Below are 63,523 nucleotides of genomic sequence, written 5' to 3'. Positions count from 1 at the left end.
AGGCTTGGAGTCTAAGGAGAGATTGCAAGGAGGAGGGAGAGAAGAAGGTGGAGTAGGTGAGTCATGAAACATGGTATGAGAGTGGGCCAATTGGAGTTCAGAGCAGCTCAGAGGGAACACAAAAGGTTATAACTTGGGAGTTATTGATAGGGAAGTAGACATAATAACATAGAGGGTAGATTCTGCCCAGCTCTAGTGCTTTAAGGGCTCATTATAAATATAAAAGTTTGGGTCTTTTATCTGAGCACTGAATGACCAAAGGCAGAGTAGAAGCCCCGATTGAGATTAATTATTATTATTACACTAGGTACTTGCAGCCCAGCTGTACAACCTGAGCTCAGTCCCTGATACCCACATGAAGGAAGGAGAGAGTGGACTCTGGAAAGCTGTTATAGGATCACCACCACACAGGCACCCTGGCATGCCAAGCTTGCTCGCACTAAAAAAGTGAGTTCATCATTATCAGCAACCTGCTAAATCACAATCAAAACCACAGCACGTGTATTCAAATGATTAAAGTGTAAAAGTCCTACTGATCCTTGATGAGAATTTGGGGCAACTCATTTCTGCATGTCCAACTGATGATAAAAGAATAGAAGTATTTTTGAAAGCCACTTAGAAATCTCTTACAGAGCTACTATGTACTGAAGTGGCTTTGTAAGGTGTCAGTTTGACAAAAGTGAACTTCACATCTCCAAATTCCTCTCCTGGTGGGTCACTAGTTAGAGCAGAGCACAAGAAAAGATGCTTTTGAGAGATAAGAGGTGAAAATGAAGCACCCACCATTCCTTAGGGCCTACACATCATTTATCTGTTGTTTTCATCCATGTGACTTGAGGTGGCTTCTGGACCTGCAGTTGCTCTGCCCTCCCCTATCTCCTCCCACTCTCCCATCAGAGAGAAGCCATAAGAAGCAACAGCAGCCTCGGTCATTCTCCTTTCTCCAGTGTGGGTGGTAGCTTGCTCTTTTTCTCTCTTATTTCACATCTGCCTTCCTTCCCCAAATGTCTCCTCTATGGTTGTCAAGCTCCTGCATCAGACATGATGATTAGAGACTTACAGAGAATGTTTATTCAATTTCCATAACTGTGTGTTGTACAATTCTTCTCTTGCATTTGTTTCTAAAACAATTTAAATTTTTCCTGGAAAATTTCATACATGCATACAATGTACCTTCCCTTACCCCTCCCCCTGAACTCCTTTCTAGAAAGTATTCCTTTACTTTCATTTGTTTTGTGTGTTTAATTAGGGTTACTTGCATGAGCAGTGCAGAGGTGTTTATTGAGCGTTGTCTTCTCTACTTGAGTTGACTATCCTTCTCTAATGACGGTGTTTTGCAGAATGGATATGCATGTGCATAGCACATCTTTGGATCACATTCTCCATCTTGAGTGTATTGAGTATCACTTTGTCTTTTATTAATGAATTTATCTCATTTATACTTGAATTCATAATATTACAGAAGCATGAACTCACTGAACATATGTGAGGGTGCTGAGGGAGTGCCGAACTTGACCTGGGTGTGGCAGCTCTCTGTCCTACCTCTATACCTTATTGTCTTCCCTCTTGTCTAGATGATCATGAGATTCTTTGTAGCATCCTCTGTCATAAATCTGTAATCATGCTATCTTCAGTTCCCTGAGCCAATGAGCCAAACCCAACGGAGGTGTGGAAGGAAACATGACTTAAAGCAAGCTCACTAGTGGTGTGCATGACTGCTCATAGAAGCGGCTGAGGTTGGGATGCTAGTGGGACTGGACCTTTCATCTGTGGGATTTGATGCCGGCAGCTATGCCATAATTGATTTACAGGACAGAGTCTGGTGTCCACTGAAGAACTAATGGGGATATGCAGAAAAATCCCCACATCAGGCCACAGAAATGCTCTGGTTTTTTTATTTTGAAAGGAGAGAAAGGAACATTTGTTTTCATACACAGAAGTGTGTCTGTCTGCTGCAGGACACTCGGAATATCAAGCACAGAAGGAAGGCCACAGGTCTGCCTGCCTGGTGGTCTTCAGCACATGCTGAAGGAGCATTTGCTCTTGCAGTCTGTCCTTCACTTTGCATCCATTTCCTAACCATAACAGCAAGAAATCTCTCCCCCCTCCATAAATCCTCTTCATTTCTGCCTAGACAGAGTAATCAGCCCTTAATAATTCTGCAGCACTAAGGTCTGTCAGATGATCCTGGGCCAGAAGGCAAAAGAACAGATGCTCCAACGTTTTGAAGTAGAGCGAGTGTCCAGGTGTTCAGAGGTCTCTATAAATTGGCTAAGTTTTGGAAACTATGATTTGTGCTTCCCACAATTATAGTTAACTCAGTCATTCTGGATTTCTGATGGGGTTGAAAACATATAGCTATTGACCTTAAGAGAAAAAATTTGAGTGGATAGTCGTCAGCTGACATTCATCCTAAAGCCAGGTTCAGAACTAAATGTTTTAGTTAGAATAGATGACAGAGGAGCTGGTTAGTCAACAAAAGGATGGACTGGGTATTAGGACTATCCTGTACCTCACTGGTACAAATTGGCATAATTATGCTCTAATTGTATTTTGAGAGAAAAGTTTCATTTTAACAGGAAGGGTGATGTGTAGGAGGAGCTAAGGTAGGAGGAGTACTGAGAGGAAGAAAAGGAGTAAGAAGAGGAGAAGAAGGAGAGGAGAAGCTAGGTGATGAAAGAGAGAAAGAGGGGGGGAGACAGGGAGGCAGATATTCATGTATCTCCACCAGTCAAAGATAGTTGTTATATCTAGGTTGGTCAGTGGGTTACACCTCTGATTGAACAATTCCAAACTTATAAAGCCTATGATTAACATTATTTAAAAAAAATGTATAAATGCAAAAAGGAAAAGGGGGCATGGGATAGGGGTTTCCTAAGGGGGGTGGGGGGGAATGGGGATAGGGGATGACATCTGAAGTGTAAATAAAATATCTAATAAAAAAAACCAAAAAAAAAAAAAAACAACAGAATCTGCTAGATGCTATGCTAATCTCTGAGAAGGGTTGGCACAACTTTACTCCTGAAAAATAAAATATTTTTGTTTTCTCCAGGTATATTTTTAAATTGTCTGGTAAAATTGCTTTGAATTTCATGAATAACTTTTGAGAAATTGTCAGATACATTTACTTAACAATGCCAATTGTCTCAGTAGCAAAATAGCAATAATTAATACCTTTCACCCTCCCCATATCCTACTTCATAATTAAAAATAACAATTTAACAGAATCTGCTAAAAGATATGCTAATTTCATCTCAAGGGAACCTAATGTGTCTTACTTAGCAGTGACTAAGTGTTAGGAACTCAGAACAAGCCCAAAGGTGTTTGGATTAGATGCCTAAACCAGCGAAATTCTTTGTATCCAGTGTTTTGAGAAAGCCTGGAACTGAGAACAAGGTGTGACTCTGGAGCAATGGTGGTCAGTGACAACAGTATTCAGTGTCTTGTGGGTAGGAGAAGCCAGCTAGAGCAGTCATGAACTCAGTTTGACTTTTGGGATTGATGACTAAGAACAATATTGTGGACCAACATGTGTGGGAGATCAAGGGAAAGGCATCAGAGGTCTGCTTTGCTGGTGGGGCCTGGTAGGAAACCAACCTTACACTAGGAATCATGACATACACAGAGGCTAGCTCTTTTCTGCCTATGGAATCCACAGAGATATTACTTACTCTCTTGAATTTCTTCAAGTTGAGTGGGAAAAATCACTTCTGCTTTTCCCTACCTTACACAATCAGTTGAGTGGCACTTGTGCCTGGCTCCCTTTGATTGACTCACTAAACAAATACACTTAAACCTGTAATTTACCACAGTCATAGTTCTGACCCATTTCTTTGGAATATGCAATCAAGTAAGAAGACATTGGGGTCACAGTCTAGACAGTTAAAAAAAAATACTGTGGCATTGGTAAGTTACTAAACCTCTCTTCTCAGTTTCAAAAAGGATTGTTAATACCACTTCTTATATGTTAATACCACTTCTTATTCTATTCCTAAAAGCTATTGTTTGTTTGTTTTTGAGACAGGGTTTCTCTGTATAGCCCTGGCTGTCCTGGAACTCACTCTGTAAGCCAGGCTGGCTTCGATCTCAGAAATCCACCTGCCTTTGCCTGCCAAGCGCTGGGATTAAAGGCATGTGCCACCACTGCCTGGCTTCCTAGAAGCTATTGTGATGGTAGGCAGAAAGCACTAGGTAAAATACCTTGCATATAATACAAACAATTTCATTTTTATTACCAGTGTTATTTTAGAGCAATCTTTGGAGGAGGTGTGGTCAGAATATACATTCTCCATATGTAAATGACCTTGTGTCTATGTCTTTAAAGAATGGACAGGGAGGGCAAGAGAAGGGGGGAGGAATAAGACTGGGGGTGAGAAGAGGAGGTGGGGCTGTGTGCCCTGCATCACCTGCACTGTAACAGAAAGTAAACAGCAGTGACAGCATGACACTGGAAACACATCGAAATTCACTCTGGAGTGACTACATGGGGTTGGGAGATGGGAGTGTGTGTCACCTGGGGGCAGGGCTCCCTTCTCTCAAATCCCCACACTGTGAGCTTCAGCATGTCATCTGTCTCCTCCTTTTGGCACTCTATCTGCACATGGATCTTCTCAACAAAAACCTGAGTTCCAGAGAGCAGAGACTGAGAGTTCCTTATGTCTCTGTATCTCTAGTTAGCATAGAGCCTACTACACAGCCAGGATGCATTATACCTATGGGTAACTGCAAATAGATGAGCTTAGGACAAAGTTTTAAAATGCAGAAAAACGTGGAGCTCTGGGCTTTGCTCCTTCAAGACTCGGAGTCAACCTGGGATCACTGCATTTATTCTTATAGGCTTGTATTCCCTAAAAGAAGTTTGCTTTCTTTTCCCCCCTCCACATGGCTTGTTCCACTGATCACTCATGATCCAGAAAATTGAGCTGTTTGTCTTTCAGAGCTTAGGAATGTGCTTTTCCTACTACTGCTGATTGATCGCCATTGCTCCAGTTATACAAACATGGTGTCTGGGAGAAGTGAGAATGCAGTGGGGGAGAAATAGAGTTCCTAAACTCACAGCAGGAACATGACGTCTGTCCAGTGCACTTCAGAAGAAAACAAGAGCATGTTTGTTATGGCAGCTCATATGGAAAATCTCTGTCACCCCTTGGTGCTCTCAGCATAGCTCTTACTTCCTATGCTTGGAGAACACGTGAGTTCTTTGGAGTCCTGTATTACATTCTGTGAGGATGGTGATGGTCTTCTAAACAGGGGTGAGGTACTGACCAAGAGCTGTTCTTCTAGTGGAGAAAGCAGGAGAGACACTGAACACGGAACTCTGGGACACTGAAAGGAACACATCTAAGAAAACCTAAGTCTCCCTCATAGTAAAATGGGATGGCTGGTTTTGAAGTTTAAAGGGAGGAGGAGCAGAAGTGAAGGAAAGACTGAGAAAGAACACATAGCGTTTGTTGCTGCCACTGCCCTACCATGACTCTTCTCCAGCTGTGGGTCTGGAGTCACTGGTGACTTTCTTTGAGTACCAGTTCCTCATGAGAAAAAAAAATGGAACAAAAAATAATGTTATGGAGTCTGAAGAGATGACTAGCAGTTAAGAGCAATTGCTGATCTTGCTGGGGACATGAATTCAAATTCTGTAACTCCAGGGCATCTGACACCTCTGGCATCAGCAATCACCTGCACTCATGTGTGTACACCCACACATAGACACACATACATACACATTACTAAAAATCATAAACCTAAATCCTTAAAAATTCATGGTCTGAAGCACCTGACGTAGTATCCACCAAGAATATAGACTATTGATTTTTGAGTAAGAAAGGAGCTTCCTCATAGAAACTAAGGCTAAGTAGTTGAAAAAAGTCTAAGGTAAGAGGTAAAGAGGAAATTCAGAGAAAGAAAAAAAAATAATTTAGTGCTGAGATCAAATGGTGTAAGGTGGCTCTAAGCAGGATTATGGGACATCAATTCCAGAGGAGTTACAGAACTCTGCTTATGCTGATGTAACTCTACAGGTAGAAATAACCTGAAAACCTCAGATGTCAAGAGCTTCACATTTAGGGGAAAGCAAGAGTGACAGATGATCCCCTGCTTGCTGCAATCTGAGATAAACAACCTTTATCAGAACTAAACCAACCAGAGTCCATGAGCAGAGCTAAGACAAGTTCCTCCATGTGATTCTTCAGGCTTTTCCTTTCCTTAACCATTTAGATAAAGTATGTATCTGCTAGTTAAAGATATTCTCTAGTGAGAACTACTGCTTATTTATTTGATGTGTGTGTGTGTGTGTGTGTGTGTGTGTGTGTGTGTGTGTGTGTGCGTGTGCGTGCGTGCGTGTGTGTGAGTTGGGGGTTCAAACTCAGGTCCTCACATTTGACCTATATCTTCAGCTGCAGCAAGAAATACTTTTATTATTTAAAAAATGTAATTGCATTTATTTGATGGTAGTGGGGTGTGCCGAGGTATATCTGTGAAGGTCGGAGGATAATTTTCCAGAGTTGGGTCTCTTCTTCCACCACGTGCATTCCAAGAATAAGACTCAGGTTGTCAGGTTTAGTGTCAAATGCCTTTCTCCACTGAGCCATCTCTGAGGCCTTCTAAATGAGAAATACTTTTAATGAAAAGAAATATATCAATTGTATACTTACATCCACATCTACCATGGATCTTCAATATGTAGCTATCACTGAGGTATCATTCAGGAGCTGTCTCTCTGTATAACCAGCCCTGGGAAGATACTGTAAATACTGAATGTGTTAACAGCACTCTGTAGAATCTGATATAAGAAAATGAGCTCCAGAGCAGAGAAAGGAGTGGGTAATCCCAGCACTTGTGAAGTAGAAAACTGGTACTGCCAGTTTGAGGACAGCTTGAGCTACATAGCAAGAAACTGCCTAAAATATAAAGAAAAACAAGAGAGAGAGAGAGAGAGAGAGAGAGAGAGAGAGAGAGAGAGAGAGAGAGAGAGAGAGAGACCTCCAGCCTCAGGGCCCATTCTCTTGTACTCTGTGCCCTCCATGTTTGGCCTCTGTTAATTCTGCTGGTATTAACAGTGTGGCTTCACAAAATCTTTAAATGTCTAAGGTTCAGACTTATTATGTGTGGAGTAAGCATTTTGAATCATACTTTTCACTTCACCAAGTTACAATGGTGACCAAGTGAAATATATTAAGAGAACATTGCAAGGGTAGTAGTTATAATGAGGTCATAGGGTATCAGTACCAAGGAGTCAAGACATCTCTAGTAGACATCTGGTAGACCGGTTAGCTGCTCATAGTTTTGTGTGTTGAGTTTATGTTCTTAGGACATAATGAATGAAACATAGCTCACTTACGTATTGTAGCTCACTCTAGGATGGAAATGAAGACCTGTTATATTTGTGCTCTCTCTCTGTCTCTCTGTCTGTGTTTCTGTCTGTCTCTGTTTCTGTCTCTCTTCTGATAATAACTAATAATGTATCTCTTTATCCTACTATGCCTTAATAATTCATACCAAAAGGATGGTGCCCTAGTCAGCTTTAACTGTCAACTTGACACAGCCTCGAGTCACCTGAGAAGGGAGTCTAAACTGAGGAACTTCCCAGATCACATTGGCCTGTGGGAGGTTGTCTTTTGTTAATTGATACAGGATTGCTTAGCACATTGTAGAGAACACCATTTTCTATGTAGTTGATTCTTAGCTATGTAAGAAAACTAGATAAGCTTTAGCTTATGGGTGAGCCAACAATCAACATTGCTCCATGATTTCTGCTTCAAGAACTACTTGAGTTCCTGCCCTGATTTTTCTCAAAAATTGGACTATGACCCAGAAGTATAAGCTAAATAATCCTGTTCCTCCCCCTGGTTGCTTTTGGTCACAGCGTTTTATCACAGCAACCTAAAGGAAACTAAAACAGATAGTGAGATAGTGAAAGAATCAAACTGGCCTACTTAGGGAGCCCAGAAAACAGCTTTATTTCACAGGCTCCAAACCTTTCATATATTTAATTAATTTTATTTACTCTGGATCACTTCTCTGTGCTACAGAATACCCTTTTGGCAGCAGAGTAAAATGATTCGGTTCAGGAGTTATTTGTGCTGTCTAAGGTCCTGGAGAGGAAGAATGTAGCCTACAACTCAAATTATGCGAGTCTAAGCCACAGTAGACTGAGTCATCCAGACGGAGATGATGGATGGTTGGGACTAGGATACCATTCTCCCAGCCCTAAGGTCATCTCTGGATGCCTGCATTTACAGGTCAAAGAGCCATGGATTTAGCTTGCATCAATTCACGCCTTTTGTATCTCTGAAGTCTAGTTAGCTGTGTGGTTTGAGAAGTTAGGATGTAAACAAATGTGTTTATTTTGATTTCAACTGTCTTCATCCTCATATGCAGATACTTTATTGAATATTGATTAATAAAATAAAAGACTCCTTCATATAAGCTAAAAAAATATATAGGCTAGTTTACTTCTTTCTCTTATAGTTAGTCATTCTAAAAGACTACGTGGACAAACCACAAATCCCCAGTGCCATTAAACATTTTTGGAGGAAGCAAGAACTGCTTCAAATGAGTGAGATTTGCCTTCTCTCAGTGTTTACCCCCGACTGGGAGGTAGAACTGATATCAGAATGAAAAGTCACGCAGTAGTTACCTGCCAGAAAAAATAATCCAGCAATTCATTTACTTCTCTCCCTTACCAGTTTCTACTTAGAAAATTGGCTGGAGGTGCATGGGAACAAAGAACGTGACAGATGCCTGACCTACTTATTTAGCAAAGGAGCTGGTGTCGGAGCCCAGGAAGTGTAGTGCAGATACCTTAAAGGAGACAAAGTAAGGGCCGGGCCCAGAGGAGTCTGAAGTTATTTACAGCCCCACCATCTCCCATCTGGCTTTAGTTTAGCCTTTGCTGCTCCTCTCTGAATAGATATACTACTGTGCGTGTCCATGTGTGTGAGAACCATTGTTTCTTGAAGGTAAAGCTAGAAGCCATACTAACTTTAATTTCCTTTATTTGTCTGTCTTCCTGAGGAATTAAGAGGAGATGGCATCTGCACATTTTTGTGGATGAATTTTTTTTATAGATTAAAACCTCTCTTTTGCTAACATGCTTCTAAGAGAATTTCCTGACTGTTCTGGAGGGATGACATCCATTGTGGTTAGATATGGTTGGGAGGATTAAGATGATGTCTCTGGAGAAGATGACATTTGATTGTTAAATTCCCTGAAAATGTCTATGTGTTAATAGGGTAAAGGCAGAGGAACATAATCAAAGGCCTTAAACAGGAGAGGACTGGCATGGCGACATCTTTGAGGAGTAGTACGTGACTTGCCAGCTTAGAGAACCATGAGCAACAGCTGAAGACTTAGGATGCTCCTCACTGGCATGTCTGTGGTCAGCATTTTAGTTCGAATTAACTCATTCAAAGTACAAGTGATCTTTGAGGAACTCCACATGAGAGTAAGTAGTAATATCATTGTATATTGATTTAAATTATTCAAAACGGCAGGCCTCCGATACTTAGGTATTCTTGAAGTGAATTTGTGTTTTGTTGTTAATATTTCCTGGGGTAATTTGCCTGTGCAGGTGATTCCATGGCGGACTCCAAATCTTTATGCCCCCAGCTGCTGGTCTCTCAGCCAAAGTGAAACTTTACAGAGAAAAGAGAAGTGAGCCTTCGTTCTGTTTGGGCATATGATAATAATAACACGATTTTCTGAGCCTGGATTTTTAAATATTTTATCACCCTCTCCCCACTCATTGTCAGTCAATTGCTAGAGAAACTTAAGTAGGTTGGGATTTTCGTTGCTAAATTAAAAAGTCCAAGTAAATTGTTCTCTTAAAGGAAATAAAGATGCATTAATATCTACTCGCCCTGGTTTTTCACATTGAAACCCCTGCTTCTCCTCTAATACTCTTTTATGTGTCCTTTATGTTTTCCCGGAATTCTGCTTGAGTATAATTCAAGGCAGACATGCATTTCCCATATGTGACAGTTCCTTTGGTTTCATGAAGCACCGTTTCTCCGAGCACAGTTGTTACCAGCCAATCCAGTCGATACTCCATGGTGAAGACAACTTGAAAATGTGGTCTCGATGATAGAGACCTGGCTCCTTGGCCAGGAAACCTGTCTGCCAAACACTGAGCAAGGACTCAAAAGCTTGCCTTTTAATAAAATTATCATCCATATCTTTTATTGTTTTAACAATAAACACTAAGAGAATAGGGTTTGACCAAAAAGTGGATAATTTGAAAACACCAAGAACTGTCCTGTTAAGACTCATTCAAACACAGACTGCACCAGAGGCTGTGAAAAGAGAAGCCATGAGGGAAGCTGCTGTATTGGAAAAATTGGAAGATACTGATTGTAGGGATTTGAATGAGAAATGTACCCCCCAACAACTCCCCTCGCCCGCCCAGCAGTCCTAGGCATTTGAACACTTGGTTCCCAGTTGGTGGTGGTCTGTGTGAAGTTGTAGAAGATCCTTTGCTGGAAGAAGTTTGAGTTGGACTTTGAGAGATTACAGCATTGCCCTGCTAGTAGTTTACTCTCTCTGCTTTGAGCTTGTCATTCAAGATGGGCGCTCTCAACTTCCTGTTCCAGTAGCCATGCCTCTGCTTGGCCATCGTGGACTCTCATCTCTCTGAATCCGTAAGCCAAAATAAACTCTCTTTCCCTTAGGTTACTTCTACTCATTGTGTTCTATCATAGTAATAGTAAAGTAACTTACAAACCAAAATTCAGAAAATGTAAATTTAGAGGGAAAAAAAGCTTAGGATACCTTCTAATGTGGAGAGCTTGCCTTAACTGACTTTGTTTACCCAATTTTGACACACACAATAAGATTGGGTTTCACTTGACATAGGTTCATTTGTCCTGTTTTTCTCAAATTAAAGCCAATATCCCAGGTCTCACGGGATTCCATGTAGTTCCTCTGATTCAGGTGATGCTGCCACAGCAACACTAATAGTGTCACTTGAAGTGTCTTTGGTCCTTGTTAATAATACATTTTGCCAGAAACTCTCAGAAACTCACCCAAGATGATTAGAATTAGGAGAAGAATAGATGATATTGAAATGAATTGGGACATTTTCTCTATAGTAAATACAGATGGGTCTTATGGGAACTGGGAATGACAACTCACTTTAATTGCTTTTTTGGTCTCTCTCCCTCTTTGTCTTTCCAAAATTCTCATTTTTGCTTCTCCTTGGTTAATCTGATCTTATTTATTTGCTCTCTCTTCATTTTTCATTTTTTACGCAAGCTCTGTGCTTCTATGCAGTCTCAATCCCACTACCTGTGAGCTTAACACATCACCTAAATTATCTTAGTGTCAAATTTAAAATCATGGGATTTGAACTGTTTTCAGTAGCACTGAGATTTATGCTTTTTTTTGCCAATATGAGGAAAGAAGAGAATTACTATGTACATTGAAAATCACAGGATTCAAATTATATTATTTTACTACTGAACCTATAGCAGCTGGGCCAGCAGGTGATTGCCTCCCACCTCTATCCAAGGAGAAATGGTCACTTGCTGATTCATACGTTTTGAGTCTTGTTTTAGCAGCCTCTGTTGGGACTGAATCTTGGTGGGGAACCCTTCCACAGATCAAAGCTTCACATATTGTAAACACTGTATGTGGGGGGTGATTTGGGGTAGAAGTGGGGATGATCCTTTCTTATGGAAAAAAATACTTCTTGAAAGAACAGTTAGAAGTCAAGAAGAACTCATGAGACCATTACATAGGCACATATTTAACATAAAATGTGATTTCTGTTATAAGCTAATGTTTATTTTATTATCAGTAAGAGTGAGTTACACACTACACAAAGTATTGGATATAATAATCAGGAAACCAACACTATTGGTCCAGAATGTAACACTTATGAGAGAAGTGCTGGCACAGGACTTAATAAACCCCTCATCCTGTTCCATTTTACCCGACAAAAGAATGACCTCCCAAGTTACAGAGTGAAAAACCAAACCAGAATTGTAGTTCTCTCACACAGCGATGACTTCTTGTCTTGGAATGTTTGGCAAGCATGATCCAGATTCCTCATCTCCTATGACATATTTCTCAGCATTTCTCTTTATTTTGTCTATGCTTTTGCCTGTACCTCTTCCTATGTAGGAACTTATGTGCTCTTAAACATATTCACTATTACCTAAGTATTGAGAGCCCTGGTGTTTCAGAGAGGGAGAAGGGGAGAGAAAGTGAGGGGGGAGGGAAAAAGCATATCAAATGAGGGGACATATTAAACTGCATATGAGCAAGATGGCTACATAGCTTCTCTACTTGATATGTATGATTATTATTAAACAGTGAATTGAGGATAAAACTCTAAAGCTCCTGACTGTAGGTTGTCTTCATCATTCTCTACAATAAGCTTCTATTTAGAGTCCCGGATGTCTCCTTCAGTGGGGACAGCAGACACTTTTCAGTTCCAGGATGACATATTGAGGCTACAGAAAGCTTTTACTTTGGTTATCGGTTGCTTTCATTAGCCACAGGACTTATTTAATGGGAAGCGTGTTTAACACCGGAAGTAGCTTTGAAATTGCTGGCCTTGTGCTGAGAATGTTAAATGGATGCTGGAATGCATGTGGAATGGAGACTCAACTCTGGAGAGTCTACACACCAAGACTTACAGGCCAAACCTGCCTAGAGTTCGCTAGCCCTGGGGTTTGGATGCTTGGATGCTCCAAACTGAACCCTCCACTCTCTACTTTCCAGTACCCACAAGTCTAATGGAAAAGAAGCCCTCCACAGTTGCCCTTTTCTTTAGTTAATTTCCTATAGGATCTTAAGATGAACTTTTTTGTCTTGCCTCTTGATGAGCCCTGAAATGCCTTCTGTAATCCAGGATGACAGCAAGACGCTGTTTGATTATCCATCAGGCTGGACTGTTCCTCTGTGCTTTCTAGCCAGTGGGCTAATTTTCCTAGGCCTGAGTGCTTACTTCTTTGCTATTTCCCCTTTCTGCTTTTATTGCCCTTCTCCTGTGTCCAATTATCTTCCAAATCTGCTAAATTCCCAGGAAGTGAAGGAAATGCCTGCTAGAGGATCCAGTTTCAGGAGTGAAAGTCATTCCTCCAAATTAACTGGCTGCTTAAATAACTCTCAAACCATCTCTCATATGATGGCATAATTTGGTAAATCCCTAGAAAAGAGTGCTTATTAGCGTATCAATTGATTTGTTAATGAATGCCTACTGCTCTTCAGGAAATAATCGAATCCTTCTCATTGAAATGGATTTTATACAGAGGAGGCATCAGTCAGGTGAAGTCTATGTTATTAAATGGGATAAAAGAAAAACCTTTTAATTAATTCATCTCATGCATTTAAAATGAAAATGAGCTGAAAGTTCAGTGTATACAGTAGAATATGGTGGTGTATGGAATATGAGCAAAGAGAGTAAAATAATTCTGTGCATTTGATTCTGCCTTTTGAAAGGTGTCCTCTATGTAGGAGAAAGTGTGTGTGTCTGTGTTTGTGTCTCTGTATGCCTCTGTGTATTTGTGTGTGTCTGTGTGTTTGTGTGTGTGTATTCGTGTATGTGTCTGTGTACATGAACAACCCTGCTCTAACGGACACACATGGGACATAGACTCCTTCGACAGATGGTCTCTGTAGCTGCTGATTTGATTTAAAGATTAATCTGACCCTCATCCCAGAGTTATATTAGCCTCAGACAGTAGCCCAGATTATGGGCCAGTTCCTCGGTGAATCACAGGCCTCCTTCAAGAACAAGAAGCAAATACTCCTGTCCATTGACCATAATTTAGACCCAACCCTTTCCTACATCCCAGACCCACTTTCAGCCTAGCCTTGCTCTCCTGGAAGAGGGAGACACAAGCAGCCCCTGACTCACACACTAAGTAAGCTTCATACTTTCTCAGGCAATTTACTCAAGGGAAACTGGCGAGCAGGGGAAGGAGGGGGAAGGAAGGCTAAACAAACACTACATATTCTTTTCCTGGAAAGGTCATCTCACTTTTTCTAATTTCTCAGATTTAAAAGAATGTATTTTCTTCTTGTTACCATAGAAACTAGACTAACATAGAGGGTTTTTTTTTTTTTTTTTTTTTTTTTTTTTATTTTTTATTTTTCCTCAAAAAACTTTCTAGTCCAATTTTAAAACATTTGGCTTCTCCTTTAGAGCTAGACAACTTACCTCCTACTGGCTAGCTTATATGTTAGAAGAGTATATATGTGTGTGTATATATTGCTTTAAATTTAAAATTATATAGAGCTACAGTAAATGTCTGGATATATAATACAGCCATTGGACTGCAGAAGCATACCTTTCTGTGTTCTTTTGTGGCCTCATAGCACTGCCCTTGAGGGGTCCTTCCCTCTCTCCTCACCCTCCACTGACAAGACTAGCCAATCACACAGTCAGTTGGTAAGCATAGTCAATTGAGGTCTCCATAACAGGAGCCATCTGGGTGAGTGTGTAACAGCTGGTTCATTCCTTGGGTATTGTCAGACATTCAGATATTCCAACTAATGTGAATAAAATATTTCAATTTTAGATTATTTTCCATTGTTTAAGAAACAGTTCAAAAATATTTTTTTTTAGGTATTTAGCATTTCTAATTGTTCTAGAGAGTCAAAGGCTGACTTTTTCCCTAGTGATTTGGAAGCGTAAGGGCGGAATTGAAATGAATTCTGTTTAGAACCAGAATATATTTGTTGTATCTCTTATTGAGAATGTCTAGCTAACACAGCAGTACTCTAGAAATTACTCAGTAATGTTAAATAATGTACTTGCTTAAAAAGACCTAATGGTGGCTGCCTTATAACCAGCTTGCTGCTTTTTACTAACCAAATTCTTGTCATTAGAGGATAAGAATTAAAACAATAAACAAGACCAGTCAAAGCCCCATGAAAGGGGATACTTGCATCTGCTTTCCTTTCAGCCTAGTTTAAAGAGCATTCTATATCACCTATTTTTTCACAGGCAGCTTTATGTTAAACAGGATATTTCTGTGATTTAGACTGACAGTAACTTGGTAAACCTTTATTACAAAGCAGTCAGAAAGAACAAGAGAAAGTGAAGGCCCGTAGACAACAGATCTACGTAACCAAACCAAACCAACATGAGCGAAAGAGTTAGCAACACAGCCTGTGGTTCACCTATGTTTGGGTATCTTGGAGCAAAGCTGCTATAGAGAAATGTGTAGGTATCTGGGGGATGCTGTGTTGCAACAGAGGATGTAACTCAACTCACAGGGCAACTTTTGAAGCCTGACCAGATGACTACTTGATTAACTCCATATAAAACTCAGAGCGCACAAAGCGGGGCAGAGAATCCTTCTCCATCAGGGCGTAGATCCTTTTCTGGGCCAGGTCAAAGCTGTGAGGGGAAGGTTCCACCAGGTTCTTCATGGTGATGTCTTTAGTGAAGTGGTCAATGTTCACCTGTGGGCCAGGAAACAGGGTCCCTGCATCAGTTCAGGCTTCAGGATTCGACGAGTATACCAGAGGGGCAGAGTTCTTACCAGCAAGAGGAGAGGCAGGAGGATGCCACGCAATGTAAGAAATGCCACTGCTGTTTCAAAAGAACTGATACTGGCATGAACATGTGATTCAGATTCAGATCCAACTGCTATTGGACGCCTACCAGGTGTCCTCTACCAGGACCCCATCTATGCCTATGCTATTTCATCCTTCAGCAACCTAAGAATATATATATACACACACACACACACACACACACACACACACACACACACACACACACACACACACACACACACACACACACACACACAGGGTTAGGTGTCTGGAGATCATCTCTTTCTTAAGTGTTTTCAAATCTTGAGAAAACGATTTGAATGCCGATGAATTGATGCTTGATTTCATGTTTCTATTCCATTAAGTTTTCTGCTTTCTATGACAGTGACAGAGAACAAATAATTTGTGGCCAGGGACCCATGACCTTTTTTCAGAGCTTTGGGACTGTTATTTCCTGACAACAAATGAGGAAACAGTAGTTCTAACGACTTGGCAAATACAGCCATGAACCAGCACCTTATCTACTGAGGGGTAAATTTAGGCCAGGGAGTGAAGCCAGGACCTTCTGCAGACTAGCAAGTGCTCTATGCTGAGCTACATCCCTATGGCCACATCTTTCTCTTAGGAGGGACAGCTAGGGATACAACATAACCAAAGGAATAAATATCTGAGATTGTATCTATAAGAAGAATCACACATGCAAACGAAGAGAGATGGTGGGAATCTTTCCCCTTACAAATCATCTATAACAGATCACTGGCTACGAAAATGGCTCGCTCAATCACCTATTGTTTGACTCCAAACCTTGATGACAATTTAGTGTCCACACTAGATTCAAGAGAACCGTGTAGGGGTTACAAGTCCTAACTAGATGGACTGATCTGGGTGCGCCCATCCTGGAATTTTTCAAGAAGCTTTTCAGTTTGGTTTCATTGATAGCAAAGATGATGGCAGACAAACTTCCTCAAAGCTTTCTTGACACCTGTAGGTATCTGGTCTTTACCAGTCAATTACTGGTATATTGGCTTTAAATACATTTTGCACTGTTAACGTGGATTATTTTGGCTTTTAGGAATGGGAGTCCTGTTGCCTCAACAAAGGGCAAATGTCAAAGGCTAACGACAGGGGACCCACTGGCATCAATTATTTCAAACATTCATGTGTGTTTTCATATCTACTCTTATTTAATTTTCACAACTTTACAAAACAGTTCAGTCATTCTTACTTTTTGAAGGGAAAAAAACCAGTCCCCCCTCATTTTATCCCAAATCTTATATTGGCCTCATTCCTGTTTAAGGTTGGTTGCATGGTACCGAAGTGAGACTCCAGTAGCTGTCAGCTGCACACTTGTCTGTACAGCATTTAAATTAGGCACCTGACCCTATCACACTGCCTTTGCATCCAGTAGGTGCTTACTATGCACTCTAATGAAAAGTATGAATAGCCATTAGCTCCAAATGTTATGCCTGCAGCTCATGAAGCCGGACCTGGCAATGTGATGATCTGACTCTTATATAGCTGCACTCAGCCACCTGCCCACCAGTACCAACCTCTTTAGGGGCCTCTGTCTGGATGAATTCTTCATAAATTTGCTTTGCCTTCTCCGCCATTTTGACAGGGGACTTGATCTTCTTGTAATTCTCACAGGCAACCCAGAACTCAAGGTTTTCCTCACTGAATTCAGACTTCAGGAAACTTTTGAAGCTGGCAAATCCATCTAGTGGGTAAAAAGTCAATAGGGAAATTTCATGAATTGATTTGACAATGAATCTATATCTAACCAAATAGCTCAATCTTACTTCTAATACTTTCTGCCATTGATGTAAAAATCTTACAAATAGAATTTATTTAATTCTCAATATACAACCAAAGGATAGGTACTAGGAATGACCTATTTTGTAAATGAGGTCACAGAAGTTAAGGGACTGTTCCCAAATGCCCAGCGAGTAAGTACAAAGCCAGGACTCAGAACCAGGCCATCAGATTGTACAGTCTCACACATTTGTCTATTATCCTCAGACACTTTTCAAGAGTGTGCGATTCTGTTTCTTGGAACAGGAAATGTCCATTAGGAGCTGTGTGCTCTCTCCTGCACTTGAACTGAGAGAAAAACAGAAGGCTAGCACAAAGATGCTAGAGATGATGAGGAAAGGCTCCATAATGTCCTGTTCACAGATTTTAAACATCCCTTTGTTCAGATGCAGGCAAGCTGGGACAGAATCAGAGACAGCAGAGAACAGCTCTGCCCACCATGAACTCTGACACTGAAGAGAGGGCTTGACTTCATAGTCTGTTACACAAGGGAATGCAGTGTTCATTTGGGTTACAAATGTGTATAACTTTGAGGACTCACATCAGTGCTGATGACATGCAGGACACATGTCAATTCCAAATAAAACTTTTCTTTTTAGTGGTGAAAATTGAATTAAGAGCCTCATGCATGATAACACAAGCACTCTGCCACAAAGCTATGTTCCTAGCCCCACAGAAAATAATTAAAACTTGGTTAGTCAAAATAAGGAATATTAAAAATGACTGCCAGAAACTATTATCTCATTTTTTTTTACAGTTGAGTTTTGAGTAAGTCACTATGGTCAACAAAATAAACTTGGTTCCCTGGCAGTGTTTAGAGATTCCAAGAAAGTAGAGTGAAAAATAATAATAGAGGAGACTCATTATACACCTGTGCGATGAAGGAAAACCTTTGAAGAGAAGCAATGGAATCATAGCAGGAGTCTGACTTTAGTTAGGAAGGAAATAGGAATATTCAAATTGATGTCTGAATGAAGGAACCAGGTGAAGTTGTCACATACACAGTTATTATGTCCATCAGTTAATTTTACATCTGTGTTTAGAATAAAGTGAATGTAATATAGCAACCATGAGTCCATATACAGACATAGATGCTACCTGTGTACCTATGATAATTCCTGGGCCTTATCCTTTCCTCTTTCTAGAACCTTGTCCTTCTAGAACCTTCCAAATGATAGATCGAGAGAGTTCACAAAGAATTTAATAAGGTATTGGAGATGAAAAAGAAAAACATCTAAATTTATGCTGTTTTCCTTCTCTTATTAAAGAATGTGTGTGTGTGTGTGTGTGTGTGTGTGTGTGTGTGTGTGTGTGTGTGTGTACACACATATACATAAAACTGTTCACACTAAATCCTAACATCTGTATCTGTAAGAATAGAATCATCCTATTACAAAGGAAAATGGAGGTTTCTAAAGGAGAAGAAACATTCCAGTTTCCATGGCCTATGTCAAAGTCACAATCTTGGCAGCATGGCCTAGTGTGCCACTTGCCTCCTGAGACAGAAATGACTGCCATCAACTTTAGGGAACAGGTTTCCTTTTGCTTGCCTCTACCAGGACCTGTCTACAGTTAATTACTTCTGTTTAGGTAACATACTCACATTCTAGATTCATTGTTTGACCCAGTTTCAATTCATTTCTCCTTTCCTTGAGCACTTGTTGCTATCTTGTCTGTAGACTGTACATTTTTATGTATTGGCCATTGATTATTTTATGAATTGCACAAAATATATGTGATGATAAAACCAGAGACACAGATCTATTTTTAATATGTGTGTGGTATGTGTGCATGTGTATATGTGTATTATCATGTGTGTGGGTATATATGTTGTTCTTGGATCCTGATATACATGTATGTGCATGCCGGGCAGTGGTGGCACACGCCTTTAATCCCAGCACTTGGGAGGCAGAGGCAGGCAGATTTCTCAGTTCGAGGCCAGCCTGGTCTACAGAGTGAGTTCCAGGACAGCCAAGGCTACACAGAGAAACCCTGTCTCAAAAAACAAAAAAAAAAAAAAAAAAAAAAAAAAAAAAACCAAACCAAAATACATATATGTGCATGTATGTGGAGGCCCAAGGTTGATGTCTGGAATCTTCATTGCTCTTCCACCTTATTCTTTGTGATATGAAGCCTCAGTCAGACCCAGAGCTTGCTGATAAGATGGCTCATCTCACTGGCTTATTCTGGAGTTTTCCTGTCTTCACCCAGAGGGGTGTAGAATTACAGATGGGTGAACACTCCCACTTGGCTTACATAGACTCTGTAGATTCAAGCTCTAGTCCTTTTACTTACATTATGAGGTAGCATTAACCACTGAGCTATCTTCACGATACATTTTTTATTCCTCCTGTTCATCTTATTTCTAACTGCCACACTCAATTCTTAAGAAAAAGAATGGTCAGGTTGGAAACTAACTGAGGTTAGGTTCAGTATTGATTCCAAGACCCAAGCAATTTAATCTTTCCTCTGCACTTCTAGGACACTGTCATGGATCAATAGTAGAAATACCCGGGACACGAGCTTGCTTAAAGGCCGTTTTCTCTAGGAACCTGGCTGGCTACTTGAATTACTTTGAAACCCTTTGATAAAGTCAAACATGTTTCTTCTTCTTATCCCCACTGTAGTTTCTTTTGTATTACTTGACATTTTTAAATGATAACTGGTCCACATATGCGTTGAAAGAAATAAGACCCACCTTTATCCTTGTCCTGGCTATTTCACTGTTGTTTGAACAAATGTGTTGGATGCCTCTATTGAAATGGAAAGACTCTCAAGTCACTTTTTAGTTACCAGGAAATACGGCCATATATAGGTATCCATACAACCAGAATGCAGACTTCAGAGGAGAAAGTAATTCCATAGAATGTGCCTGAGGCAAACTCTCAGCCCCAAACACTCAGAGTCCCTCAACCCCATAGCCCCTCAGCCTCACAGCCCCACAGCCCTTCAGCTCCACAATCTCTGAGCTCCACATCCCCACAACCCCTCAGCCCCACAGTCCCTCAGCCCCTCAGCCCCACATTCCCTCAGCCCCACAGTCCCTGAGCTCCACAGTCCCTCAAACACACAGCCTCACAGCCTGTCAGCCCCCCAACCCACCTATTATCAGATATTCTGAGTTGCTTATTCCATTTCTTTGTAAAATTTTGAGATAAAGATCAGTCCTCACAGTGTTTCAGGCCTGAGGACACTTGTCAGGATTCCTCAGTGACCTGAGTGTTTATGTCACTTATGAACCAGCTCTCCATTACAGAGACCCATGTCCTGAATACTGGTTTTATCTCTCTGGTGAATTCTACAGTACTATTTCAAGTTTTGTTTTATTTTGTTTTAATCAATGTATGTACTTTAAACCAAAACACATAAATAGTTTTATGCCCTACTGGTCTGGGAGCTATTTAAAGCAACTCTTTCTTACATCCTGAGCACTCTCTTTGGGGCCTCTCTTGGTAGAGTCCTACACAGTCACTTCCAGTCAGCTTTCTACTCCACAGACTCTGGTTTTCTATTGGTCATTTCCCCAGAGACTTTTACTGTTGAATTTCTATAACCTCTGCATGTATGGTTAGTTAGTTAGTTAGTTAGTTAGTTAGTTAGTTTTTGGAGTCATAGTTGAAAAGACTGCAGGCCAAATATCTCTATTTTACAAGATGTACATATCTTTCGTAAACCACTGCTTTTACCTAGGGACTTCATACCACAAAACTCCAAACCATAACCCCCCAAAAGGATTACGGGGCCTGTATGAGCCAGCACAGAGCCTCAAAATACCCCTCAGCACACCTAGGTACCACCCACTATGCAGGACTCTGATGAAGCTCATTTGATGACTGGCCACCATAAGAATTCTGTGGGTATGGTACCCATACATCATATGGCACTCATACATTGTAATCTCTGAGCTGGCCCTAATGAGTGATAGCAGTTTTTGACATTAGGCAAATAAGAGCAATGGCCTTGTATGGAGAGTGGGGAGGGTTGGACAAAACCATCTGTAAAAACCACTTTGAGGATAAAAGGAGCATTAAACAAATCCAAGAATCCAAATCAGATTGTCATAAAGTATTGAAAATGAGATTAGTACAAATGCTTCATTGGAGACAGGGGAGTGGGGGAGACAGAAATGGCATTGGTAATTTATAAGAACCATGACATGGCTTGTTGGTTCAAAGCTAAGCTCCAGCTTTAGGCCCAAGATTGCCCAGTGGTGATTCCTGGCACACCTTATTATAAAATAACACAGACAAGTTATCTAGCCTGTTGGAGCCTCTTTGGCTTTCCAAAGGAAAGTAGTAATGAAACCTATATGACAAGGCTGTGGTGAAGACTAAATAATTCACACATATGGCTCTTTTATGGGGCCACGCATAATTTTCATCAAGTTTAGTACGCACTGGTTTTCATCATTACTTATAACAAATTAAACATTACTGTCATAATTACAAGCTCAACACAAATGTTACCTCATCTGTGACATCTTTCCCCCATTGCCACCTACTCACTCTTGAGGGTTTTTGTTAATGGAGAAAGACAGTGCTTTCTCCCACCACCACCACCCTCCCCCGCACTGGGCCTATCTGCTTGTTCGGCCATCTTTTCCCTGTTCCTACCTCCTTCCTCGAACATATGCATCTATTACTTAATAGTGGGATCTCAGTGGACTAGGAAATCTCTCCAACCCTCAGGATCAAAGAACTTATGTTTTTAAGACAGGGCTTCTCTGTGTAGCTCTAACTGTCTTGGAAATCTCTTTCTAGATAAGCCTGGCCTTGAACTCAGAGATCTGCCTGCCTCTGCCTCCTGAGATCTAGGGTTAAAGGCATGAACATCCAGCAGAACAAGAACTTTAAAGACAAGAAAATACTTCAGTTTTTGTTAGTGTTGTATTTTGTGCCACAGGCAAGCTACTCTTCTCTCTGAAAAAATGGATTCTTTTTCTGAAAACTAAAGGTGCTTGTTGCACTTAAGTCCCAATACTACTGTAATCACTAAATAGACCAGTATATGTAAATTGCTCAGAATAACATATGGAATATATGAATGAAGAATACCTCCTTTATATCACACATTTTATGGTCCTTGTCTGTCATAGGTGAAAATCATGGCTGCCATCAGTGAGATGATGAGAGTGTGGACCCATGACACAGAAGGAGGAAAACTTCGAAGCAAAGGAAGAGATACCAAAGCCAACTGTGAAGACGGAAACTAAAAGATGAATCTGGAACCAGCTGCTGCTTCGTGCCTCGAGAGACAGTCCAGCCCACAGGGGTGTCTGAGGAAATGCTCTGACCTTTTGCAACTCTTGGGAGAAGAGAACCCAAATAAAGACTGTGCTGCCACAAACTAGGCTGTGTCCCTGTTTGCTCTTAAAAATGCTCATGTAGGAGAATCCATGTCCCTGGTGATGCTAGGATGGAATTATGCAAGCCCTCATGTGCAGTCTATTTTGGGTTTTAAAGATCAACATACTTGCCATGTGCCCTATAGGCCTAATAAATGAAAACAGATGGCTCCTGTTTCAGAACTGAAGGCAAAACTCCTAAGAATCTGGTATTTTAAGAACAAAGTCAAAGACCCCCAAATGATTAAAAATCGTTTTTAATACCAGTGAGACGGCTGAGCTAGTAAAGGCATTTGCTGTGCAACCTGATGCCCCAAGTTCTGTTCTAGAACCATCAGTGAGAAGAAAGAATCAACTCCTGAAAGTTGCCCTCTGATCTCCCCACACACGTGCGCGCGCGCGCGCGCACACACACACACACACACACACACACACACACACACACACAGCATGCATTACTAATAACATAATTTAAAAATGATTTTGAGTGAGTAGATCCTTGCTAATGAGGAAAGACTGAGCAGCAGCTTGTATAGGGTTTATTTCTACTACAGAAAATTTGATTAAAGAAATGCTTCATAACTCTATCAACTCAGAGGCAATATCCTATGTTAACAGGAAGAATTCCAAATGTTCCTTGTGAATCAGAAAAATGCTACCCCTACCCCCCCAGGAATTAGGGAGGTGCTGTTTTTTTATTTTTTAGACATGTCACTCGTTAGTTCAGATAGGTCCAGAACTCACCATATGGCCCATGTTAGCCTTAAACTCACAGTAATTATTTTGTCTCCACTTCTTAAGCACTTGAATTTCAAATATGAACCATCATGCTCCACTTTAGATGGCGTAACTTTCTCAAGTCAAGCATGCAGAAAGGGGTCATTATGCTCTGAATGGTGTGCCTTTTTAATGTACCTGCTTTTCTTACTTGTTTTGTAGCAAGGTATTAGATATTTCTGATTATAGATTATTAGTCTCAACAGATCCAAAATGGGATACTTCTTAAGAGATACTGAATAGCCATGGCTTGATTTACATTTATCCATGATGCATAATGGCTGACAATCAGGTAACAGGTCACACTCTGCTTCTTCAACCTGGTGATACTGAGGTGTCTGGATGCTGGCATAAAGCTTTTTGGGCATACCTGTCCTCCCTATGTTTCCACCTTAAAAATGACTGGAGATAAAAGGAGCAGAGACAGAACAATAAGACAGACATGGAGAAAGTAGCATCTCAGTGAGAATGAGAGAGGAGACACAGTAATAGAAATATAATGGGGAAAAGACAGACAGTAATAACAGACAATCTTTCTTATAGCTTCACCCTCCTTTCAAGCCACAGCTCCATTGTTTCTTTCTGGTTGGATCTTTCATACACACACCTTAAGCCCTTCTATGGATGGAGCTAGTTGGAATGAAGAGATACCATGTTTAAGGAAATGGTTGGCTAAAATAGCTACTGAATGCTTTTCCATTTATTGCTTTGAGGAAATTATTCACATATATGAGCAAATGCTCATAGATACAAGCATAATTTCTCCTCTGAAAAGTAGAAAATACTACAGTGAAATCCTCCGATCTTGCAATTGGAAAGACAGTGGCCCCTCGACAATGTAAAGGTGCTAACATTACATATTTCTGCCTTAGCTTCCTCTCTTAGCTTTTTAAATTCTGATAATTCTCTTAAAATGTATGAGTTTGTGGGCCACAAAATTAGTATGAGTTTACATACTAAAAAAAGAATTTACAAACAAACACACTGGATATTTATCTTTCCCCTTAAGAATTCTGGAAACATAGTTTCGCTAACTCTTAAATTTCTTTATAAGAGCAGTGAATACTCCTATGTAGGCTACTTGACATTCATAACTTATCAGCACTATCCCAAATGCTACTGGCCCAAAAATTACTGAAATAAGACAATAAATCAATAAATGAACACAAATATCCTTATTCTACATAGCTGAGTGTGGAGAGGGTCAGTCAAGGAGTAGAGATAGCAATCTTATAAGGTCAAAAGGGCAGTTGATAACAGGTTGAGCTAAGATGCCTGTGGCTTGTTCAAAGACATTTTCAACACAGAATCTAATCTTTCTCAATCTATGAAGCAAAGCAGGAAGGGCAGTTTATCTGGCTCACTCATGAGAACATGAAGAAGCATACAGACAGAGAGGGTGGTGCCCACTTGTAGTTCCAGCACTTGAGAGGTGGAGGCAAGAAGATCAGGAGTTCAAAGCCATCCTCAGACACATTTTGAGTTTGAGGGCCAGGCTAGACCTCATGATGCCCTGTCTCGACCAAAGAGGCATGTGATGTGGCTTATACAAACCAACAAGGACAAGCATGAACACAGACTCAAATATCTGTTCTCACATTCTCCCATGGTGGCTTCCCCTTTCAGGCAACTGTACAATTTGCCCTCCCAAACTGCTCTCCACTTGTTCAGAGCACAAATTGGAGAAGAATATGAGCAGAACAAAGATGTTTTTTATCTGTCCTTAGTCTGACCCTCCTGAGAACCATGTGAACTTACAGCTGCTCTGGAGAAGCTTGTCCAGGGATTGACGCCACTGCAGGACCTCCTCCAGTGAGGGCCTAAACCAAAAATAAGGACAAAAGAAAGGTGACAGCATAAGAAGGAAGTTAACCACGTGCATAACAATGACTTGACTTTGGTTTTATTAGGTGGTGACACAGCTGGTGATTGGTCCTCAGGATATGGACAGGTGGATTATTTTTCTCATGGTTATGTCTGATCAGCTGGTTTGCTACCTGATATCTGCATGAGGTTTTTATCGTTTTCTGAACAATCTGACTAAACAGACTTTTTTACAAGTAGAGTCTATTTGTCCTGAGGCTGTGTCCAATAGTCTTATATATTTTATATGAGTGAATCTGAAGATTATCTTAATTTCAAATATAGGTTAAAGAAATCCAACTGTCCCTTCACAGAGGATAAACTGTTGTTCTGTGTTTCACAATGCCACACATTAGTCACCAACATAGTCAGCAAATGGAATTTGGTAGAGACCCCAATGCCATAGTTATCTCACTAAGGACAATAGAAGACAATCAGCTTGAGTTTACCCCATACTGAAAGTATGACAGGAAAATAAAATCTACATTTATTTATTTATTTATTTATTTATCCCAGTTATTTTTTCTCAAGAAAAAACTCTTTAGCATCTCTTCAGTCAGAATGTTGAACATAAATGTTGACTTCAAAGAAGGTTAATAGCCAAGATATAATAATAATAATAATAATAATCTACTTTTCCTTTAGTGTTTGCATCTACAGAAGTCCCACAACTGCGCTTTGTCACAACCATCAACTCTCCTCTCTCAACAGCATCAGCACGTACCTTCCTGGGCTCACAGCACCTGAATCCTTGAATCATCACTTTTGGTCTTTATCATCCAATTAAAGCAGACTGACAAGACATTTACTATGGGATTAAAATGATTCAGTGTTCCCCCCAAGGTTGTAGGTTGTTTAGTAACTGTTCCAGCCAACTCAGAAATACTCTTGTTTCTAGTTTTTAAGAAATCATATCTTTGGGCATTTAAATCATTGACAGTGGCAACTGATGTTGCAGAGACAATTTTCAGTCCATATCTTATTTTTCAGGCATATGCATTCTCATTGTATCTCTGTAAGGAATCCAAGATGGTCTTTTAACTTTTTAAGTGTTGTGATCACCTCCTAAACTCTCTTTGTAGGAGATGTGTCAATTGAGTCCTGAATTGATTCAATATTTTCCCAAATTTATGTGTTCTTTCTTTGAAAGCCAAACTAAACAAAAAGCAGGGAAAATAGATCCTGTGAAATAAACTTTGATGGGTTCTGTTTTCCTAGATGGACACATAAATCTCAGATTAAAAAAAAAATACAAATTTCTCACAAGTGAACTATATTCCCTCTTCCCCTTCCCCCTGGTTAAAATAAAAGATCAGAGAGAGGAGAGATGGCATAAACATTGCTTGCACGTATGATCCCATGTCTTTTTCATTCATTTCATTGATAACCACAAAACAGCATGCTTTCATATGGCCGATAATTCAGTGTTACTTCATACCAAGCACTTTCGCTACATGTATATTATTTTGTGTGTACATGTTCATAGTGGGTTCAATACTTTACACATAGCAGAACACGTTTGAATCCAAATGTTCTCAGAATTGAGAGCATGTTATACAATGAAACAATAAGAAACTAACTCAGAGCAAAGGGTGGGCCTGGTTCATGCTCCAAGTCTCCTGACTGTATATGTAATTTAATAAAATAAAATAGCTTTTTCTGCCCTTGCTCTTTGGTTAGTATAAAGGCACACGGGAAGAAACAATGCCATGTGCAGGTGTCCCTGACTTAAACATGCTACCAGATGCAATTTGTCCCAAAAGGTCTCATTATAAAACCAAGTAATGGTCAATATCAGGAGCACATCACGGCCAAGATTAAATTCCTCAAAGGGACATGTGCCAAGTCTGCTTGGGGGCAAAATTAGTCCAAATTGATTTAAGGACATAGTTGAACAAGACACATCCCCCCACGGCATGGAGCCCAGTGTTCTGATTACAAGTCTAGGAGGAAACAGGTTCATCCTGTCCTGATTCTCAGAATTTGCCAGCCCTCATTAAGTGTGACTTCTTTGGAAACAAGATAGATGCAGATCTAAATAGACAATGAGCATCCTGTACCATAGGGTCACTGCTGACCACAGAGGGCAAGCAGAGTCTCCTCTTGCTGTGTGGGTATGAGGGATGGGGAGTAAGGTAACCTAGATAAGAGACAAGATCAACATTTTAGGAGTCATCAACTATGTGTTTTATAATGCCCAGTGCAAATGCCACCTGATTGAGGAAGTTACCACCTCAGTTTGGAAACAGGAGCTTTTTCCACTGATAAATGCCCTTGACTTTGAAGGATCTTTCATACAGTAACAGTGCACACAACCCCTGCAAGGACTGTGTGTCATTCCTGGAGAACTTTTCCCATTCCTTCCAATGGGCATAGCATCAGTCTGAAGTAATGAATGAAGTTGGTGGCAGAGACCAAAATTTAATGTTCAATTATGGACATTAAAATATGGCAAGATTTTTCATCTGTACCCAACTATAGTTTATATTTCACTGTTGGCAATTGGTTGAGAACCCAATCCATGTTAATGGATTCAAGGGGTCATGAGTGGAGTATACTCTGTAGAACATCTTTTAGTAAACAGGTGTCAAGTTGAAAGGCAAACAAAATCTTCCTTAGTTTACTCCTAGTTAACCTTGTTGAAAGCCACAGATAGTTCAATACTTAGATTTGAATGAACAAATGAGCCATTGCTACCTCTACTGGCAATACTGGCCAATATTATCTGTAGCACTGAAGAAGGATGTAGCTTGGCTGAGCACCAATGGCTGGGGTTTATAAGTTCGGTTTCCTTTTGATTTTGGTTTGGTTGGCCATCTACAGTGTCTTCTATAATACTTAATTATCCTTGATCATGTTTCCCCATGTTCTTGCTTTTGACAAGGAAATCAAAACTTGAGTTCATCGGTGTCATTCACAAGAGCCTGCTTTATTCTTCCCTCCTGTCCTATGGAGCACAAGCAGACTCAAGTCCATGCCTGTTAAGATTGAGTCCTTGTCTTATGGCCAGTGGCACTACGGCAGACTTTTGAAAGGCCACTTCTTTGTGTCCATAAAATTGTACACATTTCCTTTCAAGGCTAACTCTGAAGTTAACCAGCTGCAAGAACACACAGGATGACTTGCTGTGACTATTCATCAGCCGGAGTTCTGACTGGAAACTTGTGGAGGCCAGTCTTGGGCTTTAGAATGGCAAACACAATGAAATCAATGCATTCAGTTAAAAATTGGTAGCAGATGTCAGGGAGGGACATTTAGAATTAAAAAAAAAAAAAAAAAAAAAAAAAAAAAAAAAAAAAAAAAAAACCTCCTGAAACAGTATGTGCCCCTGACATTTTGTAAGCCAGTGTGTATTACAAACCATAATGTTATTACAAACTCTATGTATGTGGCTTACATTTTTTATATTATTCATTCTAAGGACCTACAGCAGAGCCTCTGAGAATGTAGGGGCTGGGCAGAGTAGGACAGGGAGAGGGAGAGCACTTTTTTAACCTTGAGTTTAAAAGAGAGTTCTGAGGAAGAGGAAGCTAAGATAACAATAGGCCATACAAGTCAGACAGACAGCCTTCATAACAATACCTTCAAGGATGTAAGCCTTTCGGAGGAGGAGAAAGTCTGCAGGCAAGCCAATGGAAACAAAGAGAAAGGGGTTAGGGTCAAAATGATGAGGGACTTTCTTTTTCTGGAATGGAATAATACTTGTTTTCTCCTAATGGAAGAAAAGCCAGGGCCAATTTTGGAATATCAAAATGATAAGAGATGTTGAGAGTGGGTATAAGAAAATAAGACAGCTTATTTTCTGTTTTTGCCCCCAAGGGCTCAAGTTTTTAATCAGATGAGAATTTAAAATATATTAAAAAATAGAAAGTACTTCTTCAAAGCAATTGCCCAAAGATGAGAGAAGCTAAAAATACATACCTTCCATCAAGAGGTTTATTTTTTCCTCAGAAGATATGGGTTTAAAAAAAAACATACACACAGAGAAATGTGGAAATGAAGAAATGAGTTTGGCTGAGGTCATGCAGAGCAAGGTCGTTCCCTGAAGGCTAAAAGCACAGAAATCCACCCAAAGGAACGAGGTAAAAGGTAAAGAGGTAGAACAGAGCACTTATGTTTGCAAGGAACACTTCTTCAGTTTCACTGTTGAAAACAGCTGTCACATACAAGCATCCCCTGGAGATGGGGTGTGGGTGGGGTGTTGTCTTTCCCAGAAACAAACAATATTTTTGATAGAAGAAAGGGAAGGAAGACAAGAAGAGTAAATAAGCAGCATATTTCAGCCCCAGCTTTTCTCCAACAATTTCTCTCTTGATTCCCTAAGAGCCTAGTGGTTCAAGTGTCTGGGTGGCATTTGAGAGTAGACAATCAAGGTAGGAAATAGAGAGCTACATTTGAAAATGTTAACCCCAATGGATCAATAATTACCATATTGTTTGCTTTAAAATAGACCTTTTGACCTGCTGGCTATGATGTGGTTCTTGCTCTCTACCAGTCCAGGCAGCCTGCTACTCCACATTGAATTAGCCTCTCCTTTTTAAAGGTAGAAAATTCAATTATGCCTCACTTCCGGTTTGTGAACACTTTGAAGTAATAAAAGGAAGAAAATGGAAATGTCCACTTAGGATGATGGAAAATGACTTTGAAACAGGATAACCCAGTTCTGTATCCCCCAGCCAATCAACTATATTAAGTTGAAGGCCATTTGGACAAAGGATAGGATGGCCAATTTCTACAATATTAGATTTAAAAAGAGACATGAAAGTTAAAAAGGTACTCTACTTTTCCCACACCATCTGTGATCTTGAAGCTTTTAGAAAGCAGAATGAAGGAGTTAGCATCCTTTGGATGGTCCAGCTTCCCTTCTTTATTTCTACGAATACCTTTGCTATAAAGGAAGGATTCAGTGCATCTGTCTAGACAGTAAGGGAGCTAATTGAAGATGACGGACAGTGATGACGGTATGGGTGGTATTACTGACTTAAAGTAGGTGGATTCATGGGCACAGCCTCTTGACTCTTTGGAATCATACTTTCCTGCTATGCTTTCACTGGTGAGTGGGGGTGGGAATGATATACGCAGCTGAAGCCGAGAGACAGAGGACTGTAAAACCACAATCAGGAATATGATTTTTTCTTATAAGTTGGGAAGGCAACACTTGGTGTGTGTTAAGTGAGAACAGCAAAGAAGTAGCAGTTCAGGTCTTCCACCAGACCTTGAAGGGAACCTAGTATACACAAGAAGAAATATTGAGTCCCAAATTGTCTGCCTTTTCGTCAGCATGAATTTACTCACATTTCCTTCCCAAGGAAAAGACCTTGTTTGTTCCTTTATGCTGAGTGCTCACGGCTTATAATGAATTGGACCAGGGTTACTTGACCCGAGCCAATAAATTATCAGATGTTTTGACCTTCCAGTCAATAACTGAGTGACTGGTGCCGTTTTATAAAGTACAGTTCATCTTTCCAAAGATGAGGCAAGGTTCTATCTATTTCTTTTAATTCTGTAATTATTTAATGTTGTGAGCTAGACATGGAAGCGTTAAAAAATATACTATGAAGCAACTCTCTGAGAACTCAGATGATCTTTAGTGAATAACAGAAAGGGATAGTTCTACAGATGAATGACAGCAGCAGATACTTGAAAAATAGCTGTCATCTGAGGGAAAAACGAGAGGAATCCATATTCAGGACTCACTTGTGAGCCTTGGCAGGCTTCTCCGGCTTCTCATTATACGGGATGACAAGGTCAACAGCAGAGTCTGGCTTCTGGAGGAGAATTCCCAACTTGATCTTGATCTCCTTGGCCCTGAAAGGATAGATGTCAGGGGACAAAAATGACACATGACACACAAACATCAAACAGTGATTTCTTTCTGCATCAGAAAAAGAAAAATGCAAAGAACCTCTTTGGCTTCTTTCATTTCTATTACAGCAAAAAGAACATAAAAACAGAAAACAGGACATGTGGGTTCCAATCAGCGATGTTTAGAAGACACCAATTATTTGCATTATCTCATTCCAATCTTCATTGTTCTATTCATATTTTCTAATTTCTATATGGCAGATAATATAGTCTTGTTCCTATTTTGCAGAAAGGAAAAGTTTAAATATCTTAATATAGCCCAGTGAGTATGTGATCAAGCCCAAGCAGTCTGTCTCGAGAATCCCCAAGTGTAATTACTAACTGAACTGTCTCTCAGTTTCCTGAGGGCTCGGGCTCTGGCCACCAACTAGCTTCATTACATTCGAGCAATTGTGGTTTAAATTTTACTGCCAGATCTCTGTCCCCTTTCTGCAAAATGACAGAATAAAGCTAGATGTCTTTGAGAGCCACTTGCAATCATAACATTACAGTATTTTTGCTTGTTTCAAACATCTTTGCTCTGCCCCACTATAGCTGTTTAAGTAGCCTACTTGCAGCGGCCTTCCTAAAGGAGATTCATTTCCAGTGGATGGACTAGAGATTTAACAGTCCTTTAACTTCAGCATTTCAGTGAGCAGATGTGGTCAGAATTCTGGATAGTCTCCCATCATAGGATGGGATGCAATGATTTTCACTCAGTTTTAAAACCGATCTTTGAAGCAAATTTTCATGATTCTATACTTTAAACAGACCATGCAAATTGTATAAACATTGATATTTCTTCTGTATGTCTGCCTGACAATGTATTTATGTATCTATCAATCATCAATTTATCTATTCATCTCTCTATCTCTACCCATCCATCCATCCATCCATCCATCCATCTATCCATCCATCTATTGTGTGTGTATAGATAGATAGATAGATAGATAGATAGATAGATAGATAGATAGATAATCTGTGTGTGTGCATGTGTGTATGTGAGTGTGTGTTCCCATGTGCCAAGACAAACCTGTGAAGGTCATAGAACTTTTAGAGTTGATTCTCTCCTAGCTCTTTGTTTGGGCAAGATCTTTCATTTCTGCTACCCTGAATACTCCAACCTAAATGCTCTGAGAGGTTCCATGTAATTCTCCTGTTTCCACCTCCCATCTCATCATAGAAGTGGCGGGATTACGGACGTGAGCCACAGCTACAGGCTTCTTGTGTTTTCTGGGGATTGAGCCCCATCTCTTCAGCCCTAAAACCCTAATCTCAAATAGTAACTCACAGATCAATGTGTGTTAGGAAACCCCAACCTGTTCTTCTTTTGTCACGGTGGCCCTCCCTCCACATGCACTTTTAGGATAGGGCTTATCGTATTGCATTATGGCTATTGATTTGTGCCTGGTTTTCTAAGCTGTATAGAAGAACGCTTTCAAGGTAGGAGTAGAGTCTTAAATGCCTTTTAATCTCTGTGCCTGGTACAGTTGCTTGGCAACCTAGCAAATATTCAATAGTGTTTGTCAACGTGAACTAAAATTATCTCAATTTTGTTTCTTACCAATCTGTTAACATTTGTCTCCAAGTCAGTGCCAATCATAAGCAAAGCCTTAAAGAGCTATGAGGGGGGATCACATTATAACCAGACAGGATTTTGATATTGCAAACATACTTTTCTATTTGATGCATAGAGATAGCAAAGAGTGACGTACACAACCAACATTTAACAATTTTGCATCTTAGAGTCACAGTTAAGAAAGCCCTGTCTTGTACATTACAAAAGCCACAAATATCCAATTACTATATTGAATGTCCTATTAACTCAAAATATGATGTGGAAACTGACTTAGAAATAGTTAACTCTGTGGTATATTTTCATTTCTGTTTCTTTTTGCTTTTGTTCTTACTCTAGAAACTTCCAGATGAGTGAACCCAGCTCTGGAGCTCTTAGCAGGAAGCAAAGTTCAGCTGAACAAAGCATTGTGGTAGGAACTGGGAATGATCTGCTGTGGGGCAGGGGAAGGGGTGGCTTCCATCACACAGTGAGTGAGATGCTGTCTCTCTAAGTCCAGGCTCTATAAGTTACATACATTATCTGATGCTAAGTGTTTCTGGCTTGGAAGTTGGGGCTGGTGAAATGGTTAAGTTCTCAGACTTTCGTGGTGATCGAATAAGCCAGCTTTAATTGCATAATCTGTTTTCAACCAGATCTAGCCCACATTCCCCACCTATAAGCACCAAGTAGAAGGGACAGAAAATGACATAGGTTACTTTTTTAAATTATAAAAGTTTCCTTAAACATTCTAACTCTGGAAGTAAGACTGCCCATATTACATTATCTGAATATATACACACATACACACACACACACACACACACACACACACACACACACACACATATATATATATATATATATATATATATATATATATATATATATATATATATATATATTGGATTGGGCAATGTATACAGCACTGTGACTACCCTCTGCTGGCCAGTATGGAGCACTACTGTCAGAGATACAAAGTCTGTTTTCTCGACGGCACCCTTCACTATCCAGTGAGAAGAGTCATCTGCCTCCTGGCCTCAACACACGGGTGTGCGTGCCTGTGTGTATGCACACACACACACACACACACACACACACACACACACACACACACACAGAGAGAGAGAGAGAGAGAGAGAGAGAGAGAGAGAGAGAGAGAGAGAGAGAGAGAGAGATTTATTCCTGTGTGTTCCTCTTCTCAGAGCTGATACCTATACCAGAATACCAGGCACTCTTTTCCTCTTTGCCATGGGAATGCAGAAGGGGAACAGTGTGCTTTGGGGAGCACTGTTACCAAGGCTTCATTCCTGGTCTAGTAGACAGACTCAAGAAGAAGGTGTTGAAAAATCATCAGGAAGTCCAACTGATCCACTTATTCATTTGTAATCATGCAGAGGAAAATGAGTAAGATTGCATTCACATTCACCAAATAGTAACCATTTAAAGTAATCAGTGATAAGGATCCAGCTACTCTGAATACTTAGCATCTCAACAAAAACTGAGCAAGCAAGCAAACACCCCCCAAACCAAAACCACATCAAACCAAAACAAACCAAAACAAACCAAAGTAAACCAAACCAAACCAAACCAAACCAAACCAAAGTAAACCAAACCAAACCAAACCAAACCAAACCAAACCAAACCAAACCAAACCAAACCAAACCAAACCAAACCAAACCAAACCAAACCAAACCAAACCCACAGAGTTGCTACAGGGCTCTCAAGAGTTCCCGGAAAACCAGTTTCTCCCTTGATTGCCTTTCTTCCTGTCAGAGCCTCACACAGTGTGGGAAGAGTGCAAATCAATGGGAAAACGAAATAAGCTCAAACCTGCCAAGTTCGTTTCCTGTTTCTAGATAAACTTGAGCGTATCTGACATTAATTTAATTTCAAAATCATCTCTATCTGGAGAGGAGAACGTTCTAATGTGTTTACCGCATCAGCTATGGTCCGTAGTTTTCTTCGACTGCACACTAGGCATTTCTCCCTGGCTAAATTACATTAATGTTGATTAACAAGAATGATTTGTGTCCTCTTGGGTCTGTTAACCTCTTGTGTTACAAGGAAAAAGAAAACTTGTTTTGAAATAAAATCAATTGGAAATTCCTGGTGGAGCAATTAATCAGAGAAAGATAATTCTGGAGCTGAAACACACCTTTCAAGCTGCAAAAGTCTGAATAGTAGGAGCCTCCTGCAATGGTAAATCTGCTCCCTGTGTGGGATGTTGGCCAGGGGATAGGAATCCCCAAAAGCCACAGACCACCTTAGTCCTTCCAGCCAGCAAGCATACTGAATGCTTAGATGTATGTGTGAATGTGCAAGGCCAGCACCAGGACTACAAACAGAAGCAGGGCTGACTTTTTAGAAACAGAACTCTATTCAAGAAAACTTGATTGAGAACCCATAGAGAGTCACTGATTCTAAATGTTTCAAGGATTAAGATGGTGTTTCTGGCTCTGGTGGCTTCTGGAACAACTCCAAAGGGCTCATTGTACACAGGTAAACTACACAGTAGGCATTTTCCCATTATTGAAAAATATTGCTGGGACACAAGAATGAAGAGATGACGTGTGTGCTTGCCTCCTAAAAAAGACCAATAAATTCCTATGGAAATGCATGCGGGTGTGGACGCAAGCGCACGCACAGGCAAGCACAGAAGCACGCGCACGCACACACTCCTGTTTGTTCCATTTTCAGCTACTTCCACCAACTCCCTGGGATCTTCTGAATATAACTGCTTAAAATTGCAACCACCTAACATGACTAAAGACATATAAAGTTACCAGATGACTGCAAGGACCATAAAATGGCTGAGTTCTGTTTCTAACTTTAAAGTGACCGGAGACAGAGAAGTGAGAAGCCGAAACTGGGACTGAAGCTTGGTGAATGCTTGCTTAGCTTCGGCAAGGGACTAGGTAGATTTCCAGCACCAGAAATAAAAACAAGAAAGAGAAGAAAATGGAAAGCAAGATGAAAATTGGAAGGGAGGGGCTTAAGTGGTACATACATTCAGTTATTCATATCACTTACGTAAGCTATATTTTAATGAGAAGGGAAATCTGAACAAAGTGAGAAGCCTACATCATACCATGTTAAAGAGACAGAGGGGCTGTAAGTGTCCTGTGCTTGGGACACATCTGGCAATCACAGGCAGGTTGAATTCTAGAAGCAGACACATTTCAAGAAGACGCACACAGAGAGGCACTCTGCAAGCAGCTTGGTAAGTGTCAGGCCTTGTTTCCCAAAGACTTGATCTTTCCTTGAAGAGGGTCAAACTCAACTCAACGCAACCCAAATCTGTGTTGCAGATGCCCCCTGCTGGTCACGAAGAGGCATGAGCTACAATTGCTGTAGAAAGAACCCTGCATCTGGCTAAGGAAACCCTGCTGGCTTCTTCCACAAAGGTGAAAAAAAATTTTCCTTCCCCAACAAATACCCAAGAAAACGTGTACAACACACACTCGCGCACACACACCCACACACAAGATGCTTGTTATCTATCATCTTCAGCTATCCCCTCTCAAATCTTCTGAACATGACTGCTAAAAATCAAGATAGACTCTCAAGACCAGGGAGAAGGCAGGGCCGGACCATTTAGACAGAGAGAGACTCCACTCCATCACTCTACTGTTTTCATCTGGCTAAAACCAAAACACCCAGGGAGCTTGTTTTAGCCATCTAACTGTGTTACATGAAAACTTATACCTAATTTCTTACCGTATTTTCATAATTTATTTACAATGTCTTAGACAAACAACCCTAGGATTAGTCTGTATAAACTACCCCTTGGTGACATAAGTGGTAGGAAGGTGAAGCAGGATGGCAGAAAATATAGTGTCATCGTTTTTCAATAACGGAGATGTGGCTTCAGCGATGACAGCTGTCTCCCAAAGCTCATGTGATTAATTACATTAAACGACATTCTGAACTATAAGATGGCTGAAAAAAATGGAATTGACAATAGCAGCTGTCAGTTACGGCGTATTACAGAAAACACATTTACCTCTTACATCCTGCAAACTCTTGTCACCTCCCATCGTTTCCTGTCAGACTTAATAACAACGATTGCCAGTCTTCTGCTCTAGCTCCTACCTGAGCTGTACCCAAGCAGTTGTCATTCAGATGCCCCCACAGGCAAAGGCCACAAAACACTAGGGAGGGACTCGGGCCCAGAAAGTGTTCACTTTGCAAGCATGAAGAATCCAGAAAAAGTAATGCCAGGCACTGTGGCATGTACATATAGTCCCTGTACAGAATAGTTGGAGATCCATATGTCCTCAGGTTCTCACTAGCCAGCCAGTCTAGGTTACTTTGTGTATTAAAGGCAAGTGGCAGGCTCTGTCTCAAAAGAAAGAGAGAGAGAGAGAGAGAGAGAGAGAGAGAGAGAGAGAGAGAGAGAACCCTGAAGAATGACAACCAGGATTCTCCTCTGGCCTCTCCTTAAATGAGCATATATATGTACATGCTACACACACACACACACACACACACACACACACACACACACACACGCACACACGCATGCACAGGCGCGCATGTGCACTTGTAGTCAACAGAAAACTTGTCTAAATAAATTAACTTCTTCATAAGACAGAGTGCCAATTAAAAACATAGGCCATATGCAGTTTCTTCTTCTGCTCGCTTACTTAACACAGACTAATGAGCAGTACTTTTGCTGTGTGTCTGCCCCAGGCACTGCTACTTGTAAGGAAGTCTCATGTGGAACCAGAGACAAAAACCAAAGGACTCGGAACAATGAAATCTGTTACCTACTATACTTTTAGCTGCTTACGGTTGATATGGGTGCGATGGGTGTAGGTCACTGGGTTTCTGCTCTAACCAGATATGCACTCCTCAGTGGCGATCAGCAAACTTTGTAGAAAGCCCAGGCTCCAGTCAGGCCATCTGTAACTGTTCCTGCTGGTCTGACCAAGATCATCGACAATGGAATGTTTGCTAGGGATGACTATTTTAAAAAAAATGTACACTCAATAATAATCTCTCTCTAGTCATAGGAGTAATGCCGAGATTTGGATTGGTAAGCTCGCTGTGGGCCCCTGTCCCTGTTAAATCTAGTTTGTATAGACGGAGCTAACCTTTCACTCCTGGAGATGACCCCTGTGGTTTGATCATTGACTCTGAGGTTTCTTGTTGTCTAAGATCAACCACAAGGGCATCAGAATCTCAGCTCAGATCCTCTCATGGGTTAGTGAATCCTTCATACAGGTGCAAGCAGAACACAAACACCCGGGACTTTGTTGCTACTGAGGAATGAATTACACAAACACTTTACATAAGCTTGCTAGCTAAAAGTATGTGTTCGCTTTGGTTCTATTGTAGGTCCAGCGGCCCTGCTTTCATAAACTGATGCTGAAGCTCTTGAGAAGCAACTCGAATAGACTTGTTTATCTGCTAAAAATAACCTAGAATTGGTCTTCAACGGATCATCTCGCTTTCCTTTAGCCGCTTACTATCTAAGTGAACTTTTACAAGCTCTGTGTCCCTGCACCTCAACAACAGATCTATAAAATTAGGATGAATTAGAAGACGGTGTAAGATGTTTCTGTGAGGAGAGCAAGGGATGACTGTAAAGGCTGGTCCAGTCCCTGGTACATAAACAGGATGTCATTGTGCCAGCCACTGTGACTATGACCATTGTTACCATGGTCATTATCATCACCTTGTATATTCATTTAACAACTGTGCCCTCCCAGTGCCAGCTCTAACTCCTAATATTCCTTTGACCTGGGGACTTGTAACTCTGAGCTTCTAGAATAGTGGCTGATGATGAAGGGGAGGGCTGTATTCCACTTCAGTCTCTCTTCTCCACAGGGAGACACCATGGCTTCCTCCAATAAACAGTGTTGGAGACACAGAAACTCATATACAGACACACACAGACACAGACACACACACACACACACATACACACATATACACACATATACTTATACAGAGAAAGAGAGAGAAGGAGAGAGAGAGAAGAGAGAAGAGTGAAGAAGAGAGAAGAGAGAAGAGAAAGAGATTCCCCTGGACAAAGGGCTACAATACTACCAGCCTCTAGAACTAGTCAGTTCTACCCTACCGCAGCTACACATCTCTGCCCATTTTCACACACACTGGGGTGATGGTGAGACTGCACAGGTAGAAAGATGGATAGATGGCGCCCATAGTAATTCCAAATCCAAAGCAGCAGAGCTTGCAGCTTGGCCCAGGATTATACCTACACCCAAGCAGCAGATGCTGGAGTGACTGCCAGAGACGCTGGAGCTTTAACCAAGAAACTTAAAAATAATGGTTTCTACTTCACATGATTCAAGAAGTTAGTATTCTTTTTTCCGTAAGTAGAAAAACGTTTCTGCAAAAGAGAGAGAGATTGCTCAAATTAAAACAGGAGGCGTTTAGGAGAATTTATGAACCGTAACTGTGATGAAACCGTGGAAACAGTGAACAGTAAATGTGAAGAAGTTTCCATTACCAAGAAAAGCCATCAAAGCCAGAGTAGCAGCTAGCTGCTTTGGATAATCATGTCATGTGACCACCTGGAACTATCCCAGTGACATCATATGACACTTTCCAGATCTGCAGTCCATCTTATACTCACAAACAATCCATCAAACCCTGTTTAATCTCTTCCCTGTGCTTGGCAGAGAAGACCCATTTGCCTTTAACTGGTAAGAATCCCATCTCAGGTCATGGGACCAAAAGCAACAGTGAACATGTTGGAAGGGCCGTTCCTTGAGAGAAGCCAAGTGGAATACTGAGTGTCTGCCCAGACAGCTTGTATCATACCCCAAGCAAGCTCCTTTTGCTCAAAGGAAATAGCAGCTTAGCATAGTGACCCAAGGCAGACATGGCAGCCTCAGACTTCTCAGATTGCCTTGCTTCACACACAGCTTTAGGTACTTCCTGATCTGTTTGCTTGTTCTCACATCTCTAAAATACAACACTACAAGAATAAAAGAATAATTGTGCCTGCCTTTTAAGTGTCTTTGGTGAGAGTGAAATGAGTTACCGTATGTAAGGCACTTCTCACAGTGCTTGGCACATCTACCAGGGCACGCCATAAATTGCAGGATTTATAATTTCTAATGTTATTACAGAAAGTCCTGTGCTAAGGAAGGAGCATGTTTAATGCGGTCACAGAACAAAAGGCAATCAGCAGTAAAGGGAAACACATTGTGACAATACAAGCCTTTGATTAAACCCTCCTGACAATCTAGTCAATTTGCTGGACGATCTTGCGTCAGTGTTTGAGCTCTCTGGTCTGGTCCAAAGTGAGGAGAGATAGGTGGTAAGACTCCTGCTGACTTTCTAGCTATAGTAAAATTTTACGATTTTAATATTTGACATCTTTGGCATATAAATAAGAAAAGTAAAGGCCAAGGTCTTCATAGGCTGTGAGTGGTTCCTTCTACACCTTCCCAATACCCTGTTTCATCTGTAACTACAACCATGTTATTCCCATAACTTCTACTCCCTGATCCTTACAGACTGTTTTCCTCATTCCAACAGCTGATTGGTTACTCTTTCTTTCCAAAAAATTCTTTCAATGTGTCCTTTCTTCTCCACACTTAAATTTACCAGTCCTGAAGAACTGAAGTGCTGTGACATTCTGCCTCGTGTGACATCCTGCCACACTATCCTCATTCTCCCCTTCCCATGCCATCCCCTCCACCCCCCATCATGACTCATACAGCCTTGTCATGGCTGTATAAGCTGCTGGTCTGTCTCAAACTCAAAACATCACTTCTTGGCTTCCCATGTCCCCAGTTACCAGTGTTGTTTCCCACTATCCTCCCATAATTTCTTACATTCAGTCCCATCACTCTTCTACCACACATCAGTTTAAAACCTTCTGATCTCATTCCTGACCTCCAAATCTGTTAACAACTTGAAGTTATCAAGTTGCTTTAGTTGTTGGGATGGAGTTGAAAATGAAAGCCAGCCAAGTCACACCACATGGCTGTATCCTGTACTTCCCACCATCCGTCAGGGTTCCATCCCATGTTACTGAGTATGACAAGTCACTTTGCATAACAAAATGGTGATGGAGATCCATGGGGATGACAATAAAGCATCCCACTGAGGTGTCTACACTAGCCCTGTGTGCACAGTAAATATGTGATAAGCATGTGTGTTGTTACTACTGCTGTCCCTATCCTAGCATTGTGTGCACAGGTTCCATACAGCCATTTTGTACTAGTCTATTTGTCAGACTTCGGTGGGACAGCTGCTGTCTGTCATGGTCTGTGTGAGCTGATAGACATGCATTGAACAAGGAGATAGTATTCATTCAACAGGTTTGTGCTTTGTCAGCATTAAATTCGGCTTCTTTCAAATAGTCTCTACCTCACAGTAGCATGAGCAACTGAAATCATGGAGGGTGAGTTGGCATTGTTCACTTTGAGGCTGCATGCTGTTAGGTGCCTGTAGCTAGCCAGTGCAATGCAATCACGTTGTAATGTCTCTTTTCTTGTGTTGTTGGTTTACTTTGTATTTTTACAATGGTGTTGCTTTTCCCAAGCTCTGTCCTCTCCCTGCTGGAGGATTCCCAGGAAATTTGGGACATTTCCCAAGATTTTATGGTCTGCGTCTGACATACTCATCACTCAGGATAGGTTACTGGGGGTAATGAAGAGACAGTGTAGGGACAAGATGGTCAGTCCAGAAACAGCTCATTCCCCTTTGACCTTCAATTCCCCATCTTCTTCAAAATAGTGTCAGCAGGAACACTGGACTTTTGGTAATTATGTTTGCAACCCAGATAATGGATAGTGGGAAATGGTCCTGCAGTTGGGGAAGAGAAATATTTGTGGAAATTTTGAGCTCTAAAGGTGGAAGGGTCAGCAACGTTCCCACGAGAGCTTCTGTAGATGCTAGTGGTACCCACAACCACCAAGCATCCTTTTATGTTCAATTGGAGAGAGGCTCCTCAGACTAAACACTTATTCCTGCATGTGGTTCCTGCTTTAAACCATTTAACGTATATCAAATGAAAGAATAAATAAAGGGTGTTAAGGAAGGAGAAAAAGAGGAGAATTCACTGAGATTGAGATCTTATTAAAGACCAGCCTGCTTTCCATCATTTCACACACTTTGTCTTCCCACATGACACATTCAGGGTCTTATTCAATGTTTCTCTTTGCTAAATGACTTAAAGGGTCTGTTGATTAAAATAGTGGTTCAGCAATGAGGAACCAGAGAACAGCTTCTATGGCTAGAATTAGACTTTAAATAGTCTTTTCTCTTTCCCTGAAAAAGAAAATACTAAAACAGCACCTTATAATTTCTCAGATTCCTCTTTTTAAGAGTTACCCATTGATTCATAACTTTATTTCTATAGCAATTTATTTGTTCCATCTTATTGGAGCAACTGCTATTTGTCATAGTCTGTCATAAATACTGTGGGAACACGTTATACTATTAGTAAGAAGCTTTTCTGGCTTCCAGTAGCTTCACTTTCATATGGAGACAAAGATGAGGTGACTTATTTGAATGCAGCTTGAACATGATTTGGGGTTAGCATACCTGTGACTAAGCTGAGTTTTGTGGGGTTCACTGTCTAAGAGTGTCTAAGAGTGGGCATTTATTCTTCAGTAAAATTTTGACATGACAATGTCTATGTCACATGATTGTTATGAAAATTCCATACCAAATACCCATCCAAAGGGGAATCTGAGGATATGGGATAAGATGTGATTCAGTTCACACCTGCAACCTCAGCAGAGAGGTCAAGGCAGTGGGATTATAGGTATGAAGCCATCCCCACCCCACCTCCTTTTCCCCCTAAAAGTGGTATGAGCTATGTAGAAGGTAAAGAATTTTTATGGGGGAGTTCAAGGGAGGGAGAATGGCTTCTCCCTGAGGTGAAGAGGGTAGTTACAAAGAGTCTACGAAACTTACAGAAGGACCAGTGCTTGGGGTGCATGATTTGATGAGCCTGCATGCCAAGGAGAATAAGTGTCTAGTAGAACCCAAGAGATCTCAATTTCTTCTTATCCCTGTCCTAACTTTTCAGAGAATCTTCCCAAATTTTAAGTGGAAGTTTGCATTTTCCTAAAACACTTTTAAATTTTTTCAAAGGGATACATGCATTCTACACTATAGCTTTCACATACTGCAGACTGAAGAATAGAAAGTGCCTGGAGTTGTTACTAAATTATAGGTCTGGGCTTCTTGTGGGAGCAGGGTCCAGGGACCAGGCAGACAGTCATTCAGCTGCCACAAACCACAAGCCACAATGTTGACAAACATGAGTGCATATTATGTCAGCCTTTGGGCTGAGCGCCTTCCTCTAGACTGGGGACATGAACCAGCTTAGACAGATATAAATCTATCGAACATGTGTTGTAAATGTAAGTCAGAATTGATACAAGGGACATCCAAGAAAAATGAAAGACCTGGGGACTTGGAGGAGCACTGCCAGAGGGATGCCTAGGAGCATCCCACAGAAGTCAAAGGGGTGACCAACATCTTCTAGATGGAAAAAATCTGTGTAAAGCCTTGAAAAGACATGGTCTGTGACTGAGACATTTCCACTGAAGATGGTGGACAGCAGGCAGGATAGAATCGAAACAGACACAAGAGGAGACTGAGTCACATTAAGTTTTTGTTTTCATGTCTCCCACATGTAGGCAGAGTTTCTTCAGGTGTGACAAAGGTAAGGTGAGCCCACTGTAAATCGGTCATTGTCTAAAGAAGGCAAGAGGACTGTGGTCTTAAGGTGATGTGACAACGAGAGCAGAGATGCTGCAAAATTGCTGGCTTTAAAGATGAAGTTAGGGCCATAAGCCAAGGTACAGAGGTCACCTTCTAATGCTATAAAAGGCAAAGAAATCGATTTCCTTTACAATGTCCAGAATGAAAGCAGCCCGTGGGATCCATTCTAGACCTCAACCTCTAGAACTGCATTTGAATTAGTGTCCGTTACTTCAAGCCACCAAACTGGTGACAACTGTTACAATGGCAACAGGAAATGAACTCCTCACCATCTTCCATTTGCTTTTGAGGTGTGTGGTTAACTCTACATAAAGCATAGTCTAAAGGCTAGTCTAAGTGTTCTCAGCTCCAGGAATATCTGATGCCTTGGCTCTTCTATGGTCCATTACCCCCCAATACACACACACACACACACACACACACACACACACACACACACACACACAAACATGCACACACACAAACATGCACACACAGAAGAAGAGAAAGATAGAGAGAGACAGAGACCCAGAAACAGAGAGACAGAGACAGAGACAAAGACAGAGGAGAAAGAAGCACACACATACAAACTCTCTCTCACACACACACAGACAGAAACAGATTTCAGAATAAAGTTAAGCTTTTCTTTTTTAAGGGAGAAATTGAATAAAAGAAAGATACAGTAAAAGAGTTAAAAACTAAAGTCCTAATGTTAGGCCATCGAAGGTTAGGTAGATGGTAGATGAAAGTCCCACTCACTACCCAACATGAGAGGGTCCCAAATAAATAAATAAATAAATGCCTTCTGCTTATCCATATTTTGGGAAATTTATATGACAGTGGCTTAGTGAAATCCCCACTGCAATTGCATGAAAGAAAAGCCAAGATAAAGATCAATAAAAAGGCAGGGTCCCTAGGCCTAAGCCCCTGCAGAGGACCCAAGTTTTTAATATCATTGAGTAAAAATGATCATGAAGATAAGTTTCCTGGACTCCTTCATTTGAGAGCCCCTTGCACCCTGGACCCTGTATACGACAGGAAAATGTCTCTCCTACCTGGCATTGTAAAACAGATATTTAAATCCGATCTCTAAGCAATGCTAACTAAACATGCTCTTTGGAGACCAACATGGTTGTCTCCATTGGAACAGTACACAGTCAAAACTGAGAGTGTAAAGACTCTCTGTGACTCTGTGACAGGTTTCCTGGTGAGAACCTCTGAATATACCTGGCCAATGAAATTGAAGCTGGTGGTATTGAAGGCTATAGACAGGTCTTGATAAGGGAGAACTTATCATGCACTGAATCTGACCTGGGCTTTTCTCTGCAGGAATTAGATAGACATGAATATTCAGAGTTCACAGAAATAAAGAAACAGATATTTGTCTAAGATGGGGAAATATATGTTCCCAATACATAGTCATCTTTAGCAAAGAAGTTATTCCCAAGACTAAAAACCTGACCTCCATCTTCAGGACTCACAGGATGAAAGGAGAGAACAAACTCCCTCAAGGTGTCCTCTAGCTCTCACATAAGCACTGCAAAGGAGCACACACACACACACACACACACACCACATACACACATACATGCATACACAAATAAATGCAGTAAGACAAAGTCATTCAGTTCTCCCAAGTATCTTAGTAAATCCCTGATTTCAACAAAAGATTTATCATTATCAAAGTCATAAAATATGCTATACAAGGATGCATGTTAATCTACTCATTCAAGTGGCATACTTGTTTTAGACATGGAGGATTCAGAAGCAGATGTAAGATTCTAGAAACATATAACACAGAAAGGGCCAGACACCAGACTATCTACACAATTCCCCACAGGCATGTTAGGTCTCACACTTCCACAGACCCAAATGTCCCTTGTAAGCTACCACTTAAAACAAGCTGCCAAAACACAGGAAGCCACTTTTTGGATGGAATGTCTTAATTCTTTCCAAACTTCTTGAATCCCATAGATGAGTGCTTCATCAATAAACAGATGTTCTGCACACACACAAATCAACAGAAGTCACAGCTTGACCAAAACAGCTGTCTGCACTTCACTGCTAATAACAAATGCTTGGAGAGAAGGGTGCCTCACGCTGTCACACAGACTTTGCTTCCTCCTCCTCCTCCTCCTCCTCCTCCTCCTCCTCCTCCTCCTCCTCCTCCTCCAACTCTAAACCGACAGGTTCAACATCTTTCTAGAAATGGTATATAATGAGTAGAAGTGAGAACCTATCCAGATGAACTTTGTGCTGCTTGAGAAGTGTCGGGAGAGGCAATTGGAGAGGCTAGAGCACCAGTCTTAGTCTAATTTGCTATTCACACAGTTGACCTGCTCAAGTTGTGACTGTCCAAAGTATTCCAAAGTTGTTTGGCTCAACCCTTTAAACCCCTGAATCATATCTTTCTTTTCTTTCCTTTTTTTAAAAAAAGATGCTCAGTTAAGTTATCTTACCCCTGTTCAGCAGCAGTAGATCCCCTCTCCTGGAAGCATCCTATGGATATTCCCAAAGTTCTATAGCCAGGCTACATGTGGATTAGATGTGTTGACAATACATGCTTCTGACCTTTAGGCTAAATAGACCCAATGATATTCTAGAAAAGACCCAATTTCCCCCACCTTACTCTGTTGTGTGTGTGTGTGTGTGTACATGCGCGTGCGTGCAGATGTGTGTAGGCAGGTATGTGTTTGTGTGCCTGCACAGGTACAGGTACACCTACAGTAAATAATTCATGGTCATGCAATCAATCTCAATTAAACCACATGGGACACACACACATACACACACACACACACACACACACACACACACACACACACACACACGCCAAACAAACAAACATCCATAGACAAGCAGACGTGAGACTTGCTGGGTAGAAGACAGGAATCCGTGAGAGTGGGAAGAAGATGAGAGAGCGTAACAGGTGAGTATGATTTAAGCACATTATATACACACATAAAACTGTCAACAAATGCATTTAATATTTTTTAAATTCTATATTACAGATAGCTCTATGGACAGGTACACATCTTGTGAAATGTAATTGCTACAGCTTTTAAATATGTGACTGGATTTGGGTACAGAAAAAGTTAAAATGAAAAAAAAAAAGTGATGTATAAAGTCCAAATTTAGAATAGCACTGTGGTAGGGCTAGGAGTGTGGGGGACCATGTGTGATCACGTCTGTTTGTAAGTAAGATAGAAATTCTTAGAGACAGGGTTGAGGACTGGCCATTGGCTATTAAAAGACAAGACTATAGTTCAGGACTCTGCTCCCCATCTAAAAACTTCCTAAAGCATATCATAGCTTCCTAAATTTTACCTGCAAATCATGTATTAAGTGGTGGGATGAGATGAGGAGACATTTATTATGAGATCTAAGAGTTCTGGTCTCAGGTGTGTCAAGTTTTTGGATCCTAATTCAGATAGCCCAACTGCAAAACCGTCACTAGATGTTTGAATGTTTACAGAATGGTTCTAAACATCAAACAGCACTGTTGTTAATTTCTGGATAAGAACTGCGGGTTTTAATGAGTTTTCTAATGTTTTATACGAAGTGCACAGTGTAATTTCGAAGAATGCTTCAGGAAGGTGAATGATCGTGAATGAAAAAAAAAAGTTTTATAAAGGCTGTGACACAGAACAGAGTGTTTTCAGGGCTGCCTACAATACAGAGGAGGGGGAGGGTGTGGAGGAATTACTTGGTAGTGTCTACCCATGATTCTTGTCACCTTGTGAGTTTTGGTGTGTGTGTGTGTGTGTGTGTGTGTTTGTGTGTTTGTGTGTTTGTGTGTTTGTGTTTCTTGTGGCATTTCTTTCCAACAAGATTTCCAACTCATTTTAAGATGAAGAAATGAGGCTCAGAGAAAGCCAGGGCTTCCTTGGCTCCCCTGGGAGGAAGCAAGAGGAAGACTGTGTGGTCTCTGCTTCTTCTGCACCCCTGTAACTGTTCCAGGACTGAAGCAGGTGCAGGGATGGGAGACTGGAGAGCTACCCTTCCAGCCCTACAGCATCCTCCTCTTTCCTGGTGCTAGTGTGTCTAAACCCATCCCCCGGCCAGTGTGTCCCCCCAGTCACTTTCTGGGGCAGTCAGAGGGCCAGGCTATAGCTGTCTTGCAACTGGACTTGGCCTTTAAAATGTGGTCCATAGACCACATGTTATCTGGGAACTGATTGAAACTTGAAAGGAAAAAGAGAGAGAGAGAAACCCACTACTGGCTGGCCCCCATTCACATCCTGCTTCCTGTTGCCAATGATTGATCCTGCCTGGATTAATTAAAGTTTCACTCCTTTTCTCTCCAGCCAGCAAGAAAAGCCATTGACATTGGCCCAAGAAACATAAATAAACTCTATTTTATTATCATCTATCCATTTTAATCTGTAGTTCTTACTAGATAACCATCCAAGAACCCTTCCTGACTAAGCTTCTGGGATCTGACAGCATAAACCAGCCTAAAGGAGACCTAGCACTAGGAGAAATGATCAGTGAATATAGGAATATAGGAATATAGGAATATAGGAATATAGGAATATAGGAATATAGGAATATAGGAATATAGGAATATAGGAATATAGGAATATAGGAATATAGGAATATAGGAATATAGGAATATAGGAATACAGGAAGCCACAAAAGCAACTGTAATGGTGGCTCCCAGAGAAACAGTCTGGGCTGTGAAGTTCCTTAAAGTCGAAAAGCCACAGGCTTGCCATCCTCGAAAACAAACCACCCCCCTGTTGACCAAACCTTCCCTACCCAGGTTATAGACATGCTGGTTTCCTTTTATGTTCTTCCTCTACCCCCTCCCCACTTACAGGAAATCCTCAATACCTCATTATTTAGAAACTTGATCTTTTTTCCCATTTTGACCTAACATGTTCCTGCTAATGTTTGTTCTTCCAATCCCTCCCACCCCCGGAAAGCAGAAAACAGTGCCAGACTGACACTGGGCAGCCCTGTCTCCAGCTGCTATCAATTAGGAAAGAACTTTTTCAGGAACATATTTATCATGAGCCTACTATGTACCAAATGCTGATTGCCTTGGCAAAATTCAGGCAAAGAAGGAAAAGTATCTTGTTCCATGCAAATATCTCCAGTTCTCGGAGTCAGGCTTTGGGTGAGGCATTCTTTATCTGTTCTCTGATACTGTAGCAAAATGAGTGAGATTTTCAGTTCTGTAGGATCTTCAGGTTTTGGAGCATGGTCCTTGAATCAGCTTAGACCTGGTGAGGATCACATTACAGATGTGTGAAAGGAAGACACCAAGCAGTGAAGGGAGGAGTCCCAAAAGAACCACTTACCTAAGCTCTGTTACAGTTTGTGTTTTGACTATCTCTCCCCATAGATCCAAAAATCCATATAAAATGCCAGCTCTGTAGGAGGGGGCTAATGGGAGGTGGTGGGAATCATTGAGAGGAAGACCCTAGAGAGTCAATGGTGGTATGTCCTCACAGTGGGGTGTGAGATTGCCACCCTTCCATCCTTTTCTTCATTACATGGCAATGCGTTGAGCAGCTTTGTTCTGCCACACACTCTCTTGTAAACAGGTCTAAAATCAAAATCAGTGTAGCCAGTTGATTATGGATTAGAACTTCCTAAGCCCAGAGCTAAAGTAGATCTTTTCTCCCAGTAAATTGATTTTCTCACGTGTTTTATTATTGTGATGAAAAGCCACCTGCCACAACAAGAGCTCTTAAATATTCTATGGCATTATTAGATGGTCTCTATCATAACACATCCTTGGGCTGGGGGACAAAGCAAATCCAAACCATGGAATAATGAGTGAGGTATGCTGCCTATGAGGCTGTGTCAAGTATGGCTGAAAGCTTGGAGGTGTCCCTCCTTGATAAATATGTTCCTGGGGATCGCATTGCAGACGGTGAAATGTGAAAGGAGGATACCAGGCAGTGAGGGGAGGGGTTCCATAAGAACCACTTACTAAGCCCTGTTACGATTTGTATCTTGAATACCTCCCCCAAAGAGCCACACAAAATGCTTGCTCTGTAGGAGGTGCTAACTGGAGGTGGTAGTATCTTTCAGAGGCAGGACTTTGAGAGTCAGTGATGTATGTCCTCACAGTAGACACACAACAAATATATATGTTGCCTGAGTCTTGGTACATGTTACATAAACACTACTCTTTCTGTACCCTCTTACATTCTTGCCTTTGGCCTTGAAGGCATCTCTCACATCACTTTCTCCTACATAGACATGCCTGACTCTTCTGCCCTGTAAGATTGGTTTAAGCATCTTTTTTTAACCCCTTGTGAAGTCCTCCCCAACTATCAAAAGCTCTGAGGCCCATCCAGTCCACAACCTTGTACTTCTAGTAAGTATTCTATATTTATTCCTCTGCTGGTTCACGGCACTCAGTGATCTGCATCCTCATCTACCTTCCTTCCTGGGGGACAATGTCTGGTGAGCAGGGTGTGGCTTGTCATCCAGATGCCTAGGAGACGTCCACAGGCTTGAAATAACTGAAATTGTTTCATCAGTAAAAATCCACAGTTTCTCAGTGGCCTCTCCTCTACATTATTAGTTTACTGTGTTCTTAACATTATGAATTCCTCAGTGTGTGCACTTATGTCACTAGCTTATCAGCTCCAGGGGGTTTCAAATGCATACATTTCCAGCAAGAATAACACCAATCCCCAACTAGAAAGTCCCAACTTTAGCAAATAAATGATAAATGTAAATATAAATAAATTCTGCTGTTGATAATGAATCTAATCCATGGCAGTAATAGAAATAATTGCAAAAATACTATCATTGTAGCTCTCTAAACACTGTATTATTTACATAAAAAACTTAGGGCAAGAGGAGTAGCAATATCAAGATGCCCAAACCCTGCAGACTATCATATAATAGGGTCAACTCTTCACCTGTGTGATGATGTAAGATCCACCCACTGCATTAAGATGTTCAACTGCGAATACCAAGTGGGCTAAAGGCAGTCCTCCATCCATGCGTGCACCATCAACCTGTGACTCTCACAGTTGGAGAGAAAGCAAAGATATATCATCTGGTCTTCAGAGAAGTTGGGATGCCACACAGCTCTAAACACTCCATCTATCGGGAGCTCTCTATAGAGGAGGTGAGAGGGGATGAGGTGTGGGGAATGATGAACAGTTCCCAGCTCTGGAATCTACTTCTCCCCCTGGTCCAATGGATACGACTACAGACGTCACTGCTACTGATTTCTTCTACCTTCATCTATTTAAAACATCTACACCTTTGACTCCAGGGAATATGTTCCATCGTTTATCACTTAAAATTTGTTGCTATGATGAAAATCATCAAAGAAAATGTGACATTTTAAATAGGCAAAAGTCTTTGATGACCCACTAAACAATATGACCTTCTCAGACAGACATTGGCCCTTAGGGACAGAGGGAGGCTTCGTAAGAATCAGTTTTACTCCTTTTAATGATTGAGGGTCAAATCAGGACCAATCCCTAACAGTGCAGAAGCTTTCTACCTACACAAATCACACTGATGTTGGGTTGTAAGTTTCTAGTAAGGAACCTGCCTGCAGAGCCCTCACCGCCCCTCATCTCTCTGTGTGAATGAAAGTCACTCTTCCCGCAGTGGGACTGGGTCAGACGTTCCTCTGAGCACTTCACACACGAGTACTCGCTCAGTCGTCAAAACTAGCCTATGAGATAGACGTGCTTCCTACTTCTACTTTATAGACGTGGAAAGTGAGAGGTTAAAGAAATAGGTAGGGGGGACAGAATTCAAACCCAGATGCTTTTATTCTTCTGTGTTGGAGGTTATCTTTTAAACACTCACACGCACACGCACGCACACGCACGCATACGCACGCACACACACACACACACGCGCACACACACTCACACGCGTACACACACGCGTACGCACGCGCACACACACACACACACACACACACACACACACACACACACACACACGCACCTGCAGAATAGGCGTCCTCTGGGAGGAAACAGCACTCTGACACTCTGTATATTAAATGACATATGAAGTATCTCCTGTTGAATCTATAGCTCAGATCTTTCCAAGACTGTATTGCTACAGATAAGACAACGCCAAGTCTATCACCAAGCATCCCTTTCATCTCAGTGCGACCCCATCCCACTGTGCCTCTGGTATCCTCGATTGAGTAAAGGCTCACCACACCTTCATTTCCTACACCGAAGAAGTTCGGTTCTCACCTTTCCAGGCATGAGTGCGGCAGAGCTGCCAGTCCCTTACACATTTTGGCACGCGGCTTAGGTCCTCAACTTGAGCACGAATCTCTCAACAGCTGAACACGTCTGTGGAAATGTCAACACTGTCTGGGGCAGCCTTTCCCTTTGAGGAATATATACAAGCTCTCTCACAGCTCCATGGCTCCAAGGACCAATCAGGAGTCTGGGAGAACATTGTGGGCGGGAGCTCAGCAGCAATTTGCCTTAGGTGGGGGCTGGGAGCCTTTCCTGGCTGCAGGCACTGCTGGGACAGGCTTCTGACTGCTTCTGTCAATACAGTCTCCTGTTTGTTTAGTCAGGGCTGAGTTGGAGCCTAAATTGAGATAGATCATTAGTGCCTGAAGACTGAAATCCGATGATGTCCTGGAAAACAACACTGTGAGGTGGGTTCACCTCACAGTGGGGGAAACCGCTTCTTTTCACAGCGGAGAGACTCTGTACCTGACCTGACAGATCTCTCATCACCTGAGCACCCAGATGGATACTAGGGATTCAGAGGCAAAAGGACCAGCCCAGGCTCTGATGACACAGACAGGTGATACGTCAGTACAGTTAGGTAGAAGCAACAACTGCCCAGGCACATCTTTACCAGACTTAGGGGTCACAGCCTGGGTGCCCAAAAAGTCCTACTCAGCCTCTTGTCAGTTAAGAAAGCCAAGTTAGTGGTGAAGAGCCGAAAAAGGAGATTTGTTCAGTGTGGCCCTAGTCTGTCTACTAAGGGCCTGACACGAGACAGGGTGTAAATAGAAAGGAAGGAACACACCTAACTAAAGAGACAAGGCAAAGTGTGGTCCCCTGCCCACCAAGGTCCCAACTCCTAGTCTCTCCCACAAATCAGTCTGACACAAGGTCAAGGTCATTGCACAAGCTGTAAATCTTTCTCCAAGAGATAAATGCCTGTTCTGGATGCCCCCAGGGCTTCAGCCGTTTCCTCTCCCTGAAGGAGATGGGGGGTGGGGGGTGAGAGGGGGTGGGAGAGATGGTAATTGCTTGGATTCTTTCTTTTAACAGTCTGGTAGCCAAAGAAGGGAGCACAAGTATCTCCTTAGAAGGTTTGTTCCTAGCAGATAGGTCCCTACCCTTCACACACACACACACACACACACACACACACACACACACACACACATTCTTCACTTTAACACCACCTCCGGGTTGAGGTAAAATAGGCCTGTGACTGAAAACAAAATCACAAAGGGAGTACAAGTAGGAAGTAAGGTTAGGATATACTCAGGTGGTATCAGGCTCCCTGCTAAGTACCATTTCTGTATAACTCTTGGTTGTAGTTTCTTTCAGAAGGCTAGAATAAACAAATCCATTCTGTTGGTCTGAAAAGATTCTTGATACTATGAAATGCCGGCTGGGCCTCAAACTTCTGTTCCTCCCGCATCAGCCTCCCAAGTTGTAAGATTGCAAGCAGCCACTATTCTGCCCCGTGTGACTCCATTTCAATCCTGACAACTTTTCCCCTTGTCTCTGCACAATGTTTTCTGAAGACAAGATTAAGCATCTGATGGTTTGTTTTCCACTGTCCCTGGCAACTGTATAAACGGACGACATGACCACTCTATGATATAGGTGGTGGTGGGGGTGTTATTGTAGCTAATGAAAGAGAGAACAGCCAGAGGCATCTGGAAGCAGCCTAAGCAGAGAGAAAGTAAACTGTACATGGCCAGCAGACTGGACCTGGGCATGACAGAGGCGAGAACAAAGCAGGGAGTGAGTGAAAGAGGAAGAGAGGGGGAAGGAGAGCAATGAGGAGGAGGGAGACGGAGAGGGACAAGAGGGAGTGACTGAGAGAGGAAGGCAGAGACTGAGCATATCAAAAATATCAGGGTTCTGAGGACAATGGGTAGCTACAGGGAGGGAAGCTTGTGGACTGGGGAAGTTTAGGAGAAAGGAGGGGGATGAGAAGGGCCAGGATGTCAGCATGGACTCTGAAATGTGTGACAGGTTCTTGTGATACGAAGTGATCCTGGAGGCCAGAATGTGCTAACCGGCACCGCAGATAGCCATTTATCCCTTTTGCTTTTTAGAGCTCAGGGAAGTGGAGTTTCCTTTGGACCTGACAGTAACCACGATTAGAGTAGTCCTGGCTGGCCTGATTTTATCCCGTGTTGGATGGGAGGAACAATAGATATCAACAGGTTATTGTCAGTAAACCCTTTGGGCCAATTTTAAGGAAACCCTAAGAGGTATAGGAGTGCCTCTGAGATTAGGGGTAACTGGGCTCCTTTCTTTTGATCCTGTGGGTAAAGCCTTAGTACCCTAAAAAGGTTATTTAGGTTCTGTCATGGTTTGAATAGAAATCACCCCCATAGACTCTTGTAGGTGAATGCTTGGCACTATTAGGGAGTGGCAGTATTAGGAGGTGTGGCTTTGTTGGAGTAGGTGTGTCCTTGGCAGAGGAAGTGTGTCACTGGGGACAGGTTTGAGGTCCTACAAACTCAAGTCATGCCAGTGTTTCACAGTTTCTCCTTGCTGCCTGCAGATTAAGATGAAGGCGCCCACCTCCATTCCCAGCACCATGTCTGCCTGCACACTGCCATGTTTTGCACCGTGATGATAATGGACTAAACATCTGAAATTGTAAACCAGCCCTCAACTAAATGTTTTCTTTTAGAAGACTTGCTGTGGTCATGGTGTCTCTCTTCACAGCAATAAAATCCTAAGACAGGTTCTCTTTTCAGAGACTTTCTGTGGAGTCTCTTATAGCTTTTGTGAAGCTATAAGACCTTACAAAAACATAATAACAAAACAAGGCTTTACAAAAAAAAAACCCAAGAATAACACTAATTCAAAAATAAATTACAGAGAGCATGCATGACCTGTGGGCTATGAGGCACCCAGGAATTAGGATGTCCACCCAAGATCTGACCTTCAAACATGCTTGGTTTACTCATGCAAACATTCCTTATAATATCATGTTAAACAGACATCTTTCCGAGCAGGGAACAGTTGGTTAAGCAGAAAATGCTGCTGCTGATTCCACTGGAGAATGCTTCAGTGAGGACGCGTCAGAAGCTTGCAAGTTCAACCCATGTCTGCCATGAAGTCCTTCAGCTATGACAGGTCCTGGGAGAATGGCTTTTGTGGAGGTCCAGAAGCTTCTTGATAGTTTCCAGCCAGCAGCTATCACTGATAGGTGGCATGTGTGAGTCCAGCAATGGTGCTAGAAGTTCAATGGTCACCAAAGCCAGGGACACACACAGAGACCATTTCAAGCCCTCTTGCCAATGGGTAGCAACACATAGACTAGAGAAGACATGTCTTGGGACCAGAGCAATGCAATGCTAGAAATCACTTCCAAAGCTCCCCTTTTTATAATCTCATGGGCAGTAGCTTCGTGCTATCAGGGCTCAGAGCTTGGAGCTGGTTCACTAATCTATCAGTGCCACCTTGGGGTTAGGTCCTTAACATATCAAAACCTGTCTTGATCTCGGCCCGTATCTGAGCTGTCCTATAAACACTCCAGATCTTGCCTCTGGGTCCTATCTCTTATGAGAGGTGCCTGGTGGCAAGCTCCTAATTTACAGTCATTACATTATTTCAAGCCACACAAAATGGAGTCACTTATGTTTCTAACATTAAGTGACTGGGTACAGACTTGCAAAGATCTAAGGCCAAACAATCTTTACAAGGCTTCCATAGTACAAGAGGCATATATACATAAAAAAAGAGCCAGTAGCAATTAGCCTTGTTATACAAAAGATCTAGATAGAAGCCTATTGCATACTGATTTAACTTCTGTTTCTAAAGGAAAATTTAGAGTCTTTGGTTTAGTTGCCTATGTCTACAGCATTGATGATCAAAATGTTAAATCAAGTCTTACCTGTTCAGGGCCCATATTAGTTATTTTAAAAAATTATATAGAAGTGAAACTTGTACATTAACAAATTGCGTATTTAGTCAAACAAGATCGTACCAGCTTTTCAGAGGTTATCTAGATGGCAGTCTTTCAAGATGTCTTTTCAAGTCTAAAAGTCTTGAAGATACCAGGAAGTCAGCATTACACCACACATATGGTGGAATCTTCCTTTGGAGGGTAGCCAGGACCCCTGAAGATCCAGCATTAACTATTTTAAGCAGGTTCCAGTTGGATTCTGGAATGTTGTTAAGGGAACTAAATAAAAATGTTAACAAGTCCCAGTACAGCATGAAAAGATTCCTTTATTTGTATCAGTTGTTTTTTTTAAACGGTCAACATTAAGTACAACTTTGTGGATGGAAGCTAGTTTCCTCACTAGCTACCCATAATCCACAAACTCTGTGAGTTGTCCCTATTTCTCATCCAGGGTACGGTCATGTGTTTGGGGGGTTGCCTTGCATTTATCCAGGGTCACCAGGGGTAACACAAGGTATTCAGGCTGACCCAGGGCTAGGCCACTGTGCTCTGGCCTTCTGTGTCCATTGCTCAGGCTGCCTCTGGCTGCATCTGTAGTCATTGCCCTTCCTTCGGGCATACATAGTTGCTGAGGAAGCCCTGTGCAAAGCTTTTGCACATGTAAAGTTCAATACTCACCTCTACATATTTCCAGTGACAGATGCACAGGGCATTAAATGTATCCAAATACTTGCTCACAAAGTCTTTAACGCAGATACTTAAATGAATCTTGACTTTGTTACGACTCAGATACTTCCTCTTCTCTTCCACAAGATATTTTGGATCTTCAGACTGGGCAATTGTGGCACTTCACATGTGTTAAGTGTGTATGAGTGTGTGTATGTGTGTCTGTGTGTGTGTGTGTCTGTGTGTGTGTGTCTGTGTCTGTGTGTGTGTTACCTGCATAGAATAATGTGAGAAGGGGTCCCAGGTACCAATGAAGGAGAGGAGTTCATCCTCATTCAGCTCCAAGCCTGTTATTTGCTTTCTCCCTTCCAGCTTAACACTCTGGTATGAATATACACCACAAAATACATAAGACAAAGATACTGTTCACCAAAGGGCAGTACTAGAGCTTCCACTTTATTTATACTTCATATTTATATTTATAGATAGAACATTTCCATAAACAAAAAGCTTTACTTTTTCTGTTTGTTTTTTCAGAATAACAATGAATATTTAAGCTTTCCTACAGTTAAAATCTACAGGTCCTGGCAGAGAAAAAGCAAACTCAAGTTAAAGAAGACCCTACCATTCCTCTCCTGAAGCTGGATTGCAGGAATGACAGGGCAGAGTTCCCCAGCTCTGCAGTTCCTAGTGCCTCTGAGAACTCTTTTTGCCTCCTCCACCACTGTGGTCACTGTGCTTCTCTACTTAATAACAATACCCCAAAGAGTTCAACGTAAGAAGCCCAAAGGACAAACGCAATCACCAAATGTCAGCTGAACAAATAGTTCGAAAGAACTCAAGCTCAAAAAAAAAAAAAAAAAAAAAAAGCCCCCAAATAAACAGGAAAACCCAAGGTATACTGGTTGGGGAGAAACTGAGCAAGAGTTTGACTCTCTGAGACTCTAAGCCAAAATCCAGACACTCATTTGTCTGCTTCACACAGTAGAGGTAAAATGTAGTTGGTGCGTGCTGAAGTGGAAAGACAGAAAAATGGTCCTGGAATAAACAGGACTTCTGTAGCTGCTGGGATGATCTATCTTTCCTCTTCATTTTGGACAAACTTGTTGTGACCAGCATACTCCCAAATATGCCTTTTGTCCCTTCATGGTCCCCAAAATGTCACTGGACTTAGGGGTTACAGCCTATGGCCACTCATTCTCAACAAGTCAACTAAGGAATCAAGGTTAATAGCGTTCAGGGAGATTTATCCAGTGTGTCCCTGAGAAGAAGGAAGAAGTGAATCAGTACCCCAAAACTATCTTTAGGGGCTCTTCATATGAGGGTAGGGCCTACACAGAAAGCAGCAGCAATACATAACTAGACAACCAGGCAATGTGTAGTCCCCCTGCCTACAACTGTCCCAGCTCTAAATCTCACCTGTCAAGTTGTCCACCGGCAGGGTCATCTAATGAGCCATTAGTCTTTTTACTGGGGACAAGATCCTGTCCTGGATGCCCTCAGGGCTTCAGCAACTTCCTCTCTCAGCTGCAGATACCTGGGGGATATTGTAATTTCTTGAAGTCCAGATAGGTCCATTACCACTTCAGGGAAGATTTTTCTGGAGCTCAGAGGTAGAGGAAACAAAGTGACCATTTATATAAATCAGAGCACATATGGATGCTAGTTATGAATTCATATAAACCTAAAAGCATCTTGAAGTGTGTGGAAGATGACATATCAAAATCTTAATGTGGATCGAGTGTGATGCAAATGGCAAGAGAAGAGACAATTCTATCCAACGGACACTTTCCCAGAAGGCTGCTAAGTATGTTACTCTGTTACCTACCTTGATGACTAGGTAATCTCTTGGACCCACTAATGGGGTCCCTCTGCTGTTTGTGCTCCAGTAGATCTCTCTTCCCTCCCTCTTCAATCTTTCCTGCCTTTTGTCACTCTGGAAGTATTTAGACCACAGTTCCCCATAATTGTGTTTCCGACCATCGAGGCTCAAAATGCAGAAAAGCTAATACGTAAATGTCTGTAAATGCAAATGCCTAAAGCAGGCCCAAGTGAAAGCTAAGTGCCATTTCATGATCCCCAAGAAGAACTGAATCTGGTGTTAAACTTTATTCTCATGACTCAATTCTTTCCTGAAATTATTTATATTAAATAATTTCTTCATCATGCAACTTTTTTTCAAACATCTATGCATAAATTGATGACATGACTGTTCCATGGTATGGTTAAGGGGAAGGTTTTAATTGTGGATCTGAGAGAATAGCCAGAGGCATCCAGAAGAGTCCAGAGCAGAGAGAGAATATAGACTAAGCATGGCCAGCAGACTGGACACTGCCAGGGCTATCTTCGTGAGAAAATAGAGTAAGAGAAGCAGGACCACAGAGAGAAGGGGCACACATAGTGAGAATATCAAAATTATAAGGAGAATGAGTCGCTAGGGGACAGTAGGCTGTGAGCTGGGTAGTTTATGGAAGGGCAGGAAGTGAGAAGGGCTAAAATACTAGCTAGCATGGACTTTGAAAAGTATAACAAGTACTTGTAGTACTGAGGGAGCCTGACACCATGGGTAACTTAGAGTGCTTCTGCCAGAGGTGAGAGAAATGTCGCCTTTTGATGGAGGAAAATCAGCTTCAAAGGTTCCGAGGAATGCTGGCTTTTATCTAACCAACAGAAATCCTCTTCAGGTTCAAGCCTTCTCATTTCTGGCTATTTGGGCTGCCTTTCAGAATCTGGGGAGCTGGAATTTCCTTTGGACCCAACACTTGACAAGAGTTTTATTAACTTATAAAGTCAGTGTATTCTGACTTAATGTTTTAAATCAAATGAAGAAAAAAAATACTCAACTGCATATAACATAGCGAGTCAAACATATTTTTTTTTCTGGAAAATGTTGTTTATTCACATGTATGTGTGCACAGGGTCACTAAGTACTGCTAACTCCAAAACACTGCCCTCCTCTCAAATGGTAGATAAGATCGTTTATAATATGACTGACCATAGCCTGGGAACACAAACTTAAATTTCTTAAATAACATGTTGAAACAGATAGCAATTTCATGATGTTTTTATATAGTAACAGAAAAACAACAATAAGAAGCCAGAAATCATCAAGACACTTTTCAAATACATAAGCGGGTACATCCCGTAGGCAGGCTGTAGAAACAGTGGGTAGAACACTGCTCTAGGCCTTAGATGCTATCTGTCAGCATTCCTAACCTTTTGATTGATGGAATCCAGGGGTTTGTTAAGTTACTGCATTCCAAAGGTTTTTAGTCTGTTAGTCACAGGATGTTAGGTCTGACACAAAAGAAGGTAAAGAATGACTAATAAGGGGGCTAAAGAGAGTCCAAGATAAGTTATAATTTGCCTCTAGTCCTTGCACCCTCTTCATCACCAGTTAATCAGCCCTGAGCAGGACTTCAGTTTGATAGCACAGTTTCATTCTGGGAATATTTGTTCACAGATACACTTTATTTCTTTCTATTGGTCATAATCAGAATATGTTTATTTTTTTAAGTTACAACTAACTAAATAACTAACTAACCAACTACTATTTCCTTCTCCAGCATATGCATACAAGTGTATATTTCAGAACTGAGTCCTCCTGTGATCACTTTCATCCCTCTATTTCTGAGCACGCTGGGACTCTCTCAGGAGCATAGATGTTTATAAATACTGCTTGAACGAAACAGACTTTCCAAGTTCTGCCATTCTCGGCTTTATAAATAACAGTCAATCAATTAACCAGTGATGTGAAACCACTGTTAAACACTAAGTCTAACACTGTGAATGGGAGGCATCCTTAGATGATTGCTTACCATATGTTTGACTGGATTTTGATGAGCAAAGGACCTTGGGGTGGTTAGAATATATGCCAGGGAGGGGGGTATAATGCAGAGCAATGGTGGATGCTTTCTCAGTTAGGGCTAAGAATTAAGGCAGGTTTCTTAAGCATTTCCCCAAAGTTCGAGTCAAATTTACTAACGCATAGATTAGAAGCCAAAGTACAAAATTCTCAATTCAGTGTACATTAATTTTAGGGAGGAAATGGGGCAGCCTTTTATTCCAAGACCTAGCCATGTATTATTGTATCAGTAGGAAGGTGATGCTATGGCCTGCAGAGGGAAACTGAGGACTCATTACTCATGAGGTACAGAGTTTCAGTTATGGAAGATGGAAGATGGAAACTCTCTAGAGATCTAGGAAGCATTGTGCTCACAGCTGCCAACTCTACTGTACAGTGCACTAAATGATTTAGTGAGAAGTCCCATGTGTCTCCATCACACTTAAAAAAGGGAGCTTACTCATGGTAAATTAACTTGAAGTATTTTAAAATAAAGTGAACTATTTTTGTCTCCCTTTGCCTTCTACGACTCCCTTAAAAATAGTAAATATGTAGAAATGGCACAGAGACAAAAAGGCCAAGGATGGGTCCTGAGGGATGTATCAGTGGCTAAGAGCATTTATTGCTTCTATAGAGGATTCCACAGTCAGTGTGCAGCACCTACAACAGCCGGTTCATAACTCCCTGTAACCACAGTTGAAGGGATATCACACCCTCTCCAGGCCTCCACAGCCCCCTGCATGCATGCCATGCACATAAACTCATATAGCCACATACACATCAAAATCAATCAATCAATCCTTTTTAAATAGCAAAGGAGAGAAACAGACTGATTTTCTGAAAGATCTGAATCTGGTCACGGACAGTGGAGGGGTTGGCTAAGGAAGGTGACTAACGTGACCAGAGAAGGAACTGAGAGATACTCCAACCAGGTGTCTGGCTTAGAGGAAGTCATAGGGTTGGACACTCTGCAGTGCAAGTAAATAACAGCAGAGAGCAGATACTAAGTGTGGAAGGGGTAGTGGGAGGATCTGAGTGTTCATGATGAAAGAGTCTCCTGTCTGTACACTGTTCTGATTTCCTTCTAATTCATTTTCTTTTAAACATTTTTTAAAATTTATGTGTATGAGCATGCTTCTGCCTCTCTCTCTCTCTCTCTCTCTCTCTCTCTCTCTCTCTCTCTCTCTCTGTGTGTAAGAGTGTGCACATCACATTCATGCAGGTACCCATGGAGGCCAGATAAGGGTGTCAGAGCCTCTAGAAGTAGTGTCACAGGTGGCTGAGAGTCATCTGATTAGGATGCTGGGAAGTGAACCTGGGTTCTCACTAAGAGCAGCCAGTGCCCTTAAGCACTGAACCACTGCTCAGGTCTTAATTCATATTTGTAAGTATTTTCTTTCATGATGATTATTAGTATCTTAGTGTACTTTATAACTGCTGATCTGGGTTATTATGTGACTATGTGACAAGTCGCCCACCAGATGTTGATGACTTGCCTTGCCCTCTCTAGTTTCTGCAAAGTCTTACCCTGAAGCCATTAAAAGTTCATGGTATAAACAGAGGCATGCTGCTTTGTTTGTACTTTTCACATTGATAGAAATTTTAAGCTATATGAGATTTATGAACTACAAACTCAATTTATAATTCTGCTTCTCAGAAGAATATATTGCCAACAAGTTGTGATATTTGCTTCCAGACTTTTCACTTAACTAACAAAGCAACAGATAAAATTTAAAGTCTGGGAGTGGCAGCTGAGGTAAGAAGAAATTTGAAGATAGGGTGTGGCAGTGGGTACACACTTTCAATCCCAGCACTTGGGAGGCAGAAGCAGGCAGATCTTCTGGTCTGAGGCCAGCCTGGTCTACAGAGTGAGGTCTAGGACAGCCAAGGCTACTCAGAGAAAGCCTATCTCAAAAAAAAAAGGCAAAAAAAAAAAAAACCCAAACAAACAAAAGTTTGAGGATACATTGGTTTTTTTTCTTTTCCTGTTTTCATTACATCTGATCCACATTAAGAATTTAGTGTAAGGCATTGTTTATCTTAGTTACTTATCTATTTAAAGTTCTGGGGGTTAAACCCAAGGTCTTCCCAATACTGGGCAAGTACTCTACCATGCAACTACATCCCCAATCCCTGTGATAATTTATTTAAATACTTCCATATACATATAGGTTGTACTTCAAATGGACCCCCAAGATTCTATTATTAAAACTAACTATTCAGTGATATGAGTAAGTGGGACTCCAAGAAGTAACTAAGCCATGGGGTAGAACTCTCAAGTATGAGATGAACATAAGGCTGCATGAAGATGCTGGAGGAAGAGGATTTATTTTCTTTCTTATACCATATAAGGTCCTCAATAAGGTGACCTCGTAGAATTCAAGCACAGCCTTTGTCACCTACCAAACCCAACATAATTTTAGGCTTCTAGCTGCCAGACCTGTATGGATTTTTTTTTTACTGCTGTTCTTAAGCCCTCTTAGAGCCAGATGATTTGTTATGGAGGCATAAACAAAAACAATATGAAATCATAAAAAGCATGTGTCTGTTACCTTCATATATCCTGAGCCCTGTTAATAGTGATGTAACCAGCATCTTACCTCTTCATTCGTAACTGTGAACTTTTGCTTTTAGCTTTAGATTATAACGGTAGCTCTCACCACAGAACATTTTTTGTGTATCAGAAGCTTAACAAAACTTTCGTTTAATATTTAGTTCTCACAAAAAAAGCATAAGATAACAGGTACACTTATTGCTATTTTTTAAAATAAAAGAATGCTTTAGTCTTATTTATTTATTTATTTATTTATTTATTTTGTATTTTGTTTTTCGAGACAGGGTTTCTCTGTGTCCTGGCTGTCCTGGAACTCACTCTGTAGACCAGGCTGGCCTCAAACTCAGAAATCCGCCTGCCTCTGCCTCCCAAGTGCTGGGTTTAAAGGCGTGCGCCACCACTGCCCAGCTGCTTTCATCTTCTTAATAAAGATTAAATTATTAATTATTAAAAAACATTGATACAAGTAAAACAAGCACAGATTGTACTCTACTTAAAATTCATACTTTTAGAAAAAAACTTTTACTTTTGGGAGTCTTGTACACATATGCAATGAAATTTGATCAGGTATCTTCTCCTTTTCATTCAACTACCCCATATTCTGCCATCATAGCATCCTCTCAAATTAATGTCTTATTTTCTTTTATGTTTTGGTAACCCGCTAAGTCCAGTTTGAGTGTATGTGCATGAGTATGGGACTGTGCACTGCAGCCTAAGAAATCTATGAGTGGCCACATCCTCAGAGACATGATCCTCCATTCCTCAACGTCACCCATTGATAACAGCTCCTCAGTCAAGGGTGGGGCCTGAAGATCATCCATACCATCTATGGAGGGATTTTGGGGGCTTAAAGATTATACTTTTTATTGCTGCAAGCCAGTCCACCATGTGAAAACATGGCTGTACCTCTCTATAGGCACTCACTACCATTTTTTTTTTTTTTTTTGCTTCTGCATTTGTACCTGCAGCAGATTC

General features: G+C 41.3%; 1 protein-coding gene across 1 annotated transcript; it reads right to left on the bottom strand.

The window, feature by feature from the left end:
* Nucleotides 1–14,054: 14,054 nt before the first annotated feature.
* Nucleotides 14,055–51,762, bottom strand: Rgs5 (regulator of G protein signaling 5). The gene is made up of 5 exons (XM_034513337.2): nucleotides 51,605–51,762; nucleotides 31,001–31,111; nucleotides 25,199–25,260; nucleotides 17,058–17,224; nucleotides 14,055–15,411 (listed from the first exon to the last, which is right to left on the bottom strand). Exons 1-5 carry the CDS (start codon nucleotides 51,646–51,648, stop codon nucleotides 15,250–15,252), a joined length of 546 nt encoding a protein of 181 aa, XP_034369228.1. The 5' UTR covers nucleotides 51,649–51,762; the 3' UTR covers nucleotides 14,055–15,249.
* Nucleotides 51,763–63,523: the final 11,761 nt, after the last annotated feature.

Source organism: Arvicanthis niloticus, chromosome 10, assembly GCF_011762505.2.
Source record: "Arvicanthis niloticus isolate mArvNil1 chromosome 10, mArvNil1.pat.X, whole genome shotgun sequence".
Taxonomy (NCBI): domain Eukaryota; kingdom Metazoa; phylum Chordata; class Mammalia; order Rodentia; family Muridae; genus Arvicanthis; species Arvicanthis niloticus.
The sequence above is the reverse complement of the archived record's forward strand: the minus strand, read 5'-3'. Positions and strand labels throughout refer to the sequence as shown.

Bases quoted from the DNA above. Each gene is read 5' to 3' on its own strand.
- Rgs5 (XM_034513337.2), bottom strand. From the start codon at position 51,648: ATGTGTAAGGGACTGGCAGCTCTGCCGCACTCATGCCTGGAAAG. The intron at 31,112-51,604 runs GTGAGAACCGAA...CTATCCTTTCAG, and splicing joins CCGCACTCATGCCTGGAAAG to GGCCAAGGAGATCAAGATCA. The intron at 17,225-25,198 runs GTAAGTTCACAT...TTTACCCACTAG, and splicing joins CAAGCTTCTCCAGAGCAGCT to ATGGATTTGCCAGCTTCAAA.